This window comes from Equus caballus, chromosome 17 (genome assembly GCF_041296265.1).
Source record: "Equus caballus isolate H_3958 breed thoroughbred chromosome 17, TB-T2T, whole genome shotgun sequence".
Classification (NCBI taxonomy): Eukaryota; Metazoa; Chordata; class Mammalia; order Perissodactyla; family Equidae; genus Equus; species Equus caballus.
Window position 1 is genome coordinate 62,760,070 of NC_091700.1, and position 72,089 is coordinate 62,832,158.

The 72,089-nt window shown below is 35.8% G+C and overlaps 1 long non-coding RNA gene across 1 annotated transcript; it reads left to right on the top strand.

The window, feature by feature from the left end:
- Positions 1-5,488: 5,488 nt before the first annotated feature.
- On the top strand, positions 5,489-40,780 carry LOC138918468 (uncharacterized). The gene is made up of 3 exons (XR_011427872.1): positions 5,489-5,649; positions 39,854-39,971; positions 40,645-40,780. It is a non-coding gene; the product is annotated as an uncharacterized lncRNA (long non-coding RNA).
- Positions 40,781-72,089: the final 31,309 nt, after the last annotated feature.

The following is a 72,089-nucleotide window of genomic DNA, read 5'->3' on the forward strand; positions in this document are numbered from 1 at the left end:
TATATATATATATATATATATATACATACACACATATAATGACCTACTACTCAGGCATAAAAGAAAACAGAACTGTGCTATTTGTGACAGCATGGATGGATCTTAAGGGTATTATACTAAGCAAAATTAATCAGACAGAGAAAGACAAATACCATATGATTTCACTTGTACGTAGAAGATAAACACACAAACACATACATAAGGAGAACAGATTAGTGGTTACCAGAGAAGAAAGGGGTCAAGGGGAGGGTAAAAGGGCACATATGTACGGTGACAGATAAAAACTGGACTGTTGGTGGTGAACACAATGCTGTCTATGCAGAAACTGAAATACAGTGATGTATACCTGAAACATACACAATGTTCTAAGCCAGTATGACCTCAATAAAACAATTTAAATAAATAAATAGATACTGATTGAGAACCTCCAACATGCAAAGTACTGTGGTAGATAATGGAACAACAGTGATGAAACAAACATTTTCTCATCATTATGCAGCTTAGAAATTCGTAACACCGCTGCAAAAATCACTGAGTTTTATATTTTTAAGCAGAAGAATCCTTTCTTCAAAGGTACTTTCATGTGTATGAACATGTAAAGGAAATGCTATTCTTACTGAATCAAGGGAGCCTTAGCCATTCATCTTGCTCCAAGCCACGTTCCTTGTGGGCTCTGTGAAATCTTGAAAATTTATGACACGAGTGAAAACTGGTACACTTTCATATAGTTCTTGGTCCAGTTTTATTTAAACATTTATGATATCCCAGAGAGAATGCTATTATTATTATAAATAGTAAGCTTTACAATTCTTCAGTTTATTATCTTAAATTTAGCTTTTAAATCTAACTCAGGACTTCTGCTAATATCAATTTTGGTGATTCTACTTAAAGAGTAGACCAATAATTAAAAATCTCTCTGAAAACTTTGGAAAGCTTCACTTCACGGGGCAAGGAAGAAATATCAGGCAGGATCCAGGAGAAGACGGAAACCAGAGAGATGAGTTCTGCTTTGGTGGACATTTTTGCACTATACGCATCTGTAGATGGCCTAAGAGGCAACTGAGAAACAGAGATGCTGGGCAGAGCTTTCAATATTATCATGGGTTAGGAGGACACTGCCAAAGAAAGGACTAACAGCCTCCACTCCCTGTGCCACTCCTTCCCCCTGACCCCTGCCACATGCACATTCACACAATTGCAATTTTTACCCTACAAGTTATACCTGGAAGTGAAGGTGAACTGGAAATGCAGCAGCTTTGCAGAAACTGAGGCTGAGGTGGAAACGTTTTCAATGTGCGATTTGCAGTCGATTCAGTATTGCTGGAGCCCTTAGATGCCCGCCAGAAAGGACACAGACATCTGCTTTGGAGAGTGAAAGCCTTGTCTTAGGTCCCAAAATATACCTAGATTCACTGATTTTAAGATGATTGTTTACTTCTAGTTTGAGATTTTCTTCAGTGAACTAGAATCTATGCTACACAACCAAACATAAATTCTAGAACTGAAAAACATTCCAAATGAAACAAAAAGCTCCATGGATGTGGTTAACAGCAGATTAATTTAAAATGAGAGTAAGAACTAGTAAACTGGAAAACAGGTCAATAGGTGCACTGAATTATAGAGAGACAAAAGGATGGAAAATAAGAAAAGAGGATGAGACATGAAAAAGCTGAATGTGTATAATTGAAATCCCAGAAAGGATTTTTTATTCCTAGCCATAAGTGTTTATAACATCATCTTTGTTTTAAATAAATCATGGTTAATTACTGAAAATAACTTTTTTAAACTCTATTGATATTAAATTTTCTTCACCTTGTTTTGCCTCATATTCATACTTAAAGTTCCCCTCAAGCCTCATTTTTTTTTTTTTTTTCAGTCAAGACCAAAGAGGAGAGATCTTGTCTCTTCTTGTCTTTAACGAGCTGGAAGAAACTGGGATTATTAATCGACTGGTTTTTCAGCTCAGCTCCGTGGTGGGCAGAGTCAGGCTAATTTTGCCCTGTCCAGGAGGGTCTCCCCTGAAGCTGCCCCTAAAAGGCAGAGATAGTCCTGTGTTTACGGATATTCAAATTCGGAGTGCTCAGCGAGTAAATACTAAGTGCTGTGCATCACCTCCCTTTTCTCCTAAGTCAGAAATGATCAAATACATTGCTTCAGTCCTTCCATTTAAATTTTGATTCCTGTGGCTCTGGTTTTAAACTTCTGGATGGAGTGGGAATAGGAAAGACTACGGGTTTTTTGTTGTTTTTGTTAGTTGGCTGGTTTGCTTTTATCTTTTTGTGTTGTGGTTGTTGTCAGTCTTTCCTTTTGGTTACAGCTTTGTGTACCCACAGCAAATCTTTTGGGGAGTGCTGTTTTCAGCTCAACATGGCTATTGAGGCTCTTCCTTCATTTTGTCCTACACCCCCTCTCTATCTGATGTAGCCTCATGGACAGAAATGTACAAGGTCAGTGGAATCACTGGGGATAAAACAAGTTATACCTCTCTACAATCAAGAATTCATTCATTCAAAAACCATTCTCAAGTTTCTATTTGTTATAAGCCAAACTCTTGGACTTGAAATAAAAATGCAAAAAAGACATCTTGTCTGCTTCCGAGACAATTACTGTCAAGTACAGCAAAGCAAGAAGTAAATAAGTTATTATAATACAGTCAAGTATTTTCTTTGGATTGGATCGTGGACAGGATATTATGGAAACATATTGAAAGTGACCCTTCATCTTTATCCTAAGAGTACAAGAGGACTATTGTATATGTTCGTGTTTCATGTTCTTCCAGGGAATATTAATTTAGCAAAAATGAAAGCTTGTTAACAAAACATCCTCCCTTCTCCATTTTCCCTTCCAGGACATCTGAAGGGCTAAAATTATCTTTCACTCTTCTACATCTAAGATGACTTAATCATTGAAATTCTAGACATACAGGCCTTGCTTATGTGCTCTGTTGTCCGACTACTAGACAGAATCTAGAGTCACTATCTTTAAATGGGATCCTGTGCTGGTGGTGGCATTTAGTTTGCAACATTTTCATTACTGTAGCAAATTAGCAGTCAACCAAGAAAAAATGACAATTTCTATGAAACAAAATATGTGGATTGTGGGGCAGTGAAGGGGGAGGATACACTGCAGATTGGGGTAATGAGACTCATTACATAAAGTTCCTGCTACTAATCAGCTCTATAATGGATCTGAGGCAGTGGAGGTTTCCAAGGGCTAGCCGCCTGCTCCTAATGAATCTTTGGCTGAAAACCTGACCTTCATTTTAATACAACTGTATAAATACCAACATTATCCCTTTCTTGGGAATTTCCATCAAGTTGTTTTAACTAGAGAAAGCTTCTAATATTAACCAAAGTTGCCTGGGGAAAGATTAAAGATTATTATTAACATTCAGTCTTAATGAGGTAACTAAATACTTTATCACCATATAAGGGTGAGGTATGCTTTTTTGTTATTACTGATTGATGAGTCTAAGATTTTGAAAGCATTCTGTAACTTTATAACTCACAGTCTGATAATGATACCATTTATACACACACACACACACATACACAGACACACAGTTGTAAGAGATTCTCAGCAGGAAATGTATTTAAATATTCAGTAAAGGTGCAATTTAATTACGTTATTTTTCAAGATAAATATGTAGCCTACAAATGACCCCAGGGTGTCAAAATTGTAAAAAGCCTGACATTTTACCCTACATGCAAACTAATGTGTTCGCCTGCCACATTTTCATGGATGTTGGTTGAAAACACGAGACTCCTGGTCTGAGACCAAGGACTTTATTACTCACGGCACAGAAAGCAACATGAGCATGAGTACACTGACATGAGTTCCCCTTGCCCTCAAGTCCTGCAGAGAAGATGAGGATGGGCACAGATGGATGCCAGCATATATTGCGGACTGTGTTACAGGAAAGAAATATTGAGCTTAGGGAACCTGGCTCTTTTAGGGGGGAATAAACATGCTTACCCTCTTCTCCGAAGGAGGACATCATCTTCATCATACTAGAGAGTAAGCATGCTTATCTTTTCATCTGAAGGGAGATATTTCCAAGGCTATGCACGGTTTGCATCTTTGAAAAGATGACCAAAAAAAGGACACAATTAGCATCTTGTTTACAAGAAATGAATAAACATGAAACATGAGAGATACATGGAGCATTGTCTCATGAGCATGCCACTTGGTCAACTATTCTGATTAGTCTGTTCTACAGAGACTGAGATCGTATCTGTTCAATTGTCTCATATAACATTTAATTCAGGCCTCTGTCAATAGGTCTCTAAGTAGTAAGATGAGGCCAACTTGAGTACTGACCTCAACCATCCCCTCAACGTCCTAGACAAAAGCAACTGCATAAATCCCATAAAGCACCAGTCTACCTTAAAATTTCTCTCCTTAAATTTCTGTACTGACCTTCCCACCTTTCCCAAGGCATTAACCCACAATGAGAAGGTTATTTAACAATTGCCTGGACTCTACCTTGGCCTACAAAGAGGAAGTTCTAAGACAATTCCATCATTCATAGCAATCCTGGATAACAAGTTGAGACCGACCTGAACGCCTTCTAGTCCTATAGCTAAAAATGTCATCTAAAATCAGGGACAAATTCCATTACACCTTTTAAATTGGATGATGCCCATTATAAGAATAACTGCCCATAGGATCCACATGAATAGTGTGTTAGTTTTCTTTCCAGAAAGAGTGCCTAAATAGCCAAGGATAGCCTCGTTTTGGGGAGAGCTTTCCAGTCATGAGCTACTGATAGTGTTTATCTAAATACCTGAAGATCTCTACAACCCCATCTAAGAAGCAAATCATCATGTTTTCAATAGGGAGGCAAGTTAATACCTGGTCTCCCACGCAAAAAGCACAGTCCTGATCGTGCATGTGGTCACTCTGAAAAGAAAGTCAGTTCTTCAAGTGTTAGGGCCTCTCAAGTGTGACGCATATCAGTTGAGGGTACAGGTTGATGGGGCCTCCAACATGACTTCTAGGGTAATAGTTCATTTCAAATACATGAATCAATCCCTTGATTTTGGATTAAGTGCAGTCCCCATAGAAGAGTAGGGAGAAGATGGGCTGGGATCCACTGAGGATCAGGGGTGGTTCAGAGAATGGAGGAATCAGGCCCCAAGCATTGCAGCCACAACCTCACTTCCCACAGGAAGCCCCATCTCCTGGGACTTCAGGCCATTTACGGGGGCAGCCGAGTCCTGGCAGGAGAAACACCTGAGCGCCCCGTGCCCCTCCCAGACTGGTCAGTAAGGAGGTTGGCTCACAGTCTCTATCACGCGATCTCCAGTGCTCGTGGACTCCTGGACCTTCCACAGTCAGAGTCATAACGCTTCAGCGCGCTGTGCTCCAGAGGCCCTGCGGCGGGATGTGGAGCTGCCGACTGGCTCTGGCCCAAAACTGTGCGCTGGAGGGACTGCCTGAAGCCAAAACGGGGCAGGGCACCGCGCATGCCCGGCGCAAAACTGCTGTACTCTACGGCCTTCCGGGAGCCCTCAGGCGGTCCAAACTGACCTGTTTGTCCGTGTCTCTGGCGAAGTGGATTTCATCCCCCTCACAGACTGACTCCGTTATGGCTATGGGAATCGGTGTTGGGAGAACAGCTGGAGGCGTTGACATATGTTTTGTGTGGTAAGTACAGAGGCTGGGAGCCATCCGCTGCTGCTTCTGATAGGCATCTCAGTAAGATTAAGATGAATGGTGATCAAATCATGGTCAGCGAACTCTGTCAGGGGGTGGAAAACCCAGCAGTCAGTTAAATTTAATGTGCCTTCAGGGTTTGGGAGAATTGCTCCAGAGTGCTTTCCTTCTTTGAGCAAGGCTTTGGGGTGAATCTTAAAGAGATCATTAACATTCCTCCCTCCCTCAGACTTCCCTGGGTCTAAAACATGTCACTGAGGTGTTTCCCTCTCTTTTGCCGCAAAAGTCAGAGTGGTCCGGTTCCAGCAGGTATAACTTCACCCTTTTCCAAGTCGTTCCCTACACTCACTTGAAGATCTTTCATCTGGAGTGGTCAGTTCAGGGACAAGGAAATTTTTAAAAATTTACAGAGTTCCATTATGATCTCACTTTGGCCCACTATAGAGGGACTTGGCAAGCAGTGTACTTGACTAAGTAGTCATTATCCTTGGGATCTAGGACTCTCTCAGTCAAACAAAGTAATCTAGACGGCTGAATCAAGAATTAAATTTGAATGCTCTGGGCCTTCTTTTGGCCAGCCGGACACTTCTAGGGTGTTGTAGTTAAGGAAAGTAAAGAAGCATCATGTCCCACAATAAACAGATGAAGTCCTGAGTTTTTAAAATGGATCTGTATAATTTCCCACCCCTTGTGTTCTGATCATTAACCAGGAGGCATTGGAGGTGGGTGATCCCATTCTGCGAATAGACACATAGAGTGACAAAACTTCCCTACTGAACATGAGGAAAATTTTGTCTTGGGGGAAATAGCATGGTTGTGAAATTAAAAAATTATCATTTTGCTATTTGTTTGCTTTAGCCAAATAGCCGAGGTAGGTTATTCTAAAATAAACTTGATTTGGTCTTTTCCTGTTTTATATTGCCTTCAATGAAAAAGAAATTTTCAAACATTGGTTTAAAACTCAATTGCATACTATGGAAACAGTACAACATCTACCATAAATATAGAGGCTGTGTATTATACTAAAAAGAATATTGAGCCTGTTTATAGCCATGTCTTAGAAAATTCTATTTGCTTCTCTGTATATGTTTCCCTATTTGTAAAAGGGAATGGACCAGCTGGTCATTAACACTTCTTAAGCTCTAACTGCTGATAATTTTGATTAGCCCCTGGAGTGTTTGGCTGGATTTATATTTGCTTCCCCTTAACAAATATAAATAATTTATAAATAATTGGGAGGTTCATCTATTCAAATTATTTGGCTAGAAATATCTCTGTTATGTTTTGTACCCAACCATTTCCATTATTCCTGTGTCTTCCATGGTTCCTGCTCATAATGGTGAGACAATATCATGGTATATTTTTTCCAACTTTATTGAGATATAATTGACATATAACATTATGTAAGTCTAAGGTGTACAATGTGGTGATTTGATACACATATATATTCTGAAATGATTACCACAATAAGGTTAGTTAATGCATCTATCACCTCACATAATTACCTTTTCTTCTTTTTTTTGGTGAGAGCATTTAAGATCTACTCTCTTTGAAAATTTCTAGTATATAGTACAGTATTGTTAACTATAGCCACCATGCTGTGCATTAGATCCCCAGAACTATTTCATCGTATAACTGGAAGTTTGTACCCTTTGACCAACATCTCTCCATGTCTCCATCCCCCAGCCCCTGGCAACTACCATTCTGTTCTCTGTTTCTATGAGTTCAGCTTTTATAGATTCCACATATAAGTGAGATCATACATATTTGTCTTTTTCTATCTGAATTATTTCACTTAGGATAACGCCCTCAAGGTCCATCCTTGATGTTACAAATGGCAGGATTTCCTGCTGTTTTATGGCTGAATAATATTCCATTGTGTATATATACCACATTTTCTTTCCATTCATTCATTGATGAACATTTAGGTTGTTTCCATGTCTTGGCTATTTTGAACAATGCTGCAGTGAATATGGAGGTACACATATCTCTTCAAGATAGTGATTTTGTTTTCTTTGGATATATACCCGGAAGTAGAATTGCTGTATCATATGGTATCTCTGTTTTTAATTTTTTTTTTTTTTTGAGGAAGATTAGCCATGAGCTAACTACTGCCAATCCTCCTCTTTTTGCTGAGGAAGACTGGTCCTGAGCTAACATTCGTGCCCATCTTCCTCTACTTTATACCTGGGATGCCTACCACAGCATGGCTTTTTGCCAAGCAGTGCCCTGTCTGCACCCAGGATCTGAACCAGCGAACCCTGGGCCACCAAGAAGCGGCATGTGTGCACTTAACTGCTGCGCCACCTGGCTGGCCCTCTGTTTTTAATTTTTTGAGGAACTTCCATACTGTTTTTTCTAGTGGTTGAACAAATTACATGCCGTCCAACAGTGCACGATGGTTCTGTTTTCTCCCCGTATCCTTGCCAACTCTTGTTATCTCTTGTCTTTTTGTTAATAGCCATTCTAACAAGTGTGAAGTAATAGCTCTTTGTGGTTTGGATTTGCATTTCCCTGATGATCAGTGATGTTGGGCACCTTTATGTGTACCTGATGGCCATTTGTATGTCTTCTTTGGAAAAATGTCTAGGCAGATCTTCTGCTTATTTTTTAATCCTATTGAGTTTTTTGCTATTGAGTTGTATGAGTTCCTTATATATTTTGGATATTAACTTCTTATCAGATATAAAGTTTTCAAGTATTTTCTCCCATTGCATAAGTTGTTTAATTTTGTTAATTGTTTCTTTTGCTGTGCAGCTTTTTAGTTTGATATACTCTCACTCATTTATTTGTTGTTGTTGTTGTTGCTTGTGCTTTTGGTGTCATATCCAAAAAATTGTTGCCAAGACCAGTCAAGGAGCTTTTTCCCTATGTTTTATTCTAGGAATGTTACTGTTTCAACTCTTACATTTAAGTCTTTAGTCTATTTTGAGTTAATTTTTCTAAGTAATATAAGATAGGGGTCCATTTCACACTTTTGCATGTGGTTATCTAGTTTTTCCAACACCATTTATTGAAGAAACTATCCTTTCCCATTGCATATTCTTGGATTCCTTGTCAAATATTAGTTGGCATATTGATGAATTACTTAATAAATATAAACCAATCCTTCTACTAAAGTAGGTAAGGAACAAATGGGAAAGATTCAACGGGGAGAAAATATGGCAAAGAGAATAGTAAAAGTAAATTTTCTTTGTTTTCTGTGAGTACAAAGAATCTATCTTCTCCATTGTACCCCCATCCATTCTTCTAAAAACTTAGTCATAGTACTTCTAATTGGAGGCTTATCCAACATTAATTCTAAACTTCTTAATATAATATTTAACTTTTTTTATGATTTGGTCTCAATCTGCCATGCCAGTTGAAACTTCGAGTTTCACATATCTTCACATACCTTGTATTCAGAAACCTCAAATTAGCATTCCAACAGGGTCAGGAAATAATGGCATAAGTGAAGCGTGCCAGGTTTGTGTCATAATGGTGATCCAAGTGCATATTAAAACCAAATAAAGAGATGTATTCTTCATTTCCCTAAAGTAATATTTCTTCTATTTTATCTTATTTATGTTTCCATAATAGATACAATATGTACTTCAACTTTTTTCTTAACTTCAGTATTTGAAAAAGAAAAGAAAAAAGATCATCACAAGGTTGATGAGAAATGATGATTCCAAGCTTCATTGTTGAGGAGACAAAAGGGAATATTGGAGACTGTGGTAAACATCAGAATGAATGCTTTATATAAGAGATACGTGTGCTGCTGGAATCTAAACAGTTTTTGTTATGAGATAATGTAGATCTGGTGTTATAGCATCTTCCAAACTTTAGGAATATATGGGGATTTAACTGGGGGTGGGAATGGTGGTCATATTGTCTTCAGCACTTAAAGTAGTAAAACAAAAAAGCATGCCCTCACCGAGTTCACAGTCTACTGGGGAAAGTGCCAGCAATATACATACTAAATGAGTGAATTATATAATATTTTTAAATATGATGACTGCTATGGAGAAAGAATAAGGCATAGTAAAGGAGATAGGGAATAATGGGTGAGATTGCAATTTTAAATAGAGTAGTCAGTATGTTACGATTTGAAGGAGATGAAGGAACAAGTCATGCTGGTATCGGAGGACAAGAACTGCAGGCAGAAGAAGCTATTAGTGTAAAAGATGGCGTGTTGAAGGAAGGGCAAGAAAGCCAAAGTGGCTACAGCAAAGTGAGAGAGGTAGGCAATGAGGTCAGAGAGGTAAGGCTATGGTGTGGGCAGTTCTTGAAGGTTCCTATACAGAATTGTAAGGAATTTGATTTGTTTCTGAATGAAATAGGGAACTGTTGAAGAGTGTAATTTTTTTTTTCCATGTGGAATCTCAAGCTTTTAAAGACTGGGGACTATTTACTTTTTTTCTTCAATCTGAACATGTCAATCTGTGGCTATGTGCAGCCAGACTCATGTGGCAGGCAGCCAGTTTGCGAGTTCTGCTACTGAAATGTTTTTTGTTGTCTCATCCTTTCATGATCACGTCTTGCATTTGAAATATTCTTTGTCTTGCATTTAAAATATTTCCCCTCAATATCTTAAACTGAATTGTTCCATAACCTATTTCTATTTCTCAGTTAACTTAGAGGATTCCCCAGTCCTACTTACTGTTCCCTGTCTCATTTTTGCTTCCTGCCATTTCATGCATCCTGGGCTCAGCTTTGCTCTTCTGTGTGATTTGGCTCCTAATTAGACTGCTAGCACTGTCCTTTACCCTGCTTCTTACAGTTAATGTTGAGTGGAACATGCTCGTTGATATGTAACAAATCTGTACCACTGTCAGAATGAGCATCTTCTCCTGACACTTCTCGGCCTTCTGATTCCTCCCGTTATGAATGTTGACTCTTCAATCAACTTCTTACAGGTTTGGCGCTGTTATGAGAAGGGAAGCAAATTAATCCACCCTGTTCCATTAAAAACCTCCACTGACCAAAAGAGAACTTGTTGAAATACTTTTAAAGAGAGGGCAGTAAAGGTAGCTTTGGAATAGTTCATTGTTATCAGCAATGTTATATTCTTTTTCAGTTTACAGAACTTTGCCTGTAAAAAATGGAACAGCTACACATTTGGATGGGACACCTTTATAAGTAATGAGATCTTAGAATTTAAATGAGAGAGACATTTAAGCACTCCTCCTTCTAAATTTTCAAGTTAAATGGTCAAGAGTCATCACATATATAGCTCTACTTAAGGCAATCGACTTGCCCCAGGCCATCAGAACCAGCGCTAGAGTCTTTGAATTTTGCTAATAATTCATTTTGCTGCTGCTAAGACAATACCTCATTCTCAACTAATGTGAATAAATTACTACTTTCCAACTTCATTTGAAAAGGAATTAGATTAAGTGAAACAGTTTATATTGAGTGTTTGCTAAATAAGACATTTTGAAATAGATGGTATTTCGAAGATAAAACAACAATGGATTTCACCTTTGTGGAAATGAGATCCTAACCATTTTGATAAGAACTATAGTCTAAAGGAAATCCTGAGTCAACATAAAGCAGTAGGGTTTTTTTTCCCTATAGAGGTGAAACCACATAGCAGATGAATGGCATATTGTGTAAAGTACGAATTAAAGAAAGAATATAATGGAGAACTTTTAGTAAAGTTTCAATTTTAGTAAAATAGAAAATTTTTTGCAGGATCTTTAAATTAATTCCTTGGAGGATTATTTCTTTCTGAACATGTCTTTCTGAACATTATTCTCTATGATATAAGAACAGTAGATGTTCTGGATCATTCACTTTGGAATCAAGAAAGATTTTATGGAAATCCAGAAATTATTTTGTTAAAAAATAACAGCAAGGTATCATAATAAAATGCATTCAGCAGATTAAATATGAGGAAACAGAAATTTTTAAAAATATACAAATATTCTGAAATGCTTTCAACATTAGTTTTGGGTGATTTCTTTTGTGATTATTCAAATTGTTAGCAGTTACTCTGTTTTATTATTGCTGTTTGTTTTCATACACATAGACTAAAAGGTTTACACTTAAACGAGAAGATGCCTACTTCAATCACTTATGTCACACTAAGCAAAACCACAAAATTTGAGTTTATGCTAACGTGGAGAATTTAATGAATGCAAAAACTAACCCCAGTAACAAGAAATCAGATTATTACTCTCAAGAAATAATGCTAGGTGAATTTTCAGCATGAGAAGTTATTTTTCAGGAAAAAGCAATCTGATTGAATTCGTATAGCTGTTCAGATCACAAGGACTGCTTTTACTGCTATTACTGTTTGGTCCTCATCTTGGAGTGACATTGTCCCCTTCTCTAGCTTTGATCTTAACAAAGAGAAAAAAGATATTTTGGTGAAAATGTTTGGAAACTTGTTGACACTTCTCATGGGTATCTTTCCTGTTTTGTTTTTTGTTTTCCTAACCATGTCCTTATTTGTCATTCATTTATATATGATAACATTGATTCGTTAACTTATTCATTCCACAGATTCCACATATATCTCATTTGTGAAGTGGGAACTTAATGTACCTGGATCAAGACTTTAAGAACATTTCAAGCACAAGATAGTGCAAACTCATGATTTATTCTTGTCTTTAAAAGTACACACACTTTTATGATTAATTTTGGCAGCCTTAACTGTTCTTGTTAAAGACTTTCTAAATTCACCCAAATATCTGGAGTTATACTATCCAGTGATCAAGCACTTTCATGTGTTGAAGCTCCAGCTTTCTTAGAATACCTTGATAAACATGAAGTAATTTATGAAATACTTACTAATTGCAAAGCACTGTGTTAGATACGGAGAAATGCATTCCCTGCCTATGGTATTCAATTGCTTTAAATATATAAATTCATCTAATCGCCACAGCGATCTTATTAATTTGTAATTGTATTAAAGCCTTTCAGATGAGGAGATTTCAGTATGGGGTTGTTAAATGATTTGATCAAGGACACAATGCTACTAAGGACAAGAGTCTGGCCATTTCCATCATCCTACTCAATCCTCAAGCAGAGTACTCAATTTGATTTTTTTCTTTAATGAATAAATGCCATATCTTATTGTGAAGACAAAATTCTTAGTTTGATATTAAAATTGTATTAATTACAAATCAGTAATTTCATGTCAATTTAAAACTAGCAAATGCAGGTACTCTATTTGAAATTTAAAAAAAATACAAGATATTATTTTCTTTTGCAAGGTATGAAAGACTAATAGTTTCTGTGAAATTATCGTTCTTTTTAATATATGGTATACTTTTGCTATAAAAATACATTTCATCTAAGCCTGGCATGAGGCTGTTTAGAAAATATGTTTATGTTTATGCACAGGACTTTTTGAGCAAAACTTGCTGAAATTTCAGACCTAGGCTAAAAGACAAGCCTAAGAAGTTAATTTATAACTCATTAGCTAGTAAAAAAGATAGAGAGATTTACTTCTTCAGAAATATGTGTTTGTATTTCAAAGGGGCATGTGACGTGGGAAAGGGAGACATTCCCTGGCTTGTAAAGTTGGAGACTGGTCTTCTATCTCTCCTAAAGAGATTCATTTGTATTCCAAAGAGTGAGGACCCAGCATCCTTCCCCTTACGTTTCCACAAAGACTCTCTCTGAAGGGAATGGGGGACTTTCCTATATAAATTTCTAGATTTATCTTTTTGTGGTCTCTTTCCTATATAAAGTCTAGATTTTTTTTCCTTGGTCCTTCACCTACAATACAGACCCTGTGATATCTGGTTTTCATTTGCCATTCCAGTGGTAAAAATCGGGGCACAGAGGAATCACGCTTATTATTTTCTCTAAGTAAATGATGATAATCTGCTCTGCCCGGAAACTTTTGTGCATATATTGAAGATGATAATAATAAATATAGATATTAAAAATCTAACACCTAGTGTGAAAACTATTCTGTACATTAAAATTAGAAGTCACAGTGTTGAAACACAACGTTATTGCTTAGTAGTTCATTTATTTTGCACAGTTTTGTTTTTAAACTTCCTTGAACTTTAGTTGCTGTGTAAGATGGTCATTTTTACAGTGCCATTGCAAGGTTAAATGAAAGGACATTTGTTAAAAATTGTGATTTCTCAAGAACTATATAGAGAAAAGGAAAGATGATGATGATGATGATGGTGATGATGACATGATATTGATACCAATGATGATAGATAATGATATTGATGATGATAGATAGTAATTTGAAATTATTTGGTAAAATATCTCCAAAGGTCTTAGGGTCAAATAAAATATTTGATATTGGCTCTCTTTTTCCTCTTATCCTTCTTGCAAAATCCAAGTTATTGAAGTTAGATTAGTGCACATGCAAAACTGCTAAATTATTGCTGAGCAAAAGGCCTGGACATGGTAAGCAATCTAGAAATGGTTTAGTATGTTGTCTATCATGATGTGATGAATATATAAGACAGGAAGAAAAAGAATCATAACTGTTTGCAGATGATATTTGAAGATAAGGTAGGTGAGCAGAGAGTCATGAGAAGTCAGTCCCAGGTGCCTGGTACTTGAGAAAAGCCTCATTTGGGGAGTATGGAGCAGATTGCTACAATTCCAGTCACTTCTAAAGGAACTTTGTTAGAAATATTTGGTTTGGCATATTGATGGTTTCAATAGTGAGTATATTTTATGATGACTAATAAACATAAGCAAATGAATTTAATTGCAACTGAGAAGATGTATAAATATAGAATGTGTGTGAAGAAGTAAAACAATAACCCTAATAATTTGAGAGGAGAATAAAATTGCCTCCATCTTGTAGGCATTTCATAGACAGATGCGTTTATTTTTCTTTTGCTGTGTTTTGTATTTTGCTTGATTTATATTATTTCTCCATTTTACTTTCATTGTAATTCTCATGTCTAAGGGAGGATAGTACCCCAGGAAGCAATTCGTGCAAAATGAAAGAGAATTCAGGTTATTTAATCTGAAATACAAATGGTAAATTTCAAGAGTGGAAGAAAAAGTTACACTAATATCTTTAAACATATCCACCTCCCTATGCACACAGACTGACAATCAGAAACACACAGGACTAATGCTTTAAAAATTCACTGTGAGACCCTTTTTTGTTTATCTGTTGAAAAGCAAAGAAAATGTCTATGAGGGCTTTTTCGATTTATGTCATAGGATGAATAAATTATATCATAGGATCTGCAAATAAGAGAAAGGAGAGACCACGAAGGCACTGGGTATGTCAAGAAAGTCCATCTGGGAATGCTGGGAAGAGAATGGGAAATGTGAGGATTGAAGCTCAAGTCCGCTTACATTTCATATATATCTAGGTACTGCCTAATATTTTCTGCAGTTCATAAAGCTACAAATTGGATTATACCTATTAGGCATAGAATAAAATCCTAAGATTATGTGCTTTGGTTTTCTCTTTTTAAGAAAATATTCCAGGGGCCAGCCTGGTTGCATAGTGGTGAAGTTCTCACATTCTGCTTCAGTGGCCGAGGCTTCGCTGGTTCGGTTGCAGACATATGTACTGCTTGTCAAGCCATGCTGTGGCAGACGTCCCACATATAAAGTAGAGGAAGATGGGCACAGATGTTAGCTCAGGGCCCGTCCTCCTCAGCAAAAAGAGGAGGGGTAGTGGCAGTTGTTACCTCAGGGTCCATCTTCCTCAAAAAAAGAAAAAAGAAAACATTCCAGAGAAATGTATGTTAACTTTTGGTCTACTGAAATGGAATACTTGTCCACAAAAACATTCCATAATAATTTCCCTTGAAACTGAGATACTTCACATTGATTGCCAACTTCACTCATGCTGAAATCAGCCAAAAGACCTCCTAAATCACCAACAGATGTTTGCATACTAAAAGCCAGTGGAAAACTTTATTTCTTTCCTTTTCCTTCCTTTATTTGGCTGAAATTTCCACATCCTAAAGTATCCCAATATCCGGGGCATGTAGGCTGGAAAGCCACAGAGTTTTCTCATCCCTGCATTTTTACTTATTTCAAGTGCGTAATAGGATAGCATCATCAAGGTCTAATTGTCCTCTGGATGTGGTCTAAAGAGACTCACATAGATCCCAAAGGCACAGCACTTTTACTTTAGGTGCAGAAAGTAGCTTATATTAATTGCTATAGATTTAATCAGTGTTCAGAATTGTGTTCTGAAAATTTTAAGAAACAGTGGTATCACGAATTATGTTAGGTACAGGCAAGTGTTTTACACGAACAAGCTTGGATCACTTGTAGCTCCCTAGACCAAAAAATAATGTAATCATAAACCTGTTTGTCCAGTGACTCCTACTGCTGGCAATCCTGAATTAGATGTGGCATAGGTAAACCAACAAAGTCTATCAGCTCAGAGAAATCGTGCCAGTACATAGAATGTTCATCTACTCAAAGCGGTGACACATTTGGGACAAAGTCCTCACAACCTAAACTTGCAGTCCTGACTATACCATTAAGATTCTCAGTCTTGTTTGCCAGATGCTTAGGTACTTTTTATCAGTGTGTAGCTTCTCTTGATTCTTACACTGTGTGTTACATGGTGCTTTAGCGATTTCAGTATCTTATTCCAAAAAGCTGATTTCAAAATATTCTGAGAGCTATTTCATGATATCATGGTATATATCATGATATATGATTAAGAACAATTGAGCAACGTATGCTTGAGTGCAATTATGCTTATATAGTAATCATAATAAGTGGGGAACCATATATGGAATGAGTGCTATCTGTCATACAATGGATATATTATTGTCTTAGTCTGTTCTGGCTGCTATTAACAAACTATCATAGACAAGGTTGCTTCTAATTAATAAAAATTGCCTTGAACAATAGCTTCTGGCTTTAGTTAAGATGGCTGACTAATCTCCTTATCAAATGGTTATTTACCCACACCCTCATTTTTCATCTTTTATTGTATGAATAGGCTGAGAATTTTCCAAATCTTTAATTTCTGCTTTTTCTTGATTAACAATTCCATCTTTAAGTCATTTTTCTCCTCACATTTTACTGTAAGCAGTCAGGAGGAAGCAGGCTGTTCCTTCAACACTTTGCTTAGAAATTCCTTAGCTAAATATCCAATTTCATTGCTCGCAAGTTCCACCTTCCACAAAACACTGGAACATGACAATTCATCCAAATTCTTTGTCACTTTATAACAAGGATGACCTTTCTTCCGTTGTCCAATAACGTGTTCCTCATTTTCACCTGAGACCTCATCAAAATGGCCTTTACCGTCTATGTTCCTACCAACATTATGTTCAGGATGACTTAGTTATTCTCTAAGAAGACTGAAGCTTTCTCTATGGCTCTCCTGTTTAAGAGCTTTCACCAGAATTACTCTGAAGGGTCCATTAATGGTAGTGTAGGCTTTTTCTAGGTGCACCTCCAAACTCTTCTGGCCTCTACCCATTACCCAGTTCTGAGGCTACTTCTGCATTTTTAAGTATTTGTTAGAGTAGCACCCCACTTCTGGTATCAACTTCTGTCTTAGTCTATTTGGGAAGTTATAACAAACTACCATAGACTGGGTGACTTATAAACAACAAAATTTTATTTTTCACAGATCCAGAGGCTAGGAAATTCAAGGCACTGGCATGTTCATGTTTGGTGAAAGTCCGCTTCCTGGTTCTTCACATGGTGGAAGAGATAAAGGAGCTCTCTGGAGCCTCTATTATAAGGGCCCTAATCTCATTGGTGAGGACTCTGGCCCTTGTTACTCAATCACCTCCCAAAGGCTCCACCTCCAAATAATATCACGTCAGGGAAGGTTTCAACTAGAAATTTTGAGGGGACACAAACATTCAGTCTATAGCAATTACCATTATCATCCAAAACTTTTTAAATATATGTGTTCTTATAATTTAGAGTTAAGGAAACTGAGCTGTTCAGGGACTCACCTAGAACCATATGGTTAGTAAATGATAGAGATAAAATTTTAACTCAGGGATGTCTAGCTACAAGACTATAATATTTTCCTAACACTGTGCTGCTTTCTCATACTCTCAACCAGGGCACAAATGGATGGTGATTTTTCAAATTTTCCCTTCCTACAATTAACAAACTGTAGCACAACAGCTCTCCGAAAAATAACCTAATAACCTATGCATTGCTTATAAAAGCCCTACACAAGCAAATTGCATGATAGAATTCTAAAACCAGAGCTGAAATCCTTTATTTTCCTGGATAAACTGAAATGAAGGCAATTGCTCTGCACTGTGATAAATGGAAACCATTTTTGACATACCAAATTGTTTGTCTTGCTATTTGGAAGTGAATCCCTTATTTTCAAAGAAATATTAACTTATTTCATAAAATAATCTTTTATTAATAAAAGATATATCTCAGAATGGAAAGATAATTGCATAATATTTTGTATTTAAGCATTTTGTGCTGTAGGAAATGTGCCATTTATTCTGTTTAGTATGCATAAGAACTGCCAGGGAGTAGCTTTGTCAGGCCCATCAAAATATACAAGAAAATATCCTAAAAAAGTGATACTCTCACTTGGAGAAGGGCTTCCAAACCTGGGAGACTCAGGAGTCTTTCAGATTTCAAAGGAAAAGCATCATGTTGACAGGGGTGTGTGTCCTGGCTCCTTCTCCTTGCAGCAGCATTTATCTAAAGGATTTAAGATCTAGGACTACAGTCTTGTAGCCCGGTTACGATCATTCCTCCAGGGTAGCAGCAGCATGTCTGCTTATGTTCCACTGCTCCCAGTGGGATCTTTCCATAACAGGAAACCCCTGCCAGATGCTGATTATTCGCAATACCTTGCTCTGGCTGCATGCTATCACCTCTGAGACATGGAGAAACTCTTTTTTACTGAGAGGTAAGGGAAAGAGAAAAAATCAACAGAAAGAAGAGTGAAGACCATGGCGGTAAAGAAGCAAAGAAGAGAAAAATGTCTTTGGTTTCACAGCTGTGCTGCCAGAAGTTTTTTACCTCAAACGCTCGGCAGCCCCTCAGGGTTGGTCAGTACTTTTGGTGGAAAGTATAAAGGGAGCTATTGATTTAATTAAGAAGAGTTGAGATAAAGGTTGGTTATGTAGAGGAAAAGAAAATTCACAGGAGAGATTCAGCTAAAGTGGAACTGTGTCTCAGAGACCACAGAAGAGATCTGCAAAGGGAGTACATGGAAGACTGTTTAAAATGGGAGGCTGAGGTGGCCTGGTGGCACAGTGGTTGAGTTTGCATGCTGTGCTTTGGTGGCCCTGGGGTCTCGGGTTCAGATCCCCAGCGCAGACCTGCACACTGTTCGTCAAGCCATGCCGTGGTGGCATCCCACATACAAAAACATAGAGGAAGATTGGCACAGATGTTAGCTCAGGAACAGTCTTCCTCACCAAAATAAGAATAATAATAATAATAATAATAATAATAATAATAATAATAAAATAGAATAAAATAAAATGGGAGGCTGATGGATTCACAAAAGAGAATTCATAATCATTGTACAATTGGCTAAAATCTTGTGTTTCATAATGTAAGAAGAAAACTTTTAGTAACTGTAATAAATTATTTTTTCCCCATTGGTGATGCTTTGCCACTCCTTACATTAGACTCCTTAATAAAAAATGTGGTTTCATTTCAGTTTTCTCCTTCAAGGACACAGAGATAATAGCTACTGCATTATAAGGTTATAGCGTATTGATTTAATATTATAATATAAATTTATATGAGGAAGAACTATTGTTCTCTTAATACGAAATAATTCAAATAAACATTTATATTTTTTGTATGATGTGGCATAAATTAAATGAGAGAGAACATAGTGACAAACTTAAACAGTTATATGCAGTTAGAAAGCCACATTTTTAATTCTCTGACTTGAGGGAGGTAATTTGATGTTAAAAAAGGTAACATAATTGGAGAAGAGTGATTTTAGTCAGACTGTCATTTGTTCAAATCATAGCTCTATTACTTATTATTTGTGATCATATGAAAGTTACTCCAGCTCCAGGTTTAATTTTCTTATCTTAAAATGGACACTAAGTAGAATCTATCACCTAGGGTTATTTCTGAGAAATAAATGAGATGATATATAAAAAGCTTCTTGCACAGAGGCTGGCAAGAAGAAGATATGCATAACTAAGAATATATAATCATAATTGCCATTATTATTATTTCAAATATCATCCCTCTGACACACAAATGTTTATCTCTATCCTTAATCTCTCCCTTGAGCTATATATCAACTTCTATTTCCAAGAGTGTTTTCAACATGCCCATTTTGGTACAAGATACACAACTCATGTTAAGTATATCTAAAACATTGAGTTCCCACTTGGCCTAGTCTCCTGTCCTCCCTTCTTCCCATCTTGCTGAATAATACCACCATTCCTGCAGGTTGCTGACACCAAAAACCTCAGAGTGATCCTTGATCTTTCTTTTTCTCATTCTGCACATCCAATCTATCAGCAAATCTTGTTAGCTCTGGTTCCAAAATATAGCCTGTATCAAACCAGTTCTCAGCATTTCAACTTAAAAACATTAGATCAGGCCTCCATTGTATTGGCTTATATGACTTTATAACTAGTATCCTTCTTTAACAACCACATTTTGTTCTTCACACAGAAGCCAGAGAACTTTCTAAAATGTGCATCCCATTGTGTCACTGCCCTGCTTGAATCTCTCCATTAGTTTCCAATTACAATTATATTGAATTCCTAAACATTTATCATGATCAACAGGACCAGTCGTTGTCATATGTCTGCCTTCCGCCACTGCATTATCTTGTAGCGCTCTCTCCCTTGATCTCGGTGTTCCAATCACATTTGCCTTCCTCTACCCTCTATGTTTCCCATGTAGCATATTTTCTCCTTTTTGAGTAATAATATCTAATGTTTATTGGGTGCTAAATATGTTCCAGACATTTCCCAAAACACTTTACATAATTTATTTCATCTAATCCTCACAACAACCTTATAACAAGCTACTATTTTTAGCACCGCTTTATGTGAAATGAATTTGAGTCCCTGAGGGGTTAATAATGTGTCCAAGGTCACAAAATTAGTAAATGACAGAATCTAAATTCACAACCTAGACATTGTTTTACATAGCCTGTGTTCTTCACTTCTGTATGCTATACTCCATTTTATATTTATTATTCAGACCCTTACAGTTCTTCTACTTTGCATTCTTGCAATTTTTAGGCATTTGTATGCCTAGAGTATTGTAGTAAATGTACTGCAGTTTTGTTTTGTTCTTCAAGATTGCCTAGACTATTTGGCCCTCTGAATTTCTGTATAAACTTGAGAATCCATTTGTCAAATGTGACTAAAACTTCTCAAATTTTGATTAGGATTGCAGGTATAGGGGAGGAAGACAATTCCTCTACCCTCTAGGTCCTTCTGGCTGGTCTAAGAATGAAATTGACATGAGACAGAATAACAGGAGAAAATCAAAGTTTAATAACATGTATATTTGGGAGAAACCCAGGAAAACTGAGGAACTCACCAAAATGGCCAAAGCCACCACCTTAAATACCATCTTCAGCTAAAGACAAAGGAGGATATTGGGGGTAGTGGTTTGGGACTTCAAAGAGGAGGAAGGTAATTTACAGGGAGATGGGAAAGCAAATGTTTGATAAGTGTTTGCCGGGCCATCTATAGATGTGACCTGAGAGACGGAACTTTGATAAAAATGTGCTTAGCAAGGCCCCTCCTTGTCTACCAATCCCCAGAGTTTTCTATGTGATGGCCTGTCCTGAGGACAGCCCCTTCTATCTTAAATTCTTTTAGGCAGTTAGAGGGAAGGTCAAAGTTTCTTTCAAAGAGTCAAAGAGTCTTTTGTTCTTAAAAATAATTAAGGTAAAGAGACACATTTTGGCATGGGAAATACCATTCTGATCCGCCACAATAGAAATACAATTAATATTTGTATATTGATCATGTATTAAATAATCTTGCTAAGTTCACTTATTCAAATGAAATTGATATGTTCATTTGTTCTCTTTCTTTCTTTCTTTCTCTTTTTATTGCTCTTTCTCCCTCCCTCTTTTGCTCCCTCCCTTCCTTCCTTGACAATAAATATGAGGTTTCTGATTCAGAAGCAGGTGGTTATTTACTTACAGAATATTTTAGTGCTGATTTTCCATACCCTATTTTACCCCAAAAGGTGACCTGGTGAGAAGTGGATGAACTCTGCATGTGCAAGGTGGGTCTGCTCTGGGAAAGAACCCCAGAATTATGAGTCTTGGAGCTTATATATGGAAACTTGTATAGCTACAACTCCTCTTCTCAAGAGAAAAGGAGAGAAAGAGAGAGATTGACAGAGAGTGAACCTGCAAGGGAGCATGGACACTTATCTTTCTAAGGTATAGAGAGTCTCTCTGGGATGAGGAGGCGAATGGCACTTATCCAATCACCCTTTGAAATGTAAATAAATGACTCCAGGGGAGGTAAACCTGCAAATCTCTCTGGATTAATTCACTATTTATAATTTCTAAGGTTTATTTGCCATTCAATCATCCTTTAGACCAGTAACCAGTAACTTTTGCTTCATGCAGGGGTTTGGAAATATTCATGTAGTTTCCTAATAGGTATATCTGTAGATTTGCTTTTGGATTTTCTTTGTGCATAGAGTTTTATTTCTTTTATTCCAATCCTATCCTTTTAAAAGGATTTTCTTCTCTTATTGCACTGTCTTGCATCTCCAGTACAACGTTTAATAGAAGGGACATCCTTTCTCATTTATCATCTCAGGGAAGTGTTCAATATTTCACCATTAAGCATGATGTTTCCTATAAGATTTTCATAGTTATTTTATATATAATTCAGTGAGTTACCTTCTACTTCTATTTATTAACAATTTATGTATGAGAAATAGGTGTTAAATTTTGTTAAATACTTTTACTTCATCTGTTAAAACATATTATCTCATTTTTTTCTGTAAATGTAATGATTCATATTATTTATTAATATTTGAATATTAAACTACCCTTGCTTTTCTACCATAAATCCCCCTTGGTCAAATTATTTTATGTATCACCAGATTTAATTAGCTTGTATTTGGTTTAAGATATTTATATGCAATTGATGAGAATCTGTAATTTTCTTTTCCTGTGACATTCTTGTAAATTTTTTATCAAGGCTGCGAGGGACTCAGAAAAGTATTTGTAGAGCGTTTCTTCTATTACTATTTTCTGGATGAGTTTGTGTAAAATTGGTGTTCCTTAGATAGTCAGAGGAATTGACCAGTGAAGCCGTGTAGACATAGGGTGGTTTCTGCTCTTATTTTGATAATTTTCTTCTTTTATTTCTTTGAATTTAATGCTGTCCTTTGCTTCTAGTTTCTTGGAATACAGACTACATAATTGCTTTTCAGTCTTTCTTTTTCCCCCCAATATATTCAATTAAGATTTTACATTTCCATGAGGTTTAGCTACATTTGTCTGAGTTTTTATATTATGTATCTTTACTAATCTTCAAAATATTTTATAATAGTTTCTAACCATGGGTTATTTCCCCAGTGGTTGAAAATATTTTATCATTTTGTTATTTTTACTAGTTTAATTATACTGTTTTTAGAGAGCATATTTGTCTGTTTGTATCAGCACATAGGCCACAGATTTGTGTAGTGTTTGTTTGCTTTATTATACTCAATTGTGGAAAACATGTAATGATGATTTGATTAATTATCAGAAGATGTTGTCAGGGTATACCAATAACTTTTCTGATAGTTACAGATACAGAAAAATCAAAAAGTGGCAACTAAACATCAAGAAGGAAACAATTAGAAAAGTATCACTATTTAAAAGTAATACTAAAGCAGTCGTTTATGAAAAATGACTAAGCATCCTGTAACATAATAATAACGTTTATCATTTAATGGGTTTTAGGTTATTATTATCATAAGTTTGATGAGAATGGCAAATTATGTGCTAACTTGTTACTAGTTGTTTCTCACAAATCTTGGACTTCCATTCATGATTTAAATGTGATTATTATTTGTATAATAGGATCAATTCAGTATAATTCTTTATTCTCGTACAATTTTAAAATTTAAAAATAATGCAATGTATTAATTATACATAGGAAATATGAACATTAAAATATGATGTTACTAACTTACGTTGAAGAAAGTTCCAAGAGGCTAACTTGTCTCATTGGTAGAGCTTCTGTTGATAATGTAAACAGTACAAATATCTCTGAAGTTCAGTTTTACTGGGTAACTAATATTATTGAAAAGTAATAATATCTTAAAGTTGCATAGTACTTTTTAGCTTATAGAAATGTTTTCATTCATACTACTGGATTTTGCTTAAGCCTCACAACATTTCCCGGAGGCTGGTCAGGCTAGATTGGAGGAGCTGGTGATTTCAGTATTTTCCTATGATTTCCCAACTAAAAGGTACTAGAGTTAGAATGTAACTCATATATTCCAAATAAATCGATGCTTCAATTTGCTATTTCTGTTGACCGTTGAACTGATATTCTTGTTGATTGATATTTAAGTTCATAGTCATTCATTTCACAAGTATTAAATGTCTACTATGTACATAAATAAATTTTGGACATTAGTTGGTTAATGATCATTATTTGTAGTATATAATTTTGTGAAAGCTTAGGTTATGTGCATTTTAATAGCAGGCAGTTAGTTTCATTTTATGCATTCCCATCATTCTGATATATTTCCATGTTAGTTTTAACCCAAACCCATTGTATGCTGCTAACTCATTTTCACTGTAAGAATGATTAACAAATTACTCATGAAATTTTTGCCTTGGTAGAATGTGTAAAATAAAACATTATCATTGTCTCCAAAATAGGATGCTTATACATTCCTTTTGGCTAAAACGTAAATCTTTTAATGAGAGGAGTGAAATTTTCTCTTTCTACTGGATTGTTTTCCTTTGGAAAGATTGGAGGTACTTTTTTTGCTGAGGAAATCCTCAGTTCAAGAGGAATGCATGGCAGCAGGATTAGAGGTAAGAGAGGGAAAGAGGAGAACTGGCCTCTTCAGACTGTTCTAGTCTTTGAATAAAATTTAAGTGATAAAAAAGTTTACAAGTTTTGCTATCTTGAAGATCCAGGCATTATTCAAATTATTTTACAAGGGTAGAAAAGTAGTTTCTAGGAGAAGCCAAAGATAGGAATAAACAGGGCTCATTTTCCTTAAATAGCATACTAAGTATTTAGGGTATTAGGATTAGTAACAATCCTAAAATCAAGACAATTGGTTTCCAACCTGCCTCTACATTAAAATCACTAAGTGAGGTTCTTAAAATACTGATGCCTGAGCCCCACCAGACCGAGTGAAGCCAATCCCCTGGGAGTGGGGCCTGTTCATCTATGGTTTTTAGACATTCCCCAAGAGATTGAAACCACTACACCACAAAATATGCACAAAGATTTAAATACCCCCCCACGCAACAAAAATAAAGTCTAACAATCCTGTAAACGTGCACTTCCACCACTAGTGGACACAATGCAAAGTAAATGGACCATTGGTAGAGGGCAGGACTTTGCGTGTGTATATGTGTGTGGTTCAAGACCAAAGCACATTGATACTTTAAAGAGGTTTATCACTGTTGTAACACAAATGTCAAGGCACTTCTGTATTTATTAGAAAAAGAAACAAAACAATGAAGCCATTTCTGTGAATTTCACTTAAAGAATTTTAAAAAGCAAAGAAAGGTGCTTCTCACTTGGAAAGAGGCTCATTTATTCTATTTAAATGTCAGAGCAAAACATCTAATGGTGTTGAATGGGCCTAAATTGTTCTTTGAATTAACTATGTCCATGAAACAGTGCTTTAATACATAAAATCTAAGGAGAAATTTTCTTTATTCTTCATATGTAGTACTACCTGCTTAAATACTTAGAAAGTCAAAATGTGAGGAAAACAATTTAATGAAACAAGCTAGCAAGAAATTCAGAAATTTACTCTGATCTCTGCAACCAGTATATAAGAGATGATAGAATTTTCTTACATAAATGGTAAACCAAAAAAGAAATCAAGTTTTTTTTTTCCTGTGGGCTATAATTTAAAACAGCATGTGCTTTTTGATAGAACTTCTTAATCTAAACTACCCCAAAAGAAGGAGATAAAGATTTTTGTCAGCCCATTGATGCTGTGTGATCTACCCCAGTAGTCTTTGAGAGATTTTGTAAAGAACTACAGCTTTCTTGCCCAGCAGCAGGATTTTCTAAAGCTGCATCATTTCCTATTTAGACTTTGGAAAATATTGTTTCAGTGTACTGTGGGACCAGACAATTTTAAGAGATTACATAGCTTGGAATCTAAAACGGGACAATAAATTACCCTTTTCAGTCCTTAAAAATATTTACTAACAATATGAAAATTAAATGTCTTTATGAAACAAAGCTGCAAAACTGTCGCCATTCTCATTTATATCCTGATGTACGATTAAGAAAAGTTCACTTTATTCTGAATATTTCCATCAAAAATATTTCTCTGAAAATTCTTTCTGAAAGTTCAGATTCATTGAACTGTGAAGCTGAAGAATAAATTTGAATGATGTTTAATTCATGAGTTCACTTGTATTACATGTATTACTCCTTTTCCTTTAATTTTTATTTTTGCTAAAAAATGCATTTTTATACTTTTCCGGTATACATTAAGAGCACTATATGCTCTTAATTATATATAAAATGACACCTAAAGCTAAGTAATTTTTTGAAGATTTTTAGCCAATTCTTTAATATCTTAATAAATTAAATCCAAGTCACCTTTGCCTCTACTTGCCTATCTAATTTTTGCTACTAAATCACAAATGACTCTTTTTTTCTTAACTACTATTTATCGAGAGTTTCTGTGTGTTGGGTACACTGACAGGGGAAATTGTATGGTGCTGTTTTATGGAAAAGTACAAATCAACACTAGTGGGAAAGGCAACCATTTCAGGTCAGAATCTGGCTAGCAACATGTATTGGTGCTGCATGTGAAATCTTTTATAGAATAGAATGCAAGGGAAAAGGATCTCTATAGCATGAAAGGGGACATCAGACATTTCAGTGTTACTGTCACAGCAGAATTTATTTTTATCTCCATTTCTTTAAATTGTAGAATTCAGCCTCCCACCTCAATGCCTCCGCCCCATCCAGACAATACTTAGGATGTCACAAAACATGACTAAGGTAAAGGATGACAAGAAGAAGAAAGAGTCTATTCTCGGGCTTTGAATTTCAAAAGACACTTTGAGCGTTGGGACTTCCAGGATGGCAAACTGAAGAGCTCAGTAGAACCTCTCCCCAAAGGCAACTGTGAAACTGGACGGAATAGACACTAACAAGAATTTCAGGATTTTGGAAGTTAATCAAAGGTTTACAACACTTCAGACATGTTAATCTTGAAAATTTACTAAACTTTTGAACAGTGAGAGCCTGTGGCAGTCTTGCCTGAATCGACTCCCTCTCCCCGTCGTTTGGTGGGACAAGCCAGAACAACAAGCTTTGCTGATCGATGGAGCTCACTGGATTTGGACTGAAGAAGAAAAAGCACCGGCCTAGTCAGTAACAATAGTGCTCTCAGTAGCTAATGAACAGGGATGACAAGTGACTTAGCTAGCTTTGGGTTGTAACCCTGATAGGGAAATTTAACAATGAGGTCTCAGAAATGAAAAATCCGTAGTGGGCCATGAGAAGTTTTCCGTATATCCCTGGCTTTCTGTGAGCCTGGATAAATGTGTAGGGGAGGTGTCAGAGAACTATGCAGAAAGCAAAAGCTGGGGAAGAAGAAAAATGCCTGAACTTTAAATACACAGCACAGCCCATGCACGGATCCACTGAAGTGATAGAAATATTCTGACTTTTCACAGTGGTATTTATTGTACAAATCTAAAAACTTACTCAAAGTCATTAAATTGCACAATTACAAGGGGTGAATTTTATGGCATGTAAATAGTACTTTAATAAAGCTATAAAACATGTGAAGGGACACTAAAAAAATTTATTTTGCAATTAATTTCCAGAGACAATAATTTGGTACAAAAGTGTTCTGGGCATCTCAAACTTGTCTTTTGAGGTTTTGAGGTGTCCATAGCTCAGGACAGAGAAGGGAGTCAGAGATGCAAGTGAGCCAGACCTCATTGGAAATCCTTGACAAAAGGTTCTTTCTCCTAGTCATTTCCAGGCTAACTGGCAGGTTGCAGAAAGATGGTGGAATGAAGAGAACGGGAGAAAAAAATATCGAAGACAACCTGCTTTTTTCCCCTTCAGAGGAATTAATAAGGCAAACAAGTAAATCCTCTGTTTCCTTGGAACCACAGGGTGATAAAGCAGGGATGTAAAAATTCGTATGGGGTATTAGTTGAAATAGAGGCCTGAAGCAGATTTTGAAAGTCCCCACAAACTCCAGGACTAGCTGTGCTGCACACAAATGATTTCCAGTAAGGCTGTGGATGCCACGATGGGTAGGTGCCACAAAAAGAAACCAGTGGAAATGAGTTGTGACAGCAAATGAACATGCCAGCTTGCACAGTGGTTGATAAAGAACTCTGGGTCTCTCTGTAGCACATTGGCCATATGTAATCCTCCTCAGAATTAACAGCAACTCTGTAACTTAGGAGAAACCCTGAATTAAGTTCATTGATGGTCATTAAATTGAATATTCTAAATTGAACAAGTTTAATTTCCTACAATTGTTGAAATAAGCATTCAGGTGAAAAATAAGTTCAGAAATATGAAACTATGAAAAGTTAAACATCTTAGAAACCTGACTTTAGGGTCATAGAAGCACATCATAGATTTATGAAAATGTACATAGGACACCTTTCAAGGACACAAGTATAGCAAGATTATACAGTGAGTTAAACATACTTTTCTGACTGGATACCACCTCAGATTACATAAAACGTTACTAAGTATCATCATCATATTCATTATCAAGAAATGCTTATTAAAAACTTCCTTTCAGGGGCTGGCCCTGTGGCCGAGTGGTTAAGTTCGCGCGCTCCGCTGCAGGTGGCCCAGTGTTTTGTTGGTTTGAATCCTGGGCGTGGACATGGCAGTGCTCATCAAACCACGCTGAGGCAGCATCCCACATGCCACAACTAGAAGGACCCACAACGAAGAATATACAACTAGGTACTGGGGGGTTTTGGGGAGAAAAAGGAAAAAATAAAATCTTAAAAAAAAAAAAAAAAAACTTCCTTTCACATAAATGTGTCAAATATACAAAATTAAACTTTTTTTATTCAGAGTGTTGAAAGGCCACTAAAGTATAACTTAGAAGAACTAGGGTCCCATTCACATTCTGCTTCTAACTAAGCCTGAAAAAATAATTTAAAATCTCTGGACCAATGCTTTCTTATTTTTATAAATGAGACATGAAGCAAGATGATCTATAAACCTCTTCCAGTAATGGAATTTTATGACCATAATATAGGCTATATGCTGCTTCGAATACTTGGTGCAGCAAGATTGGACATTTAATTAGTCAATTAATTAAATCAGTCAATATTGTCAAAGAGATCACTGAAGTGACACTGACAAATACATACCTTAAACAGAATGAATTGTTATTTATATTAAATTTCTTATATGAATTAAAATTTCTTAAAGATGTTAAGAGACAAGGACATTTTGTGACATGATTCATAATAGTTCAGTCAGGGGATAAGATTTTGAATACAGGATAAACCACCTATTTTTCTGAATGAAAATTCACGGACGATAATCTTGTCAGTAGTTTAGCTCTTTCTAGAAATATTTGCACTCTCCATGAACAGTGAAAAATAACATACACTTAGATTGACATCACTCAGCTAAGTAATTTTTGAAAATATACAGGAGTCTTTTTCCAAGCAAGTCCAAAGAAATATGTTCAACAATTGCCCATGAAACAAAGAGAATTACTGACAGAGGTTACAAATGTGGGCAGAAGTTGTTGAGGCCACAACAACCTTTGCTCTGTTACAGTGACGCACAGGTGAAGTAAATCTAATAAGACAATTGGATTACTAGGAGAAAGCTTCTGAAAACCCAGTGATTACGTCAGGTAAAAAATAATAAAGTGCGACTCTTGTACTTACTGAGACACAAAAAGGCAATTATGCAAAAAGACACTTAAAAGCTGTGCTGCTAAGAATATAGTCCTAATCTTTCTTAATCCCCCTTCCTTTCAAGTACCACTTTCCCAATATTTTCTTCATTTTAAATTCTCTTGGAAAACATCCCTCGTGTTCACTATCATGTAGCATTTAGTGAATCTATTTTTCTGTCTACCATCAAACTTAAATAACACTCCCTTCATTGCTTTAAAACATGTTTCTTCTTAATAATTATCTTGAAATTTTCACATATCCTTTCACCACTTTTTCCCATACATGTATATGTAGGATTTTAGGAACCCAGCTAATAGGAATGGCTTTTCTTTATTTTAAATTCAGTATTCTTGTGGAATTTTGGAGTGTGACAACTAAGGGCCTTTCAGGATTCTATTTCATCTCTTGCACCTTATTCATCTCTAATATCTATCACCTATCATCAGGTCTGACATAAAATACATACAACCTTATTATTTAACAGCTGCCCAGAGTAAAGGTAACCAAATGAACATTGCCATAGATGGAATTGAAAAGCCAAAGGAATTGACTGAAATAGAAATATATAGGTGACTGTCTGAGGGCACCTCAAAGGGTACTATCTGAGAGCATGCATGGTCTGCTAATTTAAGACGGCAACACAATGCATAAATCCAACTGGAAAGAAACATGCTCATAGAGGAGAATCAATTTCAGTAATGAGGTCTATCACAGTAATAGCCTTATAGCTGGTAGTACACCTCATTATTTTTGAAATCATCAGCTCAATCATTTATTTATTGTTCTGATTATAATGTTGAATAATTTCCTTGCAATAAATCAACAAAAGTTCTGCTTTATATATATAATCTACTTATGTATACATATATATGAAATTCTTGATAGATGGTTTTTATTAACTTTGCCCTTGAATCTTGCCCACTTAGTTGGTCAATTAACTCTCTTTTGAAGTATTGATTCCCCTCATTTAGCAAAGGATATCTATCTGGTTTAATAATATTTTTAAATATGACTTTTCCAAAAAAAATTTAAAAGTATTTAAGATAGATACTTGAGTTAAATTAGGAAAAATGGGTTATTCTTTTTGAAACTGCAATAATATATTATTACTGAAACTTTTGAAATACAATTTACTCACATACCCCTTGGATACTATAAAATCTGTCTCATATAATGACAAATAATGGGCACCTTATTTTAGGAGATTCTTTTAAAAGTCCATTTTTTAAATGAAATGTTTTCGGGCATAGTTATTTCATTTGGTTTCCATTAATATTGACAAATAGAAAAAAAAGAACATTCCTCTCATAGTTTAGCTTTTTGTGAAAAGCAGTATATCAGAATGATTGTGGCACAGATTGTGGCGTTAACCCACAGTTTGAATCTGACTAAATCAACTCCTAGTACCGAGATATTAGAGAAGGTATCTAACTTTTCTGTGCTTCTATTTTTACCTCCTTAAAATGGACCTAATGATATAACTTCCTTCATGCAGATGTTGAGCTAAAATGGTATATAAAAGACCTGGAAGTGCCTGGCACATAGAAAATTCTGGAAAGTTTTGGCTGTTATTGTTCTCCCTCCGAATTTATGCTATTAAAAATGTTTCAAGCTTGTCAAGCTTGTCAAGGTGAAAAAAATTAAAACATAAAAGTTAAAAGAAAAGCAAAATAGATAAATTCGAGACCATTTTCAAGTTGAAGAAGCCTATAAATGTTAGAAAAGTGAAATGGAGAAAAACATGTAGGAGACTGCTGTTACCATAGACAGAGAAGGATAACAAAGATAAAATGAGAAGGCAGGGAAAGACGAAGGATAGCTACAGGAGGAAATCAAGCAGAGGCCTGGGTTATAAGCTGGAGAAGTGTAAAGGGAGTCACGGTGGAAATATGATAGCAGATCAAAGAAATAGCTACATAATGAAAGGGAGATAAGTAAAGTGAGAGGGTAAGAAGTATCCCCTTTTCTCTATTCAAAATGCACTTGAAAAGAAAGAAAAATCAGCCTTGTAAGAAAGTATTAAAAAAAATAGCGAGCATGTTTATATACAGTCTTGAGTCGCTTAACTGCGTGGACGGGGGCGCTTCTGATTGATGTGTCGTTAAGCGATTTGTCGCTGTGCGAACATCACAGCGTGTGCTTACACAAACCTAGGTTGGAACAGCCTACTACACACCTAGGCTACATCGTACTAATATGGGACCATCATTATGTATGCGGTCCGTCGTTGACTGAAACGTTGTCATGTGGCGTACGACTGTACTTTAGGTAGCAAACTTAAAGACAATTATGAATGAAGAAAAGGAAGAAAACATTTAACACAATAGACAGAAGCTGTGTAGGATTTGCGGAAATATAAAACAAAATAGACCCCCCCCCCAAAAAAAAAGAGAGATTAAAACAAAGAAAAATGAGTTCACCAGAGACTAGACTAGGAAGGACTTGGAAAATAAGTTGTCTACTTTGGATTTTAGAAGATATTCTTATAAGAAATTTTTCCTGTGATCTTTCTAAGTATTTCCATTTTAACTTTTTTATTCCCAAGTGAAAAATATCTTAAAAATATCTATCTCTGCTCTTTTATTTTCTTTCTTATATATCATTTGCATATTCCATGGGCTATTTTTATTTTTTTATTATTTGTATATGTAATGATAAAAAAAGTATCTTCTTTCATTTGCACATTTCAAATAGGTCAAAATACCTATTTAGATAAAATAGATAATGTCTGAAAGAACCATAGGTAAGCTCATCAAAATGTTTAGGAATTTTTTTGCAGATCATAGTTCAATTTAAATTTAAAAGTATTTCTGCTTGCTTTGTTCTAAATAGAAATAGAAAATAGGAAGAGAGCCTGCTATATTTTTGGGGTTTTTTATTTTATTTTCCTAGCTGAAGTTCATAAACCAAACAAAGGACAGGAAGCACAAGATAGGAAGGGATACAACATTTATGTTACACTGATGATTAAGGCATCTCTAGGGCAAAAATTTACCTTTTTCTTTTTTTTCTTTTTGAGGAAGATTACCCTTGAGCTAACATCTGCTGCCAATCCTCCTCTTTTTGCTGAAGAAGACTGGCCCTGAGCTAACATCCATGCCCATCTTCCTCTACTTTATGTGTGGCATGCCTACCACAGCATAGTTTGTCAAGCGGTGCCATGTCAGCACCCGGGATCTGAACCAGCAAACCCCAGGCCACGGAAGCAGAACGTGTGCACTTCACCACTGTACCACCGGGCCGGCCCCACCTTTTTCTTACTCTTACAAAAAATTTAGAAATACACCATCACAATCAAAACCAACATGTTCATGTACCTTTGTGAAACCAAACAAATAGCAAGCAGCAGGGGCCGGCCTGGTGGTGCAGCGGTTAATTGTACACGTTCTGCTTCGGTGGCCCGGGGTTCGTCAGTTCAGATCCTGGGTGCAGACATGGAGCCACTTGGCAAGCCATGCTGTGGTAGGCATCCCACATATAAAATAGAGGAAGATGGGTATGGATGTTAGCTCAGGGCTGGGCTTCCTCAGCAAAAAGAGGAGGATTGGCAGTGGTTAGCTCAGGGCCGATCTTCCTCAAAAAAAATAAATAAATAATAAAATAAAATAAAAAATCCTCAAATAGCAAGCAACATTAACTTATTTATCTGTTCCCCTTACACTCAATCCTGGAAGATAGGTCTGGGAATAAAAGTCCAAATTCCTAATTATCATCTTTAAGACTTTGCACAATCTGACTTCCACTGATTTCTCCAACCTTATTTTATATTATTCTTACCTTTCTCACCTTGCCTGCTTGCCACTCTTCAAAGAAGCCAAACCCTTTGCTACTTATAGGTCTTTACACTATCTTCCCCTCCAGGTAGAATATTTTCTTCACTGGTATTCAAAGGCTAATTTATTCATATTCTATAGGACTCCACTGAAATGTCACAAGTGACTATTTTATTTAAAGTGGCTTTGCCTATATCTTTGCTAATCACATTTTTTATTTCCCTTTGCTGCATGATTCACAATCTGTAGTCATTGTTATTAGTTACTTGTTTTCTTTGGCTGAGTGGATTGTAATGGAATTAGGTGGGGAGTTTGTGTGTTCTGCCGACTGCTTTATCTGCAGCATCTGCCACACTGTGTTATGAAGAATGGAGCTCAACAAACCTTGATTGAATGAGAGTGAATGATTAATTGTCACATAACTAAGTTCCTTTCTCCCCACTTGGTGAATCTGCCAGAACAGTGTCAGGAGAGGTTGTATTGTGGAATAAATGTGTTTGATGGCAGCAGGACATTCCTTTTATCCTTCAACGTGATATTTAAAATGATATACTTTTTAAATGTCATACATGAACATATTCCTGATCAAAAGCTTCAAATAATGAATTGTTTATAGAGTAAAGCATAAAATTATTTACCCTTCCTGTATTTCTTCTTTATTTCTGACATAGCCAGATTTAAACAAGTGGTGTGCACTGTTTCAATTCACTCTCTATTTTCATACATAAATGTATACATATACTTAACATATGTATTAAACATAATTTAAAGCATGGTAAATATGCTGTGATTACTTTTTTTCCTGAGGAAGATTTGGCCTGAGCTAACATCTGTGCCAATCTTCCTCTATTTTGTATGTGGGTCACTGCCACAGCATGGCTGCTGATGAGTGGTGTAGATCCATGCCCTGAAACAAAAACCAGGCCACCAAAGTGGAGCACATCAAACTTAACCACTTGGCAACGGTGCTGGCCCTTGTAGTTACTTTAATAACATAGAAAGGGGATATTCACCTGACTCTCTTTTTCTTATTGATAACTGAGTAGAGGTCCATATTAGAATGCAGTGGGATGCCAGATAACGTTTTAAAGACTTCACCATTAATGGGACTTAAAATTATTATTTTTTTTTGCTGAGGAAGATTTGCCCTGAGCTAACATCTATCACCAATCTTCTTCTTTTTGTATATGAGCTGCCACCACAGCATGGACACTGATGGACAAGTGGTATAGGTCTGCACCTGAGACCCAAACCCAGGCTGCCAAAGCAGAGTGCACCGAATTTAACCACTAGTCTACCGTGGCTGGCCCTATTGTCATTGTTTTTGTTGTTGTGTCTGTCCTACTTTTTTCCTATTACCAAAATAAAATGCTTTTTGGGTCATAATTATAAGAGTTTAGGCACAGGCATGCATTTTTTGTTGTTATTGTTGTTGTGTCCATTTTTTTGTTTTTGATAGGTTCCTACAAGAATAATTGTTGACTTAAAGGCTGTGAACATGCTTCATAATTTTCAGTTCAACAAGAGAAGTCTGAGAAAACCTATTTCCCAGAAATTTTGTCATAACATGACATAATCTGTTTTATAAACTGTTGTTAATCTGATAGACAAAACATAACTCATTTTTGGTTTTCTTTGTGCATCTCTATTTATGGGTGAGATTGCATCTCATTCACTATGTGTTGGCCATCTGCATCTCATTTTTCCTATGGGATTTGATTGTTATGCATTTTTCTCACTTTTTTATGATTTATTTTAGTTTGGTTTATGGACTCTCTGTACTATGGGTAATAATTCTTTGTCATTGTGCCTTTATTGGTCAGTGATTTTATGCTTTGTGAGGTCAATTTCTTCTGTTTTCTTTTTTTTTTAGGTCAATGTCATTACTGTTTTAAGAGCACATGATAATTTCTCCTTCCTATGCTTTTTCTTTTATATTTATTCATTTTTATTGAGATATAATTGACATATGACATTGTGTAAGGTTAAGATACACAAATTGTTGGGGCCAGCCAGGTGGCACAGCAGTTAAGTTTGCACATTCCACTTCAGCAGCCTGGGTTTCACCAGTTCAGGTCCCGGGTGCGAACATGGCACCACTTGTCAAGCCATGCTGTGGCAGGCGTCCCACATATAAAGTAGAGGAAGATGGGCACAGATGTTAGCTCAGTCTTCCTCAGCAAAAAGAGGAGGATTGGCAGCAGATGTTAGCTCGGGGCTAATCTTCCTCAAAAAAAAAATACACAAATTGTTGATTTGATAAATTTATATATTGCAATATTATTACCACTCAACATAGTCTTAGCTGACACATCTATCAGGTCACAATTATTATTTCTTTTTTGTGGTGGGAGCAATTATGATCAAGTCTCTTAGCAACTTTGAAGATTATAATACAGTACAGTGGTCCCTTGGTGTCTGTTGGGGATTGGTTCCAGGACTTCCCTTGGATACCGGAATCCATGGATGCTCAAGAACTTTAGTCAGCCCTCCATATCCACAGGGTTCTACATCTCCAGATTCAACCAGCCAGTGGTCATAAACACAGTAGATGATCCGTGGTTGGTTGAATCCGCATACAGAACCTGTGGATATGGATGGCCAACTGTCTTGTTGTCTGTAATCATTAAGCTATGCATTAAATCACCAGGACTTATTTATCTACTAGTTGCAAGTTTGTAACCTTAAACAGCATCTCCTCAATTTCCCCACCTCTCAGCCCCTGATAACCACCACCCTACTCTCCTTTTACAAGTTCAGGTTTTCTTTAGATTCCACATATAAGTGATTTCATACAATATTTGTCTTTCTCTGTCTGACTTATCTCACGTAGCATAATGCTGTCAAGGTCCTTCCATTTTGTCACCATTGTCAATTTCTTCATCTTTCCCTATGTCATGGTTGCATTTTGAATATTCCCAAAAAAGGTCTTCCTCATACTGAGATTTTTTTTAGTCATATATTTTATCTGTAATGGACTGAATGTTTGTGTCTCCCCAAAATTCATACGTTGACATTCTTACCTCCAATGTGATGGTATTAGCAAGTAAGACCTTTGGGAAGTGATTAAGTCTTGAGAGCAGATCCCCCATGAAAGGGATTATTGCTCTTCTAAAAGAGACTCCAGAAAGCTCCCTTGCCCCTGCCACTATGTGAGGACACAGTGAGAAGAGAGTTGTTTATGAAGTAGGAAGCAAGTCTCACCAGACACCAAATCTGCTGACACCTTGAACTTAAACTTCCCAGCGTCCAGAACTGTGAAACATAAATTTTTCTTGTTTATAAGGTACCCAGTCTATGATATTCTGTTATAGAAGACCAAATAGACTAAGGCATTATCTAATACATTTAGTAAATGCGTTTAGAAATGTTTAGCAATTTTAGGAAGCAAATATAACTTTATTATCTAATTTTCTTTTTTTCGTTAACTACAATTATATTTTCCTGAAAAATTTTCTGACCTTAAAGCTTTTACATTGATCACTTGTGTATTTCACAGGCAATGCTATATAATATATATTAATCTAGTTTACCGTGATATAAATATATACTATAAGTTTCGGACAAAATTCTTCCCCAATCTGTTTGCTTTTTATCTTCTAGATAGCTTATAAAAAAATTGAGTAAAGGTTATAAAAAACAAATAAGTTCTCTTGGATTTTAATTGAATTTGAATATCTGTCAGTGAATTTGTTTTTAACCATTTTTGGTATGTTTAGTCCTCCATTTAATGAGTTTTTCTCTAGTAACTTAGTATGCTTTGTGTGTTTTTTGTTTATTACAGAAACGTGTGTTGGGTTTTGTCAAATACCTATTATAATAAAGGTTGACCAGTACTTAAATATTTTTAGGAGTGAGTTTTCCCGTTTCATTCAGAATCTTTCTATTTTTGTCCATACTTGTAGAAGAGTCAGTGTAGCAATGTGATTGAGAACAAGATCTTTGAGCCAGACTGCCTGGGTTTGAATCCTGCCTTCTCCACTTATTGATTTGTGATTTTGAGCTGATAGTCATTCTCCTGTGTCACTAATAGATAAAATAAATAATAATAGTAATCTAATGTAAAGGCAGGAACTATCTCGAAGACTCTTAGGAGCATTACACAGACTAATTCATGTAGAATGGTTAGCGAAGGCCTCAAATATAGTAAGAACACAAAAGATGCTAGCAATAATTAATTAAGTGCACTCTTGATTACTTTCATTTTCTTTTTCTTTTTTTTTAAGTTTTTCCTAATGGTGTTTAGTTACTGGAAATTTCACAATTTACTTTCACACGGTATTCTTGGTATCTTTTAGTGTTAGCTTTTTGACTGTTGATGTCTTTTTCTGGTTGATTGGTTATTCAGGTGTTCTGAATATTTTTGAGAAAAATTATGATATTTTATATTTGCTAGGGGATAACTATTTTATTCAGATACTTAAATATTTTGGCATAAAGTAATTTAACACATCCTTGAATATCCAAATCTGTTGATCTCCATGTAAAATTTCCAAACTCTCTGATGAAAACTGACACAATCTGGTGTAACGTTTATGAGGAATACATTAAGAAATCACTTCCAGGATTGTGAAATTCTCAACGAGACAGAGATAGAGTAAATTACTGTTTTGCCACTATGGTAGAAGGGCTCATTTACGATCCTTCCGAATGGCACTTGTGCATGTGCTGATCCCATTCAGTAAAGCAGTGGCCAAAATGTTTCATTGTGATGATAATGGTAGATTTGAAGATTGATAGTTTGAGGCAGCTCTGAAAGGGGAAGAATTATGTAAGACACCAAACTAGAATCAGGTAATAATATAAAAAGGATTGTGAGAACTAATTTGGAAAAATCTATCACCTACCGTCAATCAGCAGTCTTCCTGGTATGTATACCAGTCCTCAGCTGCTGTTGTACCAGGTGTCTTACTACATAAACTAAGATGCACAAGATTTGCCATAGTAATTCATTTTGTTCAATCAGATTAAATCTGACTTTGCCTCCCCCTAGTCAGAGTGCAGAGATGTAGAATTGATCATTACTGGGGCCTTTTCATTTTCTAAGGGTTTGAAATATACACTTGTGGCATTAAGAAGAACAAGAAAGTTAATACACACACACCCCCCCACATACATTGTTTGGTTCACTACAGTTTTTGCTTGATGACCAGGGACTCACTAACCAAGTCACCCTTGCTTTATGAAGGCCTGTGACCTTCTAGGATATGCTGGTGACATAAAGCAATCCTCATTGGAGCTAAGGACCCTATTTCCCAGGTTCATGCCTATCTTGATGCTTCCTGCTGCCTAGAGTCCTGACTCCATATATGTTTCAGTGCTCAAGGTTCTACCTCTTGCTGAACCAAGGAGGTACTTTTAAAAAAAAAAATTTTATTGAGGTTATAATAGTTTATAACATTGTGAAATTTCAGTTGTACATTATTATTTGTCAGTCACCATATATATGTGCCCCTTTACCCCTTATGCTCACCCCCTGACCCCCTTCCCCTCTGTTAACCACTAATCTGTTCTCTTTGTCCAAGTATTTGTTTATTGTGCACATGTGAGTGAACTCATACAATCTTTGTCTTTGTCTGGCTTATTTCACTTCCCATAATACCCTCAAGGTCCATCCATGTCGTTGCAAATGAGATGATTTTGTCATTTTTTACGGCTGAGTAGTATTCCATTGTATATGTACCACCTCTTCTTTATCCATTCATCAGTTGATGGGTACTTGGGTTGATTCAAAGTCTTGGCTATTGTGAATAATGCTGCAATGAACATAGGGGTTCATAGGTCTCTTTGAATTGTTGATTTCAAATTCTTTGGATAAGTACTCAGTAGTGGGATAGCTAGGTTGTATGGTATTTCTATTTTTAATTTTTTGTGAAATTTCTATACTGTTTTTCATGTTGGCTGCATCAGTTTGCATTCCTACCAACAGTGTATGAGGGTTCCCTTTTCTCCACATCTCCAACATTTGTTATTTTTTGTCTTAGTGATTATAGCCACTCTAATGGGTATAGGGTGATAACTTAGTGTAGTTTTGATTTGCATTTCTCTAATGACTAGTGATGTTGAACATCTTTTTATGTGCTTATTGGCCATCTGTATATCTTCTTTGGAAAAATGTATATGTCCTCTGCCCATTTTTTGATCGGGTTGTTTGTTTTATTTGCTGTTGAGTTGTATGAGTTCTTTAAGTATTTTGGAGATTAACCCTTTGTCAGATATATGATTTACAAATATTTTTCCCCACTTGGTGGGTTGTCTTTTCATTTTGTTCAACGAGGCACTTTTGACTTTAATAGAGAACCTGTCACTACCACTTCTCTGGGGTGTTACTAAGGAGTTAGGCCACAAAATCCCATTTCTTCTGGCACACTGGACCTCTCTGCCCTTCTTAATCTTAATCTCCTTTATTTTTCTTTTCTTTCTTCCTGTGTCCATTCTTAAGAGCATAGTCCCTTCAAGGGCATGAAGCTCTCCTGTCATCCTTCACATTGAGAGAAAAACAGATTGTTTTCGACGGACTTCTGCATTTGGCCCTGCTGCTTAATCATCCTGAGATACAGGTAAAGGGCCTGGCTAATTTCTCTGAAGCTGCAAGACAACTTAGGGAGGGTAAAATACAATGAAAACATGGAAACTTTTTATTTGTATAAACCTTTATATAAGTGCATTTGTATTTAATAAATATTGTGGTAAGCAAATTCAAACTTTTAGACTCTAGCAGTAGGAACATGGGAAGATAGTGAGGTACATGAGAAGACAAAATTCTAGGGTCAGCATAGCTGATTAGAAATGAATGCCAAAGGAAGTGGTTGCTGTTGAAACAAGTAAACATTTTACTTGAGGCCACTTTAGCAAAATATTCTTAACACTAAATTTGGCAAAAGTTGCAGAGGCCCCATGAAATGAGATGACTAGAATTCAGGGAAGGGAAAATTGGTTTGATTTATTAATTGGATTTATTTTCCCCACCAAAAGTAACATGTGAATATATGATGAAAAGAGAAATGTCTTAAAATGGCCTTTCCAGAGGAAATTCAGAAAATGGTCATAAACTGCTGGATCAAAACTATACATATGAGTGCCTTTTCATCATTTTTATCTTTTGTTTTCACTGTAGTTTATCGTGACTGATGGAGTATGGTTTATTAGTATACTGGAGATTTGGGAAACTGTTATTGGTGCATATTCTTACTGGAATATATTTAGTTCTTACTATAATTTTATCATTTACAGGAAAACAATCAAGTTCCTACCGCTAATTCTTTGACCAGACATCTGGATAATAATAATAATGTCTATCTTCTGTTCATGCTCTATACTTTATTTGGAACTAAGAATATATTTTCTAATAAAATAAAGAAAAAAAAAATCCCCCATTGCCTGTCTCTGCATCTTTAGCTTTGTTTTATTTACATTGACACTTGGAGAGTAAATTGTTCATCCATTAATATGGACACTCAGAAATATAGACACTCAACGTCATGATATTTGCCATGGCCATCATCCAGTAAAAACATTAGAAAGATATGAGAGCATCATCCCAAAATATGTTAAAAATATTACAGAAATTTCATTTAACAGAAATAAATATTGGCATGAAAGAGATAATGGAGTCAACAATGGCATTAAAACAGCTTTGTGAGTATATTCAAGAATAAAAAGAAAAAGATGAAGATAATGAGAAGAGAAATTGTGAATATAAAAAGACACTAACTTTTAGGGCTGAAATATTTATCTGTGTAGTGAAAATTTGAGTAGTATTCACAGCAGAAGAAATAGGTATGAATGCAACATAAGAAAAATTATTCAAACTGAAGCACAGACAAAAGAAGTACACAGAGAGTTATTGGCCTCTTAAAATATTTCAAATTGTGTAATATTTTAGTAAGTAGAGTCCCAAAAGAATAGAAAGAGCAGAGAAGAAAAAATGGCCAGAAATCTTTCAAATTTGAGGTAAACGAATCCTGATCTAGAAAACTCAAAGTACCTCAAGGAAGATTTAAGACAGAGACAGAAAGAAAGATAGAACGACAGGAAGAAAGAAAGAAAGACAGGAAGATGGGAAAGAAGAAAGAAAGAAAGAAAGGAAAAATAGGGGAAAAAAGAAAAGAAAGAATAAAAAAATAACTGTCAAGGCACATCACAATTAAATTTCTGGAAACCTAAGATAAAGAGAAGATATTAAAATGAGCTTTGTGGAGGAACATTATATATAGGGAGAAAAGCATGGAAAGAAAAGGCAATGGAATGACATCTTTAAATTTCTAAAGGTAAAATGTTAACTCTCAACCTAGAATTTTATATCCAACAAAAAATTTCTTCAAAAATAAGACAAGATAAGGCAACATAAGCCAAAATAGAAGATAAAGTAGATGAGAATAATTATTGGTAGGAGACCTGCATTAAAAGAAATGTTGAAGAAAAAGTCTTCAATATAAATAAAAATAATACCTGGTGGAAATAGAAATCTACACAATTAATTAAAGAGTACTGGAATTATAAGTATGTAGCCAAATATAAAAATACATTTTTCTTTATAATTTACTTAAGTGAAATGACTCAAACAATTAAATGTAGTAAACAATTAAACATTTAAAACGTAGTCTGGGGTTTATAACTCATGCAGGAGTGAAAAGTATGATAAAAATACCCTAAACACCAGATTTGGGCATAAAAATTGCAGTGCTGTAATATTCCTAGACTATGTGTAAAATAATCAGATGTTATTTAAAGGAAGATTGTGATAAACTAACAAAGTGTGTTGCATAACTCAGAAAAATAAAACATTTATAATAGTTATTGATAAGGGCTGGCCCAGTGGTGCAGCAAAGTGCACACATTCTACTTCGGCGGCCTGAGGTTGGCCGGTTCGGATCCCGGGTGCAGACATGGCACTGCTTGGTACACCATGCTGTGGTAGGAGTCCCACATAGAAAGTAGAGGAAGATGGGCATGGATGTTAGCTCAGGGCCATTCTTCCTCAGCAAAAAGAGGAGGATTGGCAGCAGTTAGCTCAGGGCTGATCTTCCTCAAAAAAAAAAAAAAGATAGTTATTGATAAAATCAGTGAAGGGCACAATGTCTTCAATGTTTACAAAAATACACTTAAAATATATAGATTTTTAAAAGTAAGTGGTGGGTGTCTTGTTCTGTTTATGCTGCTCTAACAAAATACTATAGACTATGTGGTTTATAAACGACAGAAATATATTTCTCACAGATCTGGAGACTGGGAAGTCCAAGATCAAGATGCCAGTAGATTGAGTGTCTAGTGAGAGCCTGCTGCCTAGTTCACGGGGAGCTGTCTTTTCACCATAATCTCACATGGTGGAAGGGACAAGGGAGCACTCTTCTGTAAGACCACTAATGCCATTCATGAGGGCTCCACCCTCATGACCTAGTCATTTCCCAGAGGCCCCACCTCCTAATACCATCATGTTGGGGTTAGCATTTCAACATATGCATTTTGGGGAGCCACAAACATTCAGTCTATAGCTTTCTGCCCTGGCGTCTCAAAATTCATGCTCTTACATGCAAAATATATTCATTGTGTCTTAATAGACCCGAAAGTCTTAACTGGTTCCAGCATCAACTTTAAAGTCTAAATCTAAAGTCTCATCTAAATATCATCTAAATCAGATATGGGTGAGACTCAAAATACTTTTCATCTGAGACAAACTGTTCTCCATCTGTGAATCTGTAGCATCAAACAAATTATGTGCTTCCAAAATATTATGGTGGAAAATACATAGGATAGGCATTCTGATTCCAAAATGGAGAAATAGGAAAGAAGAAAGAGGTAACAGGTCCCAAGTAGGTCCAAACTACAAGGCAAATTGCATGAGATCTTACGGCTTGAGAACAAGCTTCTTTGGCTCAGTGCAGCCCCACCGGGACAGAGATCAGGCCTATCACATCCACTGGAGCAAGGGTCTCATCTTTGGACCCACTGGGGTGGAGGTTCCCTCTTTGAAGATTTGCCTGCCAGGGGTTGGGCCCTCTAGGCTCTGGGTGACCTTGTCCCCATGGCAACCCTCTGCCTGGGCCCTGCCCCCACAGCTCTGAGAAAGATTCAGCCTGTCCTTCAAAATCCAGGTGGAGGCAGCCGTGCCCCCAGGGCTCCTGCACTCTGGGCCCATGATGGGAAGGGCAGCCCTAGTGATCTCTCAGTTGCCTTCCTGGTCCTTATTCCATTGTCTTGGAAAATAGATACTGGCTTCGGGTACTCACCAGACACGTGTCATAGACTGCCAGCTTCTCACTGTGTGTTCACATAGTGGAAGGGATGAAAGCAAGCTCACTGGCTCTCCCTCTTGCACTCTTTCTTCCTTTCTTCTCTGTTCTTCTATTCTCCTCTTTTATAAGGGCACTAATCCCCTTAATAAGGACTCCACCCTCATGATCTAGTCACCTCCCAATGGCCCCCCCTCCTAATAACCATCACATTGGGGGTTGTCTAGTGATTTTTCAAACTTTTTTTGCAGAAACTGTATTCCTTGTCATGCATGGTCACTGAAGTCCTTGTTTCTTAGAGTGTGTTCAGCTTTGGTTCTCTAAAATTTCTATTTTTTTATTGATATTTTCTATTTATGAGATACTTTTACACCTTCCTTTACTTCTTTAAGCACTCTTTCTTTTTCCTGGAGTGAGTTCTCTATTCTTTGTGCAGGGTTAGGAATCCCTTTGTGCAGGGTTAGGGTTTCAGAAAGAAAAAAGAATAAAGAAAAGTGAACAGGGTCAAAGTGACCTATTAGACATCAAATGTGGACCAGCATATGCATTATGGAAGTTCCAGAAGGAAAAGAGACAAGGGGCAGAAAGATTATTTGAAGAAATACTGGCTGAAAACCTCCCAAATTTGATAAAAAACATAAATGTAAACATCCAAGAAGCTCAACAAATAGAATAGAGAATAATTCCAAATAGAAGAAACACAAGAACATACAAATTAAGCCACATTATAATCAAACTTTGAAAGACAAGGAATCTTGAATGAATGCAGAAAGAAAGAAATGACTAGTCACATACAAGGGATCCTCAGTAGTATTAACAGCTGATTTCTCATCAGAAATCATACACTTCTAGGAATAGCAATTATGAAAAAAGAGACAAGATACAATTGGAAATTGCAGAAGGGACACTGCTACAGATCTTACATTAAAGGACAATTAAGGATTATTACAAATAATTTTATGCCAATTAATCCAATAATTTATAAAAATAAGCACATCTTTGAAAAACCTCAGTCACCAATACTGACACAAGAGTAAATAGAAATCTGAATAGCCCTATATCTACAAGAAAAATTTAATTCATAATTAAAAATCTTCCTCTGCCTCACTTCACCAAAAACTCCAGATTTAGTTAGTATCGCTAGCGACCTCTACCAGACATTTAAGGAAGAAATAATACAAATCTTATGTAAATTCTTTTAGAAAATAGTGGAGAAGTAAACACTACCCAACTCACTTTTTGAGGACAGAATTACCCTAGTAATAAATCTAGCAAGCGTATCAGAAGAAAAGAAAACTATAGACTAATATCTTTCATGAATATCCAAAAGTTCTTTATATAAAAATCAACAAATTAAACTCAGCAAAACATAAAATGAATACTACTCCTCCACCAAGTTCAGTTGACCTCCTGAATGCAAGGGTAGTTTAATATTGGAAAATCAATAAATACGCTTCACTTCTTTAACAGAATAAAGAAGAAAAAGACACGATAATCTCAAAATAGAGTAAAATCATTTGATAAAGTGCAGAACACATTCATGGTAAAAATTCCCATCCAACTACAAATAGAATATAATGTTTTAACCATGAAAAATAACATCTTTTAAAAAACCAAACAGTAAACTTTAACTTGATGGTTAAAGTCTAAGTCTAATTTCAAGAAAAAGGTAAAAAGATCTGCTCTTAACACTTCTTCCAACATTTGTCCTGGGCAGTGTAATAAGGCATTCAAAAGAGAGAGAAATCATTGACATAGGATATCAAGAGGAGTCCTGATTCACAGATAACATGATCATGAAGATAGATGATTGTATAGAATTTACAAAAAGAACTGAGTGGGAGAATAGCAAAGGTTCAAGAGACAAGAGTGATATACCAAATTAATTTTATCATTAAATAGTAGCAATGAGCAATTGGAAAATAAAAATACTCAAAATTTTACAGAGGGAAACCCCCCATAAAATAAGCATAAATTTAATGAACTATGTACAAGGTATATACCCTGAAAACTACAAAATTTAGAAGACCTAAGTATATAGAGAGATATATCATATCAGGTATTGGAAGATTCAATATTCTTAAGAAGTTAATTACCCCCAAATAGAGCTATGGTTCTTGGACAGTCACATTCACAATTCCATTTGGTTTCCTTTTCAAGTTGACAAGCAAATTCTGAAATCTATATGACATGCATGAAGACTTAGGACATCCAAAGAGTTTGAATGACAATCAAGTTGGATGAAATGAATTGTCTTATTTTAAGATTTCTATTATATTGCATCATCAAGACAGTGTGGTAATGGTGTAAGTATGGACATGTAGATAGATATAATAATAAAGGACTTTCTTTTTTTGGATGTATGTGGAATTAACGTCCTTCTTCCTCCTAGTTTTCTTTAGAGCTGTTATTATGATTCTTACCTCAGTCATTAAATATCTTAATAATAGTGGGATGTCCCTGAAAATATGGAGAGGAGACAAACAAGTTCCTTTATGACAAACCCCTTCAAAGCTGTTCACAATTTTTCTCCAAGGAAAAGAAACAAAAATATCTTTAAGATAGATAGATAGATTTATTCAATTTACAATGATTCAGAGCTTACTCTTGTCAATATTTTAGCTTAAAACATGCACTATTTTCCAAAAGTGCAAATATCTGTTCCAGAACAAACTATTAAAAAAATTAGGAAACACAGTGTTTTAAGAGCTCATTAAATGAGTTTTACCAGAGGTTATGACTGCCGGCTTTATAGTCACTACTTTAAAAATATAGCTTCTTTTCACAATGTGTGATATTCCTTCTGTTATAGGTTATCATGTATATTTGGTAAAATGTTATCAAAAACACAGACTTAAAAAATTGCTTTAAACTTCTCAGATGTCCAAGACTAAAGGGCAGGGAGAATACGGGGTAAAGAAACAGAATGAAGAACACATGGAAAGTGTGATGTAGGAGGTTTGAAGTTTTATGATTAATGTCTAAGCATAAATAAGATATTCTGTAGCCTTATTTTCATAATGTAGCATTTCTGATGTAAATAGTTTACCATAATAAATGTCAGATAACATCGGGTCTGTGTGGGAAGGAGTTACACTTGGGTCTAAAATGAGGTATGTCTCTTATAATGAGGGACAGTGAGAGATACCATATGCTCCTCGCTTTCAAATTAGTAGTTCCATCTGTTTAACTAGTTGTCAGTTTCATCCAAAGATGCATGATGATTTGTGAGGATTCTGGAATGTGATAAACACCTTCTTTCTAGTATGTGATAACTTCCAGGGCACTGAATCAGAAAGTAGTTAATGCAAAGTGTTAATAAGGACACAAGGAGAATATAATGGAAATCACAAAATTTGAGCCCAAATCCTGAGTTACTAAATCACACATGAATAATTATACCAAATATTACTGTAGTCAAAATTGGCTGCTTAAGTTGTGGTGCCTAGTGCAAAATGAAAATTTGTGGCTCTGCATTCAAACTTGTTCAAGAGTTTTGAGATGGCAACACTGGAGTGTTAAAACAAGAGTGGGCCCTTTACACATGGGGTCTTGTATGACGGCACAAGTTCTATGTCCACGAAGCCAGCCCTCACTGTAGTTCTGTACTTCACATATGCCGTTAAATCTGAGCTGTGACATCAAACCTAAGGCATGCCATCAAATCCGAAACAGCTTTCCACAGGTTTTAAAAAAATCCTCAATATTAATTATAATATTTAAAAAAAGAAGAATCAGATTTATACAAATATTAAATCGAATTGTAGAAAGCACATCTTAATTTAGTTGAGTACAGTGTTTAACATAATTTGATCTCTGAAACTTACACATTAAATTTATCTATATAAACTAATAATTTCCCCTCTTCTCTCCTTTTGCTTCCTTCTACTTCGTATACTTTTTGTTTTGCAAACTTGATCAAGGTCGCACCTATGTTTGCAGAGTTGCATACCTACTTTTTGTTAAATGGTAAGGAGCTTATTGGCGGGAAGTTTCAAAGCTCTGTGGCTTTAGCCATGCTCCAACCTTCTATTGTTACACCTCGTGTATTCTAGAAAATAGGAGGTACACTCTAGAGTTAGATTGCTTGGGTCCAAATCCTAACACAGCCAATATCTGTATCTTTGGACAAATCATTTGTTAAATTTTGCTAGCTGTTCTTCTGTAAATTAAGTACTCCTTATTATAACAGTTACTGAGGTAAGTACAAATAATACTACTATACTTACCTCATAGAGTTATGAGAATTAACTGATATAGCCTTTGTGAATCTATCAACATACTTCTGATGTAATATGTATTGAATAAAGGTTAACTATTATTGTGATGTGCATCATTTTTTTTTTTTTGTCTTATTTTTGTGTTACCTGCAGGCTACAAGAAATTACTTCTTTCTACTGTGCAGGGAATAATTACAAGGGCCAATAGCAGGAGACATATGGATTGTGGAGAATGGGAGAGACCAGTAGTAATTTTTTTTGAGGAATAGTGCAGGTTTGAAAAATTCTCAAAGAGTAAATATAGCTGCCATCTATCTTGAAAGCTGTTAGAGATATTTTACTGGGTACTAGAGAATGTTACCCGGCTAAAATATGTTTAGAAAAACTAAGATTTAGAGTCCACTGTAAGTTTTCTTCAAGAGCATAATTTAGAGAGTTCTCAAGGAAACAGGTAGGGCTTAGGGGTTACAAGAGCAATCTGTATGTAATATTTTATGTGTTTTTTCTCAGGGTGGGCTAACTCTCTTTCCCGTCTTTAACCTTGCACCCCGACCCCCACAGAACCACTCCATTTTTGGAGTTAAGACTATTTGCACTGCTCAATTGCCCAACCTTTTCTTCTTTTATTTCTACCAAGTTCCGTCTTGAAATAACAGCTAAGACCTTTCCAAAACAGACTTCCTGTCTTGGGAAATGAGGTTAGGGGAAATTCATTAGCCCTATTGGCTAGTCCCTATCATTTCATTTTTTATCCACTTTTTAATCTTTATACATTCCTCATTCCCATGTTTTATTATTTATTATTCTATGCTGTAAGTTGGTCTCAACAGGATGAATGCCTCGTCTTACCATTGACACTATTTTTAGCCATTGTCATTCTGTCTTTTGTTAGATCTGACATAATTTTTCACTTTTTAAAGTATAATTTTCAATCACTTGGGTATTACCACTGTGCACTTTGCCCCGATATAGAAGCTGGGTGTTCTCTTCTCCTCAGAGTAAGAATGTCTACCTTTTAGCACACAGGACCCATGGTTCTTGTACTACAGCAAAGAAACGTACACATGAGTCAGTTTGGATGGAGTTTATCAAAGTTTCTTGGTATATTTGAACATGAACAAGACCCTTGTTTTACTTATCTATTAATAACAAATCCCATGAAAACTTAGTGGCTCAAAGTAACAATAGTTATTATTTCTCTTTGATCTTTACCTTGACTGAGCTCAGGGAGTCGGTTTAACTTAGTGTCGTCTCACGTGCAATTGCAGTTAGAGAACATCTGGAGCTGCTGATGTCTGAAGCCTCTACCAGGTTGGATATCTAATATAAAATTTTTCACTCACATGACTGGTGCCTTGATACTCCACTTCTCAACACATGGCGTTTTAATTTCCAGTTGAGCTGCTTACAGCTCAATGATCTCAGTATAGTCTCCTTTCTTAGTGGTGGTGGGCTTCTAAAGGAAAGCTTTCTAAGACAGCCAGGAGGAAGATACCAATACTCCCAATGGATAAGCCTAGAATTGGGTAGGGTCACTTCCACTGTATTTGATTTTTCAGAGCAATTACATGCCAGGCCAGATCAAGAGGGTGGAAAAATAGATGCCCGATTTGATGGAGGAATGGCATGTGTATACTGAAAGGCAGGAATGAATGGTAGCATGCAACACAAGCTACTGCAACACTTACGTGCAGTGACCATAACCTTTTCTTTTTCCTTCCGTGTTTTCCTTCCTTCCACAAACATATATTGAGCATCCGTTCTATGCCCAAAAATGCATTAGGCATTAGTCATTTGTTCCCTTTTATTTATAATTAGAATTGAGCTACAATATACACTAAATGTTTTTATTTTTCCCATGTCATCAACTATTTCCAACTTTCATTAGAAAGTACTACATTTTTCTGTATATGCTTTAATACAAAAAAGGGGCACAAATTGCATTACATTGCCCTAAGTTATTTATTGAATTAGAAACATCATTTTATTTATTTAACTATGTACATCTAGAATATTATTTTTCTCTACAATTCTTTCCTGTTTTTCTGAATCTGATGTAAGCATTATTAGCAAAAAGACTTCAAATAACTTCTTTAGTATTTTGTTTCTTACCTAGCATGATTTTTTTTAAAGATTGGCACCTGACCTAACGACTGTTGCCAATCTTCTTTTTTTTCTTTCCCCTGCTTCTTTCTCCCCAAATCCCCCCAATACAAAGTTGTATATTTTAGTTGTGGGTCCTTCTAGTTGTGGTATGTGGGACGTCACCTCAACATGGCCTAATTAGCGGTGCCATGTCCACACCCAGGATCCAAACCCTGGGCCGCTGAAGCGGAGCACAAGAACTTAACCACTCGGCCACAGGGCCAGCCCCTAGTAAGATGTTTAATACATTTCTATCAAATTAATAATTCTAAAAAAGAATGTGTGTTGTTAAAGCTGAATAATATGTGTCTTGGTTTGTTTGCCTGCTTCCCTGTAAGAAATTATCATTAGTGTCTGATTGGGAGAATATGCTTTTGAATTTGGAAATCCAAAGAATTTTCACTCCAGAGGTAAATAGGAAATTCCAGGGTAATTTCTACCATCATATCATCATATCAAATAACATATACATTTACTGGAACCATGAGAATTTTGTGAGAATTAGTGACATCATGATTCTAAGTCACCTTGAAAATATATAGAGCTATGTTAAAAGGAAAAGAAGGCTAATAACATATTATGTCTATACTAAAATGTTTGCTCCTACAATAATGGGTGCCCGTATTTTCTGACAGCTCTTCCGGAAATTCTCGTTTTGTTTCATCATTTTCGTTCCTTTGATATCCAGCTATATATAACTCACAGTATTTTCTGACCCATCAGCAAAAATATTCAAATACAAACAGGAGAAATGTTAATGCAAGGCGTGAAGAAGTTTCGATTGTTTTCTTCTCAAAACTCTGTGATTTAATATGACGTTTACAATATGTGGTTATAATTCGTCCTCTCATACAAGTTTTCAAAAATAAAAAGCTATACTTTCCTTTGATCTGAAAAAGGAAAAGTAGGAAAGGGGTTTATCTCCTTCAACAGACTTTTTTTTTTTCCTTAGAGAAATTAACATAGCTGTGGATTTGCTTCAGTTGAATAACCTGCTTTTAATGCACAAAATCAGACATGGAAGGTATTAGGCATTTACATTTAGCCAGGGAAAAAGGTTTGAGATGTCTCAGATTCTCCTGAAGGGAAACAGGTATAAACTCAATTTTCAGCTATATTTCCATAGCTTAACATCATTTATGTGCGATATTTAGTTATAGGTTCAAAAGTAAAATAATAAAAAATAAAATTTATTGGAAACCTTACTTAAATAAGTAAAACACTGGGAAATTTCCTATTAAAATCACTTCTGGGTGTCACGTAAGTTCATGTTGGAGATTGCCTTTTGTTTAATTTGTAAATATTTACTAATTTTTCAACCAGAACTTGTTAAATTTATTAAATTCCTAGTACGCACATAAGATTTGGTTGAGACTATAGGATTCAAAGGTGGAAGAGTATAATCATGTTATTCCCAACCTGAGACTCCTGTGCCTCTAGCTCTGCAGGGTATAACAACAGAGCAAAAGTCAATATGTACATTCTGATTATATGTTTCGTGAGAAACTAGTAATGTCTATGAAGATTGGATTCTAAAACATTATAAACATAAATATATTAGAATATCATAATAGAAGGTTAGAGATAAACACTTAGAATTTAGAGAAATCTAAAAAGACTTTTATCTCAAAGTATAGTCCCTGTTAGCTTGCCACCTATTTGAACTCATTGTTTATTTGTTACTTTGTCTTGTGACCAACTGTACACCTAAAATTGAGGCGTAGGAACTCTAGCATATACCACATGCTGAATCATAGGGTAAGAGAAGAATCTGGGTACATATGGCATCAACATTAATAAAAGACCGGAAAGGGGTGTACATCTAAATTAAAATTAGAGTTGCCAGATTTAGTAAATAAAAATACAGTACTCAGTTAAATTTGAATTTAAGATAAACAATGAGTGTTTTTGTTTTTTTTGAGGAAGATTAGCCAACGTCTGCCACCAATCCTCCTCTTTTTGCTGAGGAAGATTGGCCCTGAGCTAACATCTGTTGCCAATCTTCCTCTTTTTGTTTGAGGAAGATTGTTGCTGAACTAACATCTGTGCCAGTCTTCTTCTATTTTATGTGGGACACCAGCACAGTGTAGCTCAACCAGTGGTGATAGGTCCATGCCCAGGATCTGAACCTGTGAACCCCAGGCCACCAAAGTGGAGCATGCAAACTTAACCACTATGCCACCAGCCAGCCCTTCTTCAGCCCATTTTTTAAACTGTATTATTTGGGGTGTTTTGCTATTGAGTTGTATGAATTCCTTATATATTTTGGATATTAATCTCTTCAAATTTAATGGTTTGCAAATATTTTCTCTCATTCCATAGGTTGCCTTTTTACTCCATTAATTGTTTCTTTTGCTGGGCAGAAGCTTTTAGTTTGATGTGATCAGACTTGTCTAATTTTGCTTTTGTCACTTGTGCTTTGATGTCATATCTAAGAAATCATTGCCAAGCCCAATGTTACAAAACTTTCCCCCTATGTTTTCTTCTAGGAGTTTTACAGTTTCAGGTCTTATATTTAAATATTTAATTTATTTTGAGCTGGTGTTTGTGTATTGCTTAAGATAGGGGTTGAATTCCTTTCTTTTGTATGTGACTATCTAGTCTTCCCAACACTATTTATTGAAGAGATGATCCTTTCTCCATTGTGTATTCTTGGTATCCTTGTTGAAAATCAGGTTCCAATATGTGTGTGAGTTTTTTTCTGGGCTTTATTCTACTCCATTGGTCTATATGTCTGTTTTTATGCCAGTACCATACTGTTTTAATTACTAAGACTTTGTAATGGAGTGTGAAATCAGAAAGTGCAATGTCTTCTGCCTTGTTCGTTTTTCTCAAGATTGCTTTGCTGCAGTAAGCTTCCCACCGCTTTTCCTTTGTTCCCAGCTGTCCCAGGCACCCAGACAATGCAGGTTCTTTCTGTACTCCATATGAGGAGAGACAGAAGCCAATCTGTCAGGGAGCTCCCTGTAAGGCAGGGGACTTTGGCCATTCACCTCGTTATCTCCCCATCCCTACCGGAGTGGGAAATTGCAACCCACAGCCCTCTCTCTCAGAACTGAGCTCTGCCAACTTGGAGGAGGAGATGGTGTGGGTAAAGTGAAATTACTCTTCTTGCCTGTTTCAGTGCAGTTTTTCTTGGTTTTGGGTTACTGCAACTTCCTAACTGGATTCTCGGCCTCTCCTAAAGGGATTTTAGTCCTACTGTAGTTATGAAATTCTTGCTTCTGTGTGTGAACAGGAGCTGGATCTTCCTATTCTGCCATCTTGCTCATGTCCCTTCCCCCAGACCTCATGCTGTTGTCTCTTCATTCTTCTTGAGGAGTCCCTTTGGTAGAAATTTTTGAGAAGCATTCTCATAAATACAAAACATTAAGTGCACAGATTTAAAAACATGGCTTGTAATTCTTTGATACTTCTCTATGGAATGAGGGATCCTTATCCTCTCTCCTTGAAACCGGGCAAGTTTGTCAGTGTTTGGAGTGATTGAATACACTGGAAGTAAAGGCAAGGCAGAAGTAATCATGAGCTTCTGCCTTAGGTTCAAAAGAACATCTTCTCTTCAAGCCCTGAGATGTCATGTCAGAAGGCTCACGGTCCTGAGGTCAAATACTCTGAGAAGCTGAAGTTTCTTGGGAGGCCAAACATAGATATTGCAGTCAACAGTTCAGATATGCCTAAACTTCAAGTAGTCCCAGTCCAGGTGCCAATCTTGTGAGTTAAGAACTCTCCAAATAATTCCATCCCCTGTCATTCAGGTAACCTCCAGCAGTTCAAGTCTTTCCAGCAAAATCCCCAGACATTGTGGAACAGATACAAGGCATCCCTGCTGTGCCCTGTCTGAATTCCTAAGCAACAGAATAAAATGTTGTTTCATTCTACTAAGCGTTGTCGCAGTTTGTAATTTAGCAATTGATAATTGGATTGGTATATAACTGAAAAGTTGAAAGGGTTAACTATTGCTAATATAATAACATGCATATAATTTTTAAATATTTTCAGAACTAGAAACAAAAGATGGCTTAGACTAATTTAGTTTGAGCTGCTTAAAATTTAATGTGTACATGAATCACCTGAAAATTGTGTAAAAATGCAACTTTTAATCCAGTAGTTCAGAGGCGGGGATGAGATACTGTGTTTCTAATCAATTTCCACATAACGCCAATGCTGCTAGTCCATGGGCCAGCCTCTGAACCTCTACTTCACTTCCCTCATTTCGAATTTGAGACAATTGAGACTTAAAGTGATTAAATAAAAGTCAACACTGACAGAAAAATGGTGGCAAGCCATGTTGTGTTCCTCAGCAGAGCCCATGGCCTTAGATTGTGGGTTATCAGAAGGGAATTATAAATAAAAGAGAAGAGCATTATTATTTGGTTGTAACCTATATGCCAGTCACTATGTTAAGTATATATATATACATATATAAATCATCTCACTTTTTCTTCACTATAACACTTCAAGACAGATAATTTTATATTCAGATTGGGGAAGTGAAACTTAAGGCCCAGAGAGATCAAATAACTTACTGAAATAGGTAGATGAACCAGGGTTTGAATCCATGGCTTTTGGGCATTAAAGCTTTTATTCTTCCCCATGACATAAAGCTTCCATTGTCACTGAGAGATGGGTGCCTGATTGTAGCCATGCCAAGAAAAAAAGGAAGCATCATAGAAAACAATAGGATGAAGGCAAATATAATTTCATGTTCTATAACTCTGTCAGGAACTGCAACTCTTCATACTATAATAATATTGTTTAAGATCACTCTTAGGATTGATGAAAATGCATTGTTTTAGTTTTAATTTAGCTACAAATTTTAATTTTTATCTATCTAACCATTATATTCATTCAATTACCATTTATTGAATAAAAATTCATTTTCACATTCCATTTTATGTATTGAAAACACATGTGAACAAGAAATACAGAGTTCCTCCCCCACATGATGTATTTAATTCAGCAGGAAAGATAAAATTAATTACAATAGTATGTGATGAATGTTACGATAGGCAAAGTTAAGTCCCCAAGGAGAGTGAACGGATATATGCAAACCAATCTCACATGGTTGTGAGAATACAAGATGTAAATACAAGCAAAAGTATCTGATATACAGCAATGCTCAATGCATGCTATTTTTCAATTATACCTTCTTTTACTACTGCCTCCAATCAAGAAATCAAATTGTATTTATATGATTTAGGATAACTTCTGATTTATTTTCCCAGTGAATCATCTAAAGTACTCTGACACAAAAATGTTGTTGGAATAGTATAATCAGGCATTTTAAAAAATTAACTGTTTAACTTTTAAAATTTCACTATTTCAAAGCACTGGACTAGCTAAATAATTTCATTATTCTTACTGTGGGGAGAACTAGAGCAAATATCCATGTGCCTTTTTATGTTTAAGTATAATTTTCAAAAAGTGAAAAACATGAATCTCACATGAATATATAGTGAATATGTGTCGAAGAGTTTATTCAATTAATTAGTGAGGAGACCAGTCAGATATTAAAATTGGTGCAAAGAGTATTTGAAGTGCTAAGTATTTATAGGCAATTAATAAAGAAATGTATAAGATTGCTAGATTAGATACAAAACTGGTTAGTGTTCTACAAGGTAGTAAAGTCAAATTATTGAGATGTTTTTCCACTGAATGATTATATGCGTAGTAACCAGACAAAGATCTGAAAGTAATAAGGAGCTTCACCAAATCTAGATATTTAAATGAATTGTCATAAGAGTCTTCATTGTGATCATAAAAAGAATCTCCAAAAGTCATTCTCAACTGTAAAAAGTTAGGTCTTACTGTTTAGCCTGATGGTTTGCATGAGTGCAGCAAGCTACAGGCCTCCGTGAGTTTGCACTGTAAATCTATGACCACACAAATCTATTGAGCAGCCACCAAGCCAGAGAACTAACCATGCTCTAGAACATTTAATACTAGGATATTTTTGAGTGAATTCCTCTCATTTTTGAGATGCCTCAAATTTGCCAGTCTCTGGTCTGCAAGGAAGCGACTTTCCTTAGCAACTGGAGATCAGGTCCCAGCAAGCCAGACGTCCTTGCAGGCTTAGCAGGCATTGGCTCCTTATGGAAAACCAATTCTTATTGAATGTGATGGAACCAGGAACCAAAACAAAAATAAAAAATCATTAGAGAGGACAAAGGAAGAAAAGCAGATAAACAGACTCGGAAAATTAAAGTTTGGCTGCCATTTGGGATTCACTCTGAGAGAGAAGACAACACGTGTCGGGGCTTAAGCAGCCCCTGAGGTGCACTTCTTATACATCACCATTTCAGTGATTGTCAGGTTACTCCACTTGGGGACATTAGTAGGACAAACTCTAAAACAATTGAAGTATAATTTCCAAAACGTTGAGGACATAACTCATAAAAGTATATAATGAATATGTATAAAAATTTTATCCAAATCATTAAGTAATGACAAATCTATTAGATTTTCAAAGTTGTTCAAAGACCATTTAAGAAACTAAATACTTACATATAATTTAATAAGGAACTTTAGGATAAATTTCTGGATTAGATTCAAGACTGGTTAATATTCAACTGGGTGTTTAGTCTGATGTTTGGGTTATCGTTCCCATTGCACATGAATTATATTTTTCAACTGGAAAAATATGTAGATTATCATATATTTCCACTGTATCTGGAGTTATCACTCATGTTGATAGATCTTTTTTCTGAAAACCCAGTGAAAATAAGTTTTGCTTTTTTTTTTTTTTCTGAAGGTTCATGAAAAAATACAGTCATATTTTTGGAAAAGCTGCAAGTTTATAATCACTCCTAAACCCCTGTAGGACAGATTTCTTCCCATTTTAGCACCCACATATATGTATCTTTTTCTTTATCCCTGTCTCTTTTGGCTTGATTTTTTTTCACAATTGAAATTCACTGTCAATGAACAGTCCCTTTTTTGAGACTGCCTTGTAAATTAGTGGGAAAACAAAATCTGATTTCACCAGAAAATATACATTTTTATTACATTAAGTTTAAGAACAAACTATATGATAAAATTTTGCTTTTATTTTTCTGTGCAGAGGAAGATTTGATGTGAGCTAACATCTGTTGCCAATTTCCTCTTTTTGTCTGTGAGCTGCCACCACAGCATGGCCACTGACAAATGAGTGTTGTAGGTCTGTGCCTGGGAACTGAAGCAGGGTGCTGAAGTGGAGTGCACCAAACTTAACCACTAGGCCACTGGGGCTAGCCCTGCATTCATGTCTTAGAGATGTGTCAACTATGTATTTGGCCATCTAAAAAGAGTGGCTTATTTTTAGGTACATAATCATTTCTATCATAAACCTGCTCAGAAGCTTCTGAGGGACCTCTGGGAGCCTTGGAACCTAATGACTGTATGGATGTTTATGAGTTTGAATGCCTATGACACACATAAAACATTCCTAAATTTTTTGATAGTTCTCTGAAAATGTAATATTGTTCATTTCGTCTATGACTTCCTGGGACCATATAGTAGTCATTTAATTCTGAACACATCAAGAGAAATATAAATTAACAAATATTGTCACATAGTCTTTTTGGAAAATGAAATGGTCCATTGCATTATGAAGTTCTTCCTGTTGAATAGCTAACTGGAAAAAATACTCAGTTTCTTTTTTTTATTTTTATTTATTGGTTTCTTTTGTGAGGAAGATTGGCCCTGAGCTAACATCTGTTGCCAGTCCTCCTCTTTTTGCTTGAGGAAGATTGTCGCTGAGCTAACACCTGTGCCAGTCTTCCTTTATTTTATGTGGGATGCTGCCACAGCAAGGCTGGATGAGCGGTGCTAGGTCCATGCCTGAGATCTAACCTTGAAAACTTGGGGCCGCCAAAGTGGACCACATGAACTTAGCCACTGTGCCTCCAGGCCAGCCCCTCCTTTTTATACTTAGTCATTCATTATATGATTTACAGAATTGTATGATCAATTTCACTGTCACAGTTAATGCAACAGTGTTGCTATGAGTAATTTTGCATTCATCTTCTGATTCATGTAATAATTGTAAGATGTCTTCTTATAATTTTCTTCTCTTTGTTATTAAAAGGATATATTAAAATATTCTAAATTCTCAAGTAAACTCAGTGAAATTTAAGGTAGAATATGATACATTCTTGAAAGATGGTGCAGTAATTTTTGTAATATATTAAGAAAACTGAGAGATGATCAATTTCTTATTACATCATCTTTCTAGGTGATTCCATCATTCTTCTGTTTTTAAAAAACTTTAGACTTTTTTTGTAGCATAGCTGGGAATAGTGGATGAGCAATGATGAATAGTGATGAAATAATTCCTAGGATAATTAAGTAACAAAATATTTCAATGTATAGGAAATATAACTGAGATCCGACATGTATGTTAGTTTTATAAAAAGTTGTAATGAAATTATATTTTAATTGTAGGCTTTTTTTAATTAAAAATACTAAGTAAGTTTCCTTCTTCTTTGGAGGACAGCTAAGAAAAAATAAATGTCATAAAATATCAAATCTTACAAAGAGTTAGAAGGCTCAAAAAAAAAGAAACTCAAAAACTAAAATTGTGTCCAATGGACCCTGATGGCATACCATTAGAATGATACTACCACTGCCTGAATAGAAGCTTATCAACCAGGATTAGTTGCGTGGTCATGTCAGAAGACAAGAAGCTAACAGCCCATATGGTTACAAATCAGTTTGAAAGGATTTAATCTACTATTCACGTAAATAAAACCCTGGTTGTCATGAATATAATCACCCAAAAAAGCAAAAATACCCGTATATTCCTCTAAACTATGTCTAACCAATGTTTAACATTATAAAACTCACAGTATCACAAATAAAATTAGTGCGAATTGCTAATTTCATAATAAGATAGTCGTTAGGTTGAACAAATAAATATAATTTTATTTGTATAACTTCATTTTGAGACATTATAGGTAACATTATTTTTTTACTTTTCATTAATCAGAAAAATCCAGAAATATAATTAACCATTTTCAAGTTATTTGTTGTGTTTTTGGACTTTCTAAAAATATATTCATTGATATAATCTTATAGGTTAGAGTGTATAAGGATAAATTAACAAAGTAGACATGTAAAAGAATATGTTTTAAAATAAATATTAATATATTTACCCAAAAATAGGCTTTTTGTATGCATCTAATATTATGGAATGACATAAATCCATGCACATATCACTTACCATATTATGCATCATACTTCTTACATTAAGTCATAATAATTTGCATTTTCCTCTACGTCCAGTCACACTTTTAGCTTCATAAAACCAACTGACATGTCTCGTCCTCAGTGTCTGGCCCTGAAAGTCAAGGTACAGGAGAGACTTAAATACATTTTTGATGTTGCAAATAGGATTTATGAAAAGGTAGTTAATTAATTTATTCATTCAAAAATATTTATTGAGGGGCCAGCCCAGTGGGACAGCAGTAAAGTTCGCACGTTCCTCTTCAGCGGCTTGGGGTTCACCGGTTCTGATCCTGGGTGCGGACATGGCACTGCTTGGCAAGCCATGCTGTGGTAGGCGTCCCACATATAAAGTAGAGGAAGATGGGCACAGATGTTAGCTCAGGGCCATTCTTCCTCAGCAAAAAGAGGAGGATTGGCAGCAGATGTTAGCTCAGAGTTAATCTTCCTCAAAAAAAACAAATTTATTGAGCACCTGCTCTGTCCTGGCACTCTTCCAGGCCTAATCACTAAGTAGGAAATCAATGACATTTCCTTAGACTATTTATTAGGCAAGTAGAATAAAATTTACCTCTTGTTTTAAGAGTTTAGCTTCTTAATATGTCAACTTCTCTTTACCTAGACAAGAGGGATAGCCCTTGTATAGACGTGATTACATCCTAGGTGAGTTGATGTTAGGTAAATATCTCAGCTTGAGGGCCATTTTACTTTACCAGCCAAGATTTCTAGAGTGAAGTATTTTATTTTAATAGTCAGGAAATATATTTTTCTATGTTTTGATAGGCTGTTTACTTACTATAGTTTCTTTAGATGCTTTTTCTGGAAGATTTGTTTATTCAGGCATTCAGAAATAAATAATGTTAAATAACTAACAGGCTTTGCCTATGTTGCCATATACTTTCCTAAATTATCTCTTTTATTCTTTTTGATTAAACTGGGCTTGTTTTCTGTATACAGGGATTTACACTTTAACTATGTAGTCTAAGGTCTTTATCTTTATAGAATTATCTTAAAAATGCAAATTCTACCAAAGATCTATGGCCAGAGTCCCTATAGATCATTCTACACTTAGAATAATAAAAATAATTGTTTCAACTGTGCTCTCACATCTCTTAAAAATATATTCTTTAACACGCTATTTCAATGCAGTAGGATCTTAATGCTTTTTCACTTTTCTACTTAAAAGTTGTCTTCTAGGAAGATTTGACTATATGATTAAGACTAAAATTATAGAAATCTGAGAAATATTTAGTAAAGAGGGATATATGATTGTGTCTCAAAAAGATAATAGGACCCCATGTGAGTGTGTGTATAAGACAGATAATCTGGGATGCTGTTCTTGAAAATGTTTTGCCACATGTTTGAGAAATCCACCTTCTGTGTTTCTTAAGCACTGCTAGGACTGCTCATGCTTATTCTTTATAATTTTAATATCAGTGACAGAGGACAGGGGGCCGTGTAAATTCTTAACTGATATCTACAACCACATTTCTGCTTTAAAACACATTACTGTTTAAAGACAGTATTTCAGAATGTCAACATGAATAGAAGTGTCAAATTGATGCTTAATACTAATTTGTTTATTTATGCTTGAGTGCACTTAAGTGGTAAAATGGTAGGTATCAAAAAGTGAAGATTCTTTATTTTCAGACACTGAAGTAGATTTTGGTTTCCCTGCCATAAATCCCATTAGTGTTAATTGCAGATTTGCATGTGCATTGAGAGAATAATATACCTCATTACTCTTGAGTAACAGCTACTGACTTTTAAAGGCCGTTTAGAATGTGTGACAGGAAACAAATAAAAGCATGCCACTTAGGTTTTGAAAGTTATTTTCATATACCAGAAAATGAAACAAAAGTCTTCACAAATATTCCACTACTAGACTTTTAACTTTATAATTTCAACAGCAAAATCTTTAAAATTTCCTTTTGTAGCTTAACTAGCTAGTGAATATGGAAAGTAAGTTTATTTCCAGTTTGCTTCATGGTAGGTGACCTTGGTTTGGAAGAAAATATGCTGTTTACTTTGTTATTGTTGTTTTTTAAGTATTTGAACTGTTAAAAATCTACTATGAAAGAAAATAATGCTTTTAGTTGTAAAATAAAGATTTTTTCAAAGACCGTTTTGGTGGATTATGATAAAAATATCTAATAACTATGGCGTACTTATGTGACCATCACTGTTTTAAGCACATTTCAAGTATGAACTAAAGTTCACACTCAGCCACCCTATGAGGTCAGACTTATCATTATCACTGTCTTACAGATAATGTATCAGAGGCATCAAAAGTTAAATTAACTTGCTCAAAGTCACATAAATAGTAAGTGGCAGAGCTGAGATTTGAGCCCAGGTGGTATGGCTCAACAAACAGGCCTCATGCAGTTATATTGGCCCAAATGAGTCAGCTTTGTTTTGAAACATGAACACCCTAGTCAGCAAATTCAAACCTTCTGGCTAATCCAACTAGTCTTAATTTTTAAAAGGCAAGTTAGATAAACTATTGTTACGTGCTTCATAGGATTGTCTCATCAATCACCTCATATGGTTTAGCAAAATATTTCTTCCAACCTCATACTATACTCTCCCTGAGATTTCCCGGTGACCATTTCAGAGCTCTTAGAATAACAGTTAACATGTACAGAGTGCTTCTCTGCGACAGCTGCTATTCTAAGCAATTTTTTTTCATTTATTAAACTATTTAAATCTAACAGTGACCTTTGAGATAGATACTGTTGCCATTCTCCTTTTGTAGATGATGAAACTGAGGCAGAGAAAGGGCGAGTAATGTTCAAATTTGAGAAGAATCTGAACACAGGCAGCCTAGTTCCAGAGAGAGTATGTGATAGGATTGAAGAAAAGTGGATGTGGGATTTCCTGAGCCTGGATTTAAAACCCACATCACAACGCCATGGAGGGAAAAAAGGAGGGAGAGCATTGTCTGTAGAGCAGTTAAAAAGAGTCAAACCAGCAAAAAGTTGGTCGCATTTTATTATCCTCATGTGCAGGCTATTTTAAAATACGTCAGGTAGAAAATACTCATCTTCCCTGAGGTGGGCTGCTCCCGCCACCTCCACTCTCCTTTTGTTACATGCTATTACCAGGACTCACCCTCACTAGAAGTTTTGAGCCTGAATTAATAATATAAAAATAGGGTTAGTAAGAGTTAGCATACAGAGTTGTTATAAATGAGAAAACATAAGTGAAATAAGAAGTTGTAAGATAGCTGCTCTAAAATAACAGGATTCATTTAATCTGAGGCAAAAATTATATCACACTTTGTTTCTGAACAATGTTCCATTATAGCTGGCCAGCTGTAGCCCCTCTGCTTTATCTCACTGCCCCACTGCCAGAGCCGGGACACAGGTGCAAACAAACGAATGAACAAACAAAACCTGTTGGCAGTGGGTGGTGCAGACTCTCTGCATCTGCCATGCATGCAGGCTTGGTAGAATATGACCTGTAATTTTCAAACCCCAAAATACTGACTGTAGAGTTTTGTAGGTTTTTTTTTTAATGTTTCTTGATTAAGATTAATTAATTTTAAATAGAAGCAGAGAAAATATTAGGACCTTAATACATGCAGTGGATATCACACATCCCTCAGGTTCATTATTTGTCTGTTTATTGAACAAATAGCATCAAACACCATGTGCCAGGCACATGCTAGGTTCTGGGAGTACCATCTACTATTTGCTTTCCGTGACTGCTCTAACAAATTACAATGCACTTAGTGGCTTAAAACAGCAAAATTGATCTTACAGTTTAGATTAGAACTCTGATATGTTAAGACTGGGCTAAAATCAAGTTGTTGGCCGAGTTGCATTCCTTTGTGAGGCTCTAGAGGAAAACCCACTTTCTTGCATTTTCCAGCTTCAAAAGGCTACACATATTCCTTAGTTCATGGCAACCTTCCATCTTCAAATCAGGTCTAGTCTTTTTCACATGGAATCGTTTTGACACTGACTCTCCTACATCCTTCTTTCACTCATAAGGACATGTGTGATTCCATGGCCCGCAGCCCTTGATAATCCAGGAAAATCTCCCTATTTCACGGCCAGTTGACTGCAAGCATCATTCTGTCTGCAACTATAACTCCCCTTTGCCATTTAACATAACGTATGAACAGGTTCCAGGGGTTAGAATGTGGACATCTTTGGGGACCATTATTCTGACTATGGCATCATCTCTGTTCATACATTACTTAAAGCTGGTGGAAGAGGAATGCTGATTACATGAGTAAGCAGATAAATATCTATGCAGAAACTGAGATACATGCTATGAACATTTTATGGTGTTATGAGTACTTAACTCATGGAGAGCTGATCTAGATCAGGGAGGTTTTACTTAGTTGATTATATTCGTCTTGACATCTGGAGGAAGAGTGTAGTTCAATTAGGCAAGGGGTCATAGAGCTGTGTGCAAGGGTTTAGAAGTAAGGGAAAGCAAAGAGATTTGGAGGAACTAAAGCCAGTGTGCCTGGAGCAATGTCAGCCTTATAATTCAAATTCAAATCATTGCCAATGATCTATAATATTCTACTGGTTGAGATGTTAAGAATAAAACAGGAAAGAAAATCTGGGTTCATCATTATCTTCCATCTCTAGGAATGGCTCATGCCCTTCTTAAATTGTCTCTTTGGCTCTAGGTATTGTAACAGCATTTGCTTAAATGTGTACAGAGCACAGTTTTTCTTCAATCCTCTGAGATATTTAGAATATTTTTAGGCATATCATGCAACTAAAATCTTCAGTAGTTCTGCAGAATTTAAAGTGTGATTTTCCCCATTATAATGAGTTTTTTATATATTAGTGTAATAACTTTACCCATATCAATAAAAAGGAGTTAGTCTTTTTTTTAACAATTGAAAGAAATAAGAGGAAACTACACTTATTAGGAGTATTTCACCATCTAAGCACTTTCCAATCATTTTTGGGTGAGATTACTATTTTGATAGTTCAATTCATTCCTTCCCTTAGCCATTTAGAAGGTATCTCCTGATCACTGGCTTTATCTAGGCACTGTGGTAGGTTCTGGGGTTTTAGTAGTGGATAGAATGGATATGGTTTCCCTCATGGTGTACACATATCTATTCTATTGTCTGTTACTGTAGTGACCAGATTAAATAATTATATCAGTCTGGTTTGATGAAAAGAATATTATGGAACATAAATAACAGTATCAGTACTGCCAGTTGTGCATAGACTATGAAAAACAGCGATAGATACATGTTCTTAGTTTATTCTGAAAGGCAGCTAGTGAAGGATCCAAATCCCTAAGATCAAGTTGCCAGCCCCTAGCATGTAGTAGCACTTCTTACACATTCTATATAGTCATGTAATTCATTATATTAAAACAATTTTGTTAGCACCTGTCTTTCATTTAGGATAAAAGCTTTTTAAAGGCAAGTACCATAAATTATTTGCCTTTTTCCCCTAGAAATGCCACATTGTATGGAATGAAGTACATGCTGAGTATCTTTAAATTAAACTGAAATCAAATATCATTTAAAAGAATTAAATCATATTGATGGGCAATTGATTTATGAAAATCGTATGCTATTTCATTGCTACTTCAACATATAAAACTTTAAGAAATGATACATTCCTCATTTAAAGATAGGATATAGTGGCTTAAAGATTTAAAATTATGCTTTGATAATCCAAGTACAACTAGTATAAATATGATCCCATGCTATTTCAGCAATAAAAATAGATCTGCCCAAGATCAGAATAGAACATTTTTTTAATTCATCAATCCCATATCTCAAAGGCACAGCTCTGTCATGCTATGTCAAAATGAACCATGCCAATCACGAATCTATAGCTGGATGGGCTAGCTTGTTCCAATATTCGAATCTCATGGGTCCTATTTGTTAGTTACTGATGATACTAGTTGAAATATTTTTATAACGATTATAACAAACATAAAATTTCCAATTTTAAACAGTACAATTTAAGATTATTTTCAGGGGCCGACAGGTGGCCCAGCAGTTAAGTGCACATGTTCTGCTTCTTGGTGGCCTGGGGTTTGCAGGTTCAGATCCCAGGTGCAGACATGGCACCGCTTGGCAAAAGCCATGCTGTGGTAGGTGTCCCACGTATAAAGTAGAGGAAGATGGGCACAGATGTTAGCTCAGGGCCAGTCTTCCTCAGCAAAAAGAGGAGGATTGGCAGTAGTTAGCTCAGGGCTAATCTTCTTCCTCTACCAAAAAAAAAAGTATTTTCAGAGATAAGACTGTTTTACTGTGGTAAAAATGAAAAACAAATTTGATTAAAATGAAGTGAATATAAAGGCTTTCTACAAAATGATATATATTGGATAAAAAAATATTAGGTATACTTAACCTTTCTATAATCCAGAATAAGTTGAATATTTTCTTTTTGTCCTGAAATTTGGCTTATAAGAGGAAAGGAAAATAAAACTACACTTACAGTTAACTTAGTAACCACATACATTCACAGCATTAGACAGTTGCAAAGGTCACTGTCACTGCCATAACACAACTAAAGGAACTTTGGGGTCAGGTACACTTGGTTCTGAATTTTACTTATAGGCTGAGCAACCTTACTAAATTAATACAAATTCTTCAAAACTCAGATTATTTATCAACAAAATGAGAGAATAATACTACAACATTTTTGTGGAATCAAATGAGATTATGTATGTGGAATGATCCACACAATGCTTAACAAGTAAAACTCAATAATTACTAGGTATTATGCTTTTTGTTTAAGCTGTCCTTGTTATCTGGCCACAATATTGTTGCTAATATATTTCTATTATCATACTATTTATCTCCTTAATAGTAAATGTCAAGAAAACCAGACTAATGAAGAAGGATAGAAAAAGTGATGCAAAGTAGCTTTTCTAACCTTGATATTTTTGAAGCTTTGGCTGTGACATGATATCGACATCAGGGTGTGTGTTTAGAGTCTTTCTGGGTTTGATGTTCCCTGACCTTCTCTGACATTCTTTGACCCTCCCAGCAGTTTTTCTCCAGCTCTCTTCAACATTTCCTCAGCTTCCTGGCTGTGCTTCAATACTCTTGGAAATTTTCCCAGATGATTCATGAAAAAGCATGTAGAGTAAGAACCTCAGGGTCACAGACTTAGAAGAGGGGATTTTTGAAGGGCAAAATAAGACTATCCAGGACAAAAGTTGTTCATGACTTAACAGAGAAGTTTTAACTAAAAGAGCGTCTTACTTTATTGAATAGAATAAACATATGAGGAATTTACAGAGTCAAATAAATCATCAAAAGACAAGCAAACTGGAGTGGGAATGATTTCTCTAGTGGAGTTTTTATTTTAATGGTGATTTTTCAGATTGCATAGTTCATGTAAGTTCTTTTCTATACACAAAGAGGGGTTGCTATATCCAAAGCAAGCAAAATATCTTCGTAATTTCCTTTAGAGGTTCAATAAAATTGCTAGAACATAAACCAAGTCCCAAAGAAAGATCACAGTTCTAAATTTAAGCTTTACTATAAGACTATATCTGTCATAGTAGATATTAATAGCAATAACTTTCAAAATAAATAATTTAAAATAAAACTTCTCATGGGAAGCAATATGGCTTGTAAGATAAAAGAGCTTTGAAATTGATTGAAATGGTAACTCACTGTGATTAGGCAGTAGCTATAAGTATGTAACACTTATGTGTCTCAGCTTCTGCAGGTTCTGTTTTTGATGGTCCTGTTTAGGTTGGACATGTCGATGAAAATAATCTATAACCAATCCATAAATGAAAATTTGGGTGAGTTTATCCTGAGCTAAAATCTGAGGACCATGGCCAGCGGCCTTTCTTCCCAAAGGAAGAAAGGGCACCAAAGAAGTGAGGTATACAGGGTGGTTATATACCCCCAAACAGGATGTTTCACATATGATTGAAATGTCCCTCCCACAATAGTCACAAGATTGCCCTGTCTGCACAGCGCTTGATGGACACAGCAAGTAGTTGGTCTGCTATGTCGGAGGGCACAGCAGGAAGCAAGTCTATTGTCTCCAGCTGGGTGGTCACAGGTGAGCCCAGCAATCAGTTCCTAGCCTAAGGAAAGATGCTTAATCCTTAAGCAAATGCCAACATTGGGAGGGGGAGGGAAGTTACACCTTTATCTCAAGGGCCTTTGCTCTTGCCAGAGAGAATATCTAAAGCAGATATACAATGCATGCTCAACGTCCAGGGTCAGGCCCTTTTGGAAAGACAAGGTCAGGCCGAATTAGGTTTACACCAAATAGCTTCCTCATATACTCCAATATATCCTATACTTGCCATTTTTATTTCTCAGACAATATGTCTTTCTTTGCCTGACCTGAAAACTATCATGTTTCTTGTTTGTCACTATGTCTCAGATCTACCAAAAAATTTCAGAGGTGGAAAATCAGGGCAGGTTGTTGATATCCTCTTGATTCAAGCAACAAGGCCCCTCAAATCTGAAGGCTACTATGTCAGCATTTACCCAGAGGAATGGGCATAGCTGTGGAAACTGACAAGGTCAGTTCCCAAGGTCTACTTTCACTGAGGGTTTGCAAGGTTGTACACCTCCGAAGTGTTAACACTTACCAGAGAGCTTTCCACTGACTCCCAAGTCCTATTTCTAATCAGGCAGAATGACACTCCTATCCTTATTGGTCCAAAAGGAATTCTCTTTCTTTTTTTCCTCCCTTTCCATTACTTATTCTTGGAGTTAGCTTTTACAGAAGTTTGGAAGAGTTCCATGGTTCCTTGATTTCAAGTTACTTTGATTTTCCTAATTAAAAAAAAATCCATTATTAAAAGATTTGCAAAGGACTTAGCTATTTACTTGAAAAGTAGTTGGATATGCTAGAAAGTGGATACATACACACACATATCTGAAATATTTTTTTATTTCAAGTAAGTATTTTGATCTATGAGGAATTGTTCCTCTCCCTCTGTACTTGCGAAATATCTTTTTTTTTTTTTTTTTTGGTGAGGAAGATTGTCACTGAGCTAATATCTGTGCCAATCTTCCTCTATTTTGTATGTGGGGACACCACTACAGCATGGTTTAGATGAGTGGTATGTATTTAGGTCCACACTCAGGATCTGAACCCGCGAACCCTGGGCCACCAAAGTGGAGCATGTGAACTTAACCACTATGCCACTGGGCCCGCCCTGACAATATCATCATCTTGACCCTAAGTTCATCCATTTAACAAGTACTGTATTTATTGAGCTCCTTATATAAGCAAGATGCTATGTTAAGTGAAGGATATACAGTGGTGATCAAAACAACATGGTAGCTATTATCATGGAAATCCCAGAGTTGTGGGAAAGATAGACAACAAACAAATATGCATACAATGATCATTGAGGAGATGAAAGAACAGGAAGATCTATATGCATTTCATATGAAAACAAAGTGCTAATACTCAAATATGTTCTGGAAGCTAGAAACTTAGGCTGCCAGGAGCTCATATATAAAAACTCTACAGCAAATGAACAATTATAATGGATAAGGCAGAAATGAACAGAGTGATGAATTAGACCTCATTCCTCATGTCCAGGAACTAATAGTTTCTGACAAAGAGGGTAAAAGCCAGCTTTATGGAGACGATGACATCTAGATTGAAACTTTAGGATAAGGATGATAAAGAAATATAGTAAAGGGCACTGGGGTGCCAAGCAGAAAGAGTAAATTCCCCATCGAACCCTTATTTTATGCCCCTTGGGTTCCATAACTAATCTGGTTTGTTTACATTTTCCAAGATCTCTGGTGCTTGGTGGTGTCTGCTCCCCACTTAGAATGTGCCTGGGGTAGGAAATAAAAAGAATAAAGACCATCACTTCTATCGTTATTTTGCTAAGTTTTTTATTTTAATCTCCAAAGAGATCCTTAAAAATTTAAGAAAATGTTACAAATAACCCAAAGTTTGGAAATTAATGAAGTTGGTAAAAAAATAATGATACCTATCAAACCTAATAAAGTTTCTCTGGTATTCAGGGAAGCCCAGCTCCTGTTTTCTTTCCTTTAACTTGCAGTCTATTTGAGGCACTTCCATTCAGACCTTCGCCATTTTCCTCTAACTGTTTCTGTTTTGGTTCTAATTCTTCAGCTGATAGTGGGTACATAGGAGTCCATTTTATTGTTATTCTTAATATATATATTTATAAAAGGGTGCATTATATATGCTTTGGATGTCTGATAGATATATGTATGTATTCTGTAAGATTTGCGTGTCTGATAAAACTCACATTTTTTTTTTAAATAAAACGTTTGGGGAAGAAAAAGAGATTGATAATTAACTGACTTCTTCAAGAAGACTTGAGATCTTATTCTTATAGCACAGAGTGTGCTTTTCAGCAGGATTCTATTACATCTCAGGAATACTCCTATCACACCTAGAAACTTAGCCACTAAAACTTAATTTTCACTCTCAAACTGGAAAGACAATATTCAAGCAAGTTGTCAAAAATTGATTATGCCCTTCAGATGCTCTGTTTTCATTACCAAAATATCCTTACCGAAGTCATTGTATTAATAATAAGTAGCTTGTGGGTGCAAATGTTCATCGATGTGTGTGTGCCTACCTTGTCCCTTGATTAGAAGACATCTTGCCTTAAAACAAAAATGCACATGCAGTACTATTGTAACTAATAAATCAAGTCTGAAAATTATGAAAGGTGGCATTATATATCAGTCAATTCTTCCTTGTACAATTAGATATGTTTTCTTCAGTTCCTGCAGACCATCTATGACATTTTTGTTTTAAAAGTTCATTCATAATGTAAACGAATAATGCATTTCCCATGATGGACACCCTGAACACTAATGTCATGTCACCGATGATGTCACAAATCATCTGTCACAAATGTGAGAAGAGAAATGATAACTATAAGAGTTATTTTTTACCTAACCAAATGTTATGAAAACAAAAATCACTGTACATTAGCATTGGGCAAACACTCTGACCACTTCCGTAATTTATAAGTATTAACTTTCTAGAAAGCCATGGATTCCTTCCATCTGTTGATTTATTCCAGGAAGGAAGAAATTTAAATTTTGTCACTATTTTTCCACATGAGAATAGAAGGAGCAATTTATCCCTGGTAAGACACTGGGGGCAAGTCAAGCTCTATGTCAGATAACCCACTAGGGAGTTTCTTAATAGAAAGCACCTTTTTAGGATTAAATAAATATTTTAATAGGGAAGACACATTTTCAAGTTTGAGTTTATTTGACATAATTCTGAGCAAAGTCAACTTTTTTATAATATATATTCAGAAGACATAAGGATATATTGAATAATGTGTATTATTTAACATCTCCTCCACATTTATATCGTCCCATACTATTCTGACAGCACCCTTGAGACACAGTGTATGCATATGTGTGTTAACCTGGTTATGATAATAAAACAAATCATAGTAAGGATAATCGAAAGTTTCCTATCTTTTAATCTGGTTTTATTATCATGATAGCTAAAAAGAAAACTTTCCTCTAAAATGCCTAAATAATTGAAACAAAAAGTATGCATTGTTTTAAAATAGTTCAAGGATTTCTCAAATTATCTAATTATTAGTATTATATTTTAAGTTCCTTCAGTGGTAACCTTTAATAGCTATAGAGAGCACCTTATATGGCACAAAATATATGCTCAATAAATATCTGTTGAATAAATGCACATGTATTAGTGGAATTTGTTTTAGTTTAATTGTTTTACTAATAGCTTACTAGCTTATTCTTTTTTCCCTGACAGAAATAAATAGGGTTCCTTCTTGCCTTTCTGGTCTCAGAGTATAATAAAAGTCTCTTTTTAATCCAAGTTCTCAAATTTTCTTTTATTTGGCTAAATTCCAGAGAAGAATAGCCCTAATTTGCCACAAAGTAATCAAAGTGAACTCCCAGGAATAGGTAGAATAAAGTCTGGAGTTCCGTATTTAAACGTATGACAGTATGATAGAATAGATTTTAACGGCTAAGTTTCCAGCTGGTGTGGGGGAGTGTCTTAAATGTAAGAGAAGACTGATGTGTACACTCACTGCTACGTGAAGGTAGAACACGTGTCTTTTTCTTTCTTTTTTTTTTAGGAAGATTAGCCCTGAGCTTACATCTGCCGCCAACCCTCCTCTTTTTGCTGAGGAAGACTGGACCTGAGCTAACATTCATGCCCATCTTCCTCCACTTTATATGTGGGACATCTGCCTCAGCATGGCTTGCTAAGTGGTTTGTAGGTCCACACCCATAATCCAAACCAGCGAACCCCAGGCCGCCAAAGTAGAATGTGCAAACTTAACTGCTGCTCCACGGGGCCAGCCCCACAACACATGTCTTCTTGAAGAAATCATTTATCAGTGCATTTTTCTGCCCCCAAATTTTCATTATTTTAAGTTTTTTTTTTTTTTTTGATTTATTTATTTTTTTTGTATGTGAGGCAGATTGGCTGTGAGCTAACATCTGTTGCCAATCATCCTCTTCTTGCTTGAGGAAGATTGTTGCTGAGCTAACGTCTTTGCAATCCTCCTCTATTTTATGTGGGATGCTTCCATAGTGTGACTCAACAAGCAGTGCTAGGTCCATGTCCAGGATCCAAAACTGTTAACCCCAGGCTGCCAAAGCGGAGTACACAAACTTAACCACTCTACCACCAGGCCGGCCCCTCATTGTTCTAAATTTCAATACCTGCACACACACACACACACACACACACACACACACAATTAAATCAATTTGTACGATGAGTTCTTGAGGAAAGGTAGATGTTGAAAACATTATAAATCTTTTTTACTCATTAGTGCACAGAGAAATGGATTCCTACTCATTCAACTATGAAACCTACCCCAAGCATGTATTATATACCTTTTTATTTTTCCCATTCTGTTATTAATGTTTTTTCTAAGGCCCATATGCAAGTGG